The 71,709-nt window shown below is 34.3% G+C and overlaps 2 protein-coding genes across 2 annotated transcripts; both read right to left on the bottom strand.

The window, feature by feature from the left end:
- Positions 1 to 20,386: 20,386 nt before the first annotated feature.
- On the bottom strand, positions 20,387 to 46,661 carry LOC123538092 (fibrillin-1-like). The gene is made up of 27 exons (XM_053529770.1): positions 46,499 to 46,661; positions 46,057 to 46,308; positions 45,534 to 45,723; positions 45,024 to 45,193; positions 43,669 to 43,800; positions 43,264 to 43,392; positions 41,936 to 42,196; positions 39,222 to 39,353; positions 38,596 to 38,673; positions 38,060 to 38,230; positions 34,962 to 35,081; positions 33,971 to 34,093; positions 33,707 to 33,832; positions 32,559 to 32,681; positions 32,043 to 32,303; positions 31,581 to 31,687; positions 30,223 to 30,373; positions 29,660 to 29,938; positions 27,901 to 28,007; positions 27,458 to 27,519; positions 26,827 to 26,996; positions 26,430 to 26,532; positions 26,053 to 26,069; positions 25,412 to 25,538; positions 24,981 to 25,069; positions 23,138 to 23,235; positions 20,387 to 22,436 (listed from the first exon to the last, which is right to left on the bottom strand). The coding sequence occupies exons 1-27, from the start codon at positions 46,659 to 46,661 to the stop codon at positions 22,371 to 22,373; spliced, it is 3,807 nt and encodes a 1,268-aa protein (XP_053385745.1). The 3' UTR covers positions 20,387 to 22,370.
- On the bottom strand, positions 46,556 to 68,272 carry LOC123539186 (deleted in malignant brain tumors 1 protein-like). The gene is made up of 22 exons (XM_045323700.2): positions 68,118 to 68,272; positions 67,251 to 67,407; positions 66,721 to 66,881; positions 64,673 to 64,840; positions 63,847 to 64,003; positions 62,744 to 62,907; positions 62,233 to 62,400; positions 60,193 to 60,360; positions 59,230 to 59,403; positions 57,433 to 57,600; positions 56,333 to 56,500; positions 55,872 to 56,042; positions 55,385 to 55,564; positions 54,641 to 54,763; positions 54,314 to 54,438; positions 53,134 to 53,472; positions 52,186 to 52,411; positions 51,582 to 51,844; positions 50,490 to 50,700; positions 47,449 to 47,691; positions 46,888 to 47,039; positions 46,556 to 46,693 (listed from the first exon to the last, which is right to left on the bottom strand). Exons 1-21 carry the CDS (start codon positions 68,215 to 68,217, stop codon positions 46,933 to 46,935), a joined length of 3,741 nt encoding a protein of 1,246 aa, XP_045179635.2. The 5' UTR covers positions 68,218 to 68,272; the 3' UTR covers positions 46,556 to 46,693; positions 46,888 to 46,932.
- Between the last annotated feature and the right edge of the window lie 3,437 nt (positions 68,273 to 71,709).

Raw genomic sequence — 71,709 nt, 5'->3', positions numbered from 1 at the left:
CATAAATAACACTTTCGTCGGGACTTACTGCGATATGGCGCGGATAAGTGCAATGTGTTCGTACTTCTGAATTCGGTTTGATAGTCCTTACTTTTGCGCCTGTTGACAAACTCCGAGCTACTTTCGCGAAAGGACACATACAGTTTTTCATTCACAAGTTCCAAGTTTACACAATCCCCTCCCTTTTTCAAAGTTCGAAGAACAGTTGGTTTTTCAAGTATTGACATAAACAAAATCACTTTCTGGTCTGTAGCAACAGCTATCTGATTGTTAGATATCAATGCAATTCCACGTGGATTGACATTTAATCTTGAAATTTTCTTAATGTTACTTTGTTCAATATCAATAAATTTCAAGGCTTTGTTATCAATATCGCACAAAACCAATTCAGTGTTCGAAATCAGCGCCATGTCTGTAATGTCATTTTCGTCTGTGTCTGCCTTGATATTGATATCGCGGACGTATGTGTACTCTTCCTTACACTTCATATCACCGGTGTCTCTTTTACTAATAGTCATTTTAGCAGTGGAGGCTGTAACAGAACATTCGGATTGTTTAACCAGTTTATGATGCATAGATAGCTTACTTCTCGAATGACTCCTGTGACAGCTATCACACAAATATTCTTTGCAATCCTGACAGTAACCTACAGCCTCTGCAGCGTCTCCCGCCATATGACAAGGTTCGCAGTGTCTTGGCATTACGTCTTTGTCAAGAAGGGTGTGATCTTTTGACAACTTGCTCCTAGAATGGCTGCGAAAGCATGCATCACAGAGATATTCCTTGCACTCATTACAAAATCCGTGAGCTTCAACATGATCTCCAACATTTCTGCAAGCGTCACAGCTATAGCTATCAACCTTATTTCCAGTAGAATTTTTAGAGGTTGAGTCATCTTTTGAATTAGCTTTTTTTTATCGTACTGCTTCATCCTCAGGACTTGCTGTTGCATCAGAACTTATGGCTCCCTTTTCAGGTGACGCTTCTTTTCTGGACCCAAAACTTGGTTGTTTCCTCCCGCCTACGGAGTTAGACATACTTTTGAAAATAACAGAACAGAACGTACCTCATTTACTGTAATATTTTCTCTTTATGAATTTAATATTCCTCAATCTGTGTGATTGCGTACACTCATAACCACTTAGAAACAATTGGTTTCGGTTGAACTACAATAAATTTCCGCACGTTTTACTTAATATTTCCACTAGAAGTGATTCACACCATATTTCCATGCAATACAAGTTATACTTCTAGATATGACTAGATCCTATTCTTTTAATCAAGTTTACAAAATCAGGAAATTTATGAACGAGCAGTGTCTTAATTAGAAATAATTAATAGGAAATGAAATAGTTCGTGTTAGAATAAAACATTTTATATTGTGTTCAAACCTGATTTTTGTGCAAGGGAAGTAAACAAGTAGATATCTATGTTTCTAAGTACTTGATAGATAACTCCACCTTAGCCTTAGCCTAGAATTGCCATCTTTAAAACAAAACTTAAACACAATTCACATTTGTATTTTTTTTTGGGGGGGGGGGGGGGGGGGGGGGGGGAAGGTGGCGTGGGGGCGCGGAGAGGAGTTATTTGACGAACTTCAAATTAATGTCTGGTCTATCCTTGAGAATTTAATGTTCTATCTTTATGTCGGGGTAGTGGATAAGGAGTAATAATTCTCCTAATTTCAACAGAAACAATATCCCTCACCTTTTATTAAATGTATAATTAAGATTAAACAAAGAAGGCTGAAAAGTGGTTGTTATTATACAATAATTCATTTTTCTGGCGTCTCAATTATTATGTCATATTGTCCAACGGCATAGTGGCGCGCTAGAAAATATATCAACAGAAAAGAGGTAGCCTAAGGGTAAAAAATGGGGTAACTGGGACACTTAAACAAGTACTGTTGTATAATATTGTAGAAACACTGAATAAAAACTTGATTTGATGATATGTCGCTATACACAACATATACAATATATGACGTATATAAAAATTTGCAACAACTTGATAACCTGTGCTGCACTACAAATCAAATGAAAACTGGTCAAGTGTCCCAAATTATCCCTAGTTGGGGTAACTTGGGACATTTTCGTTGAATTATACGTGCGTATATTTAAGTCACATTTAAGACAAATGACACCATTCCAGTCCACAGATTAAAAAAGAAGCTTGAATTGAAAATATGACTCGATATTAATTACAATTTCTGATTATACCCCCATCAAACATGTTTGGGGGGTGGGTTTGGGGAGGGGCTATAGGAGTCAGTTTTGTCGCGTCCCGACCTGTCCCGTCGCGTCGCGTCGCTTAATCTATTATCTCCGTTATTACTAAATGGATTTGATTCAAACTTAAATAGATGTTCCACCTTATCACCCACATCATGTGACACAAGGTGCATAACTGACACCAATTTTCATGAATTATGCCCCCTTTTACTTAGAATTTAAGGTTAATTTTGATGCATTTTCACTATATCTCAATTATTACTAAATGGATTTGATTCAAACTTAAAATAAATGTTCGAACCTTATCACCCGCATCATGTGACACAAGGTACATAACTCTGACTCCAAATATTCATGAATTATGCTCCCTTTTACTTAAAATTTAAGGTAAATTTTGATGCATTTTCACTATATAGCCAAAGGGAAGTAACATTTTTTAACATTTGTACTGAGTTACTTCCCCTTAAACTCCAAGAATTAGTCTATTTTTAGAAATTCTCTTTTTAGATTTGCAATTTTTAGGTATTTTTCTAACTTTTTTATTATAAGTTCTATGTAAAAAGTAAATACATTTTTCTGTGGTAACATGTGTCGGTAAGACACTTGTTTTTTGTATTCAGTTCTAATGTATCTCCTATATTAAAGTTTTTATATTTACCTCATCCCTCATCCTGGGCACATATTCTAGTATTACTTACATGTGCCGCGGAAGCCTAGGATGAAGTACTCCAAAGACGAGTAAAAAAGATTTTTTAAGTATTCAGTTTTTTTTTACGTTTTATGTTATCCTAAGTATTTTTAAAATTTCTTATGATTGCCATTCTTCTGTGACAAGACCGTATTGTTGGGGTATAAGTCAGTCCTGTGACAGTTCTAGTTTTTATTTGTATACACGGTTGCACATGGAAGTCACCTGGTCCATTTTAACTCATATAACATGAATATTTGTTTGAATGCATATTTATCATTTAAATCATATAAAATCAAAAATGTAGATCTAATAAGTTTAAATAACTATGTGAAATTCAAACATAAACTTGACATTATTATGTACTTATACATGTGATTTTTACACTTGAAACTGTCCACAATTTAAAACAGCCTTGAGCAAACTTTTTTTATCAGATATTAACAGAACACTTTTAGAAATAAGGACCTATGATATTTTCAATTTTTGGCGGCCATCTTGGACTTAATCTTGGATTTCTCAGAACGCCAGCATTTATGCCGATTTATGCCGGTAGTTTCATAAACTTCAGACTTCTACGAACATTTTGGTATATAACTTATATTGTTGTACAGGTGGGAGGGGGGGGGGGGGGGGGGGGGGGGGGGGGGGGTCCAGGTTCTTTTTTTTAAAGCCAGAAAGTCACCCTACTATAACTAAACTAGCTTCATGCATTATAAAATAAAAAGTAGGGGATTGGAATTGGATGAAACAGGATTTAGAAGGGTGGAGATCGAAAAAGATCCACGGACATGCACTGCCGGAAAACGTGTGACAGCTATTCATAAAATTAGGTAATCTGACCAATACTTGACGTTTGGTTAAGCCTGAATATATATGACGCCATCCTTTAAAGAAATAAATAACAAAAAGAAACATCTAGATAGTTATATTAGACTGCCGGTTGGTCCTTCCGCTTCATCCATTATGAATAACATTAATATAAGTTTTGCCGACAAATTTCTTCTAAAAACAATAAAATAGTAATATTAGGCTATCAAAAAACTCTAAATTCGCTGGATTTTAAGGTGAACGAGGGGGTGAAGGTCATGGGATCGTCTCCTATTAAATACGACCACAAGGCTGAACAGTGATTTGGATCATGTTAACTTTGTATCGAGTAGAAAATATTCAGTAGTGGTATCCAAGTAAAGCTACGATAGATTTTGACCACGCATTTGACCTAGTGGTTTACATGTGAAATATTAGAGTTTCATCATTATCAGATATCCTTTTTTTCTTCATTTCATTCCAGTCTTTTAAAATGGAAGTAAATTGAAATGTTGACCATTTATAGTGGTCAGGACCAGTGTACAACTTTTTACGTACTGTATACGGGAGCATAACCCTCCATCTTCCAGCATTGGCCACATCCAAATATGAAATCATGGAAAACTAAAGGTTAGGGTAAGTATAACCATGTCAACCTTACTTAAATGATGTACCTACTTAAACGGTGTACATACAGACATTACCGTTTTCAGCAGGAACCCAATGACTATATCAAACAATCCGGTGAAGCAAACTCAATTACGATTTAGACTCACTGGAAATGATATTTTTAGGAAAAAATGGTTATACACAATGACTCCAAAATGATCATTTCTTAAGCGACATCAGGATGACATTTGCGGACGATATTTTAGTTATTCGGGTAAATAGGTCTAAGGTCAATGTCACAATGAAATTGAGACTGAAAATGGTGTCTGGACTCTTAGTCAAAAAGTGTAGAAGCAACGGCTTTCAAACTTAAGAAACTCAGTCAGAAATTATTAAAGCAAGATTAAACTTTACAGACGGACAAAGCACCACTTGGGGTTTGGGGGGCAAAGATCGAGGTCTGTAGCACAAAGGTCAAGATGGCTTTATTTCTAGAAATATTTTCGTTTCCTGAGAATACGTCAAAAGTGAATTAGCTACGTACCACTTTAGGAAAATCCCACTTGATTTGATGGCCAGTGACTCAAGTTCAACGTCACATGGATATCCTTATTTTTCAAACTCTTTGTTGAGAGTTAGCCAAACTCACCGCCCTGCAATTTTTACATGTTTTCGTTACGTTTATTGTTTGTAAGTACACCATTCCCTCGCCGCGCCCCGAAAATGCAAGGAATATATGCAGTCAGTATGCAAAACGTGACTGATTACATAAACACAGTACTAGAGATCAATCTGGGTACCCCAATTTTTATCTTTCCTTGCATTTACCTATACATCTGTATGACATAAGTTAAAAGGAAGAATGGAGTTACTGTATTGTTAAAACTTTTTATTAAGTTAACTCAATGTAATGTCATTTTTCATGGGAACTACAGAATAGTTTTTTCTTGTTTTTATTATATATGACAGGTGATACGGTACAACTTACATAATTTCTGAATTTCAGCTTAAATATTTGGATCTGAGTTTATGTTATTACACTTGAAACATTTTCTGATGTCATACACTTAGTATGTATCTTACAACATTTTTGCATTGGGATATCTTCTTCACGCAGTAGTACAGTCATAAATGGGGATAAAATATTCATCAATGGCTTAAATCGTAGGATTATCTGCAAGAACAGCTACATGGAAATTAAATACGAAGTTTCAGAATATCTTTAAGCAGCATGCTTAAAATAATCAAATAAAGACTTGAGTATTATACTAGGTCTTAAATATTATATATAAGCAACAAACATGAATTTATAAATTGTTTTTATAATTTACAGTTTTAGGTACTCTATACAGTGCAAAGACGAAATTTATTATTAACCTTCACCTGCCTCAATTTCAAAAATGGACAGGTCAATCACTCTATTTGGGCAATACCATTCATTAATCAAAGGGGTGTGCACTGCAAATTTACTGACAGAAAAGCGAACGGTGCAGACCATGATATTTGTCTGCACTGGTCTCAAGGGCATAATCACTTGTTTCCAGCAGGCTAAAGGTTAAGGCGGCTTGCTTGCAGTGTTGTCATATTTTCTTGTCCTTTGGTATCATGGAGTCCATTCAATATATGTGTAATAGAGTTCCGTTAAGCCGGAGCTAGGCGGCGTGAGAGGTGTTGCAGATTTTATTAACTCTCATGAACAGACTCAATAAACTGAGCCTGCTATTATATTATTCTGCTTGTTTGCATTCTATGCTTCCAAAGGATCTTTTTACAGATTTTAATATTTTTGCTAAAAAGGCTTACTCACGACAAAAAACAAGAACACAAAAACAAAAATTAATCTTCATTCTTTTGTACATAAATGTGACGTTTTATATTTGTAATACCTACGTGTACACTCGTGTAAATGCAACACGCAATATCCACTTTTAACACCAGGTCTGTATGAGATTTCATGAATTTCATAAAATCGACCCGTTATCCATTAAAATTATATCAAATAAGAGCATCAAAAAGCATATCATAATAACAATCTAACAATCATGTAAGGCTAAATGAATCTAAAATAATTACGTCCTTTCATTTTCTGTTCATTTACTGTTGAAATAACCATGAAGATGCAATTAAAGTAATTAAAACAAGCAAATTCAATGAATGCTGGTCCCTCGCAAAACGGGATAAAGGTTCCACCCTTGAAGAATCATTTTCTGCCTAAAAAGCACTTAAATGCGATTGAATTTTTAGTCTTTTTGAAAGCTTCTTATTCTAAACTATTGACCGAAAACCATTTTTCTATATTTAGTAACAATGATCTTGATCTAAGCTGCCTAATATTAAACAATGTAAATGGTCTCTATGAAAACCACCTATTTTCCAGATTTGGTCTGCTTACCTTATTCCTAACTAAGTTGTTTGAGAAAGTCACTTGTCTATTTTTAGTAACAATGATCATGACTTTGATCTAAGCACCGCAAAATACATCCAAAACAATGCCCTCAATGCAAACTCCCTAAATTCTAAGTTTGGACGCAATACCCTATTCCTTACTGAAGTTATTGACGAGTAAAAGTCTTTCTATTTTTAGTAACAGTGACCCTGACCTTGACTCTACTGACCAGAAGACATACTGAACATTAGTTTCCAAAAAAGCTATTTTCTTACTAATCTTTGTCACAACATCCCAAAGCTAAAATGCTAAAGTGGACTTTAAAACACATTAAAGAAAATCACCCTATATAATAAACATTATATATATGTATCCTATTTGAGTTAGTACTGACAAGTAAGTAAATATAAATACACAAAATTTTCAACAATTTACTTAATTTCAGATTAGACAAAAATCATAACATTACTATCCCAGCTCCCTCTTTTCCCGTTTGTTTCGCAACTTCACCGACACACTTAGGTCTAATTAATTAGTCAGATTTGATATAATATCTGAAGTAACTGTCTTGTAGCAAAGTTGTATCATATTGAATAAACGTCTGAATACGCATTTTTCTTCTTAAGATATAACATAACGGCGCCAATTACAGACCCCTGGAAAATCTAACTAAGTAAGCTATACATACGTTGATATGCATGTTATTCTATCATAAAAATCAAGAACAAATTAAGCATGTCCGAGTCGGGAGTAGAACCCAGGTCACCGCGGCAGTAAAACTTTTCCTGCAACGGTTCTTGACCAATACACCACGGAGAAATAATACTTATCGGTCCTTAGATATAAAACTTTATACATTGTAATTAAGGGCGTTTACCGCCGGTACTCCTTACAAACGCTTTTCAATTTTGAATTGAAATATTAGTAAAACAACTAATTCTTATTATTTCCATGACATATAATCTGCGTCGTCTAAGTGAACAAGTGTGGGAAGTTTTAATCTATTTCCATCAATGGGTACTGAGATACCAGATTACATATAAACTTAACCAAACATTTCTAAGTTAAAAAGGGGCATAACTTTGTAAAGAAGCAAATAGCGTTATTATACCTATTTAATGTAAGTCAGTGTATCACAGTCAACAAGTGTGTGAAGTTTCAATCCATTCCCTCAGGTGGTTACTGAGATACCAGCTGACATACAAAAAGTTAACCAAATCGGGACGCCCTCCGTGCATTATTTCATCACGCGCGGGCACCTGGGTAGAACCACCGACCTACCGTAAGCCAGCTGGATGGCTTCCTAACATGAAGAAATCAACGCCCCGAGTGAGGCTGGAACCCATATCGACGAGGGGAAAGTTAATTTGACCTTAACTTGGAAGAAAGATCTATCGGTAAAATTGCTATACTTGATCTATACTTGACAGGGGTCATGCTAGAAACGCAACCGTTTCTTATTAACAGTAAATGAACATGGAAAGATAGCCAGTTTAAATTTCAATAAAAACACATTTATTGCGCACCATGAAATATCAACCATTAATCGACACTGCATGATGCTTATTTATATTTTGTTTAAGGTTAAACTTCTGTAAACGTCATTTAATCAACCGTACTTAGAAAAAAAGTGACCTGTTGTTCGTTAAAGGATCAACCATTCATGGACATTACATGGAAATTTATGTATTTGGCATATAACTTAATTATTATTTATAAAAGAGCAAGCATGCCCAGGCATGGCATTTAATCTAGTAATTGTGAACTAGCTATCAGCCATTTATGGATATTTTTCGGGTTGTAACTATGGTCCGTTAAAGATCAATCATTAATAGACACGGCATTTAATTTAATTATTATTAATTCAAAAATCACCCAGTTGCGGCCACTTAGTTTTACGAATAATGATTATTAATTGACATGCTATAGGAGTTAGTTTGTGTACAATAAAGGTCATTTATTCATGAATATTGTACGACTTTAAGGTTGTTGAATCACTTGCCCCTCACCGCTGTGGATTTGAAACCACGCCTTGGGTATAGAATTACTCCACAAGATCAAGACAACCATATAGCTTATGGACGGTCGGTGGTTCTAAGCATAAGTGCTCACTCGTGTCTGAAAACTTGCCAGAAGGGGCATCTTCGGACGTCTGCCACCATCAAATACATACAAACGTCGTACATGTATTACCTATAATTGTGTCGTAGTGTTGTCGAAAAAGCAAAATAAACATTTCAGGACTTTTAGTTCCGTATATAATTTATAAAAATGGCACTTTGACGTCCGTTTAAACTGTTAAGGGATATCGCATTGAATTAAGTTATTTTTCGTTTACGGACAACTTACATTTCAATGTATTATGGTATCGTTGAATTACCTTAAATAATTGTTCTGCATTGAATATCGATCAGTCATCAATGCGAAAGAAAGATTAACTTCTCTTTGTTGTTTTTCTTCCTTCAACTGATGCTGGTATGTTGTTTTTCCTTCAGCTGATGGTAGTGCTGTAGCTGTCATGATGCCAGGTTCTTTTTCCAAGCCCAATATTCTTTCCTTTCTATACATACTGCATTTTACTATTTTGTTCGGACAATCACAGTTCGTGTACGCGATGCAGAAGGCATCCCTGATGCAAAGTTCGTGGCATTTGTCCAGGCTTGCTCTTTTTTCTTGATCCTTTTCGAATCCGCGTGGGACTCCCACAATGGCTGTGTTGCTAAATTCCATTTGAGACTTCATTTTCTCTTGAAATATATTACTTTGCGACTTCGCGTCGGCTTCCGCTTCGGGTTTGTATGCGTATGACGAGTAGTATCCTCTTTCGTTGAACATATGGCAAATTGCAGGATCAGGACCAGCCCAACCCCCGCCAATCGTGCAAGTAGCGCTACAGGGAATAGTAGACACTGCAACACAATCTATTTCTTCTAAGCATTTGTCGATACATTCCGAACTCTGAGCAACCTGCTCTTGATTATAAGGGTTATATAACTTGGTTTTTGCTATCTCTACTCCTGCAACCAAACTATCACATGATTCAACTTCCCCTTGTCTCCGGAGATATAGACAATACTCATTCTTCTTAGTCTTTATAACATCACGAATACGTCCGTAATCCACATTCAATTTCCCCATGTATCGTTCAGTAAACAGAAGCTCGATGGATGCTAATTGATACGATGTTGGTACTGGGCTGGTTTTTACCTCTGACGCCTATGTCATAGCATCGCCGTTTGCTGGCGGTGCTGCGCCAACAGTGATTGTCTTTGTTTCAACTGACTGTGAAAATGTGGACGCCGCCTGTCTTTGCTCGGAATCTAAATTGAAACTGGCACCTATAGTAAACAGTCCCGAGTAGCTTGCTTGCATAGCAACATTAACACCACTTTTCGTTTCACTTTCATACTTGGAAGACGACATTTTATGCTCGTAGGTAAATCTTGCGCCAAACGTTACCTCGGTTAGAAAGTGTGTTCCGTATGTCTCGAAAAATTCGAAGTACAGTTCAGGATCCCAACCTGTTTCATTCAGTTTGTGAATCCATTTGACAAAGACATTGTCAAACTGTGGGGCCTCTTCTGTTATCAGCTTACTAAAGTAGTAGTTACAATGAGCAGATGATATAATGTAGACTGATTCTCCAGTGGACATTTCGGATGAAGACTTCTTGTACCCTGTACTTGCAGAAAAACTCGCCCCCCACCCACCTCCCTTAACACTAGCGGAAACTGACAACGCTTTTGAAAACTCGTATGTTGTTTGTATTGCTGTTGATGAAAATGAAGTTACACACGAGATATCCGGTATAATTACAGGCCACGAGGAACACTGTACCGGCAGTCGGCGGTCATGCCTCCAGAAGAGTAATCATGCCGAAATATTGGGAATGTGAAGCCAGGATCGTGACCGGTGGAGAGCGGGAAGCCTTTTAACACGTTATAACCTAGTAGAGCATAGTCTAAGTCGGGAAATGAGTGTTTATTTTCTGCCCCATGACAATTCTGAAGCTTGATGTCTTGACGCACACCTAAGACAGATAAAAGTATGATATTCATTAAAGATGAAGCTATGTACCTGGATATTTACTTTTAAAAAATGCACTGGTACATGATTTTAAACAATAAATATAGAACACATTATAACACATTATACTTTTGTACATGAAATGAAGTTATTTTCTCCCGATACTTAAGGGACATATGTTGTAAATGTGTGCTAGTATTGAAATTTATTCTAATACACAAACCACTGAGATTCTCCTTGTAATTAACGAGGTTTCCAACTTTCTTAGCGGCATACGGTAAACTGCCTCCGGAACTACTGACCACAGACTGCAGTGTACTGAAAATGTTAATAAGAATTAGAAGGAGATTGCTTTTAAACATAAGCTGGCATTCTAAATGCTAACCTGGAAGCTACACTGTTATGTAAATGCTACAATGGGATAGTTTCAGGACCTAGTTGTATAAGTTGAAACCGAATGTTATGACAAACGATTTATAAGTTTGAAATCTGAAATTGTGCGTCTGTAATTTTATTTCATCTCATTTTTTTTTTGCCAATGCTTGACCCTCATATTTTGACATATTTTTTTCTATAAAAGTTATCAGTTTTTCTTTTTGCGTATTTTGCCTATTCTATTAGTTTATTTAAGCAAACAGACATTACATATACATACGAATTCATGTGCACGCACGTACATAGCGTAAAAACTCATTATATCATCATAGATGCATATTAAGAAAAGCTACAATTCATGCACATTAAAACATATTCATATATTGATCATATTCAAAGTTATAACACGTTAGTTATTTTCCGATAAAATTTTCATTTCATCAATACCGATCATACAGGCTGTCACATTTTGACAAATAAACACTAAAAGTATATGGAAGAGCTTTTATATTTTCTATCTTTCAGCAGAGAGCAATTTACACTACGAACATACAAAGTAACAGCGTATCTACGACAACCTTTCATGTCTTCTTTCGGTCACCACATACACAATTATTACACAGACAACAATCATAGCTATCATCAACAGTTTCAACACAGTCTCCGTCACCTGAAATAAATATATATTTCATTCATTGAGATGACAAAAACGCAAGTTACCTTAAGACAACTGACCAATACTCAATCCTTGTTTTTAAGACGTCTGCGCAGAAAGTTGTATGGTAATCTAATGGGTTTCTATTATCATGCTAATGAAATAGTATGTGAAATTCATAAAATATTTTAATAAAGGAACGGTCTTATAATATTATTATTATTATACCATACTTATATAGCACTCTTTTCATACAAAATATGTACGTTCAAAAGTGTTTTACAAAACATAAAGAACACATACATATACATAATACATGAAAATTATTGGTAAAAGATTAAATGAATAGTAATTTAAATACAAGTTAACCATTAATATGTGCGTTTAATTGTTTTGGTTAACGCCCATTTTCACAGTATTCAATTTTGTTATATTTCATAACAATGTGTGAAAGAAAGGATAATACTCCAATTAACCTGAATACAATGGGATTGGTTGTTATGATTTTACTTACCTTATAAGTTGGCGGTATGTGTTTGCCTTTGCACGGATCGCAGATATCATGGTCTGTGGGTATCAGTCAGTAAATATTCCCCCTTGAATAATAAATGGTATGCGAAATTAATCAACGACTCAACCCCAGTTTTAGAATATTGCAGTTGAAGGATTAATAAAAACTATTACTGGGAAAGGTCTATGACTACAACTGCTAATTTGAGATACAATGGTAGCAGAAACTTTCATGTTGGGGAAAAATTGACCGCGTTAGATCTCCTATAGAATTCCTGGGTTCCGTACTAAGGAACGCTAATGAAACTATGAATGTCGTCAATAATGTCGGCGGATATTAGATTTCTATATATGTACTAATTGCTGACGGCTCGTCTACAAGTAAATGCAAAAATACTCTTAATTGAATGGACCCGAAATGACAATTGGCTCTTTCCGTATCATTAGCTATACTCCATAGGAAATTTCGGCGTTCTTCCGTCACAGAAAAGCCGGAAAATACCGATATCACATACAGAGAATACGTAACGGAACAGTAAATGAGCCGCGTCATGAGAAAACCAACATCCATGCTGGTCGCTTTCAAAGCCTATTGCAATTAGAGAAACCGTTAGCGAACAGCATGAGATCTTGAAAACAATGCGCAAGTGGTCTGGATCAATTGCGTTCGAAAAGCCGTATGTTGATTTCTATCAGTGGCGCGGCTTCATATGGTCGATTTTCATTAAAAACCTTTGAGAGTTTTAGAAAGTTTAGCAATTTCCGTTGATGAAAGTTAGGAAATCTATTTACCTCGAATGTATATTGCATTCTATAATATTATTTTAAAATTGAAACACACAAAAAATAGATCTATTAACTATTGTAACTTGATTTAGACTTGACAATCGTAAATGACTTCCAAACGTATATGGTTTTTGAAATATTTCGCAATCTTTTTTTCTGTTTTACTTGCTTTTAATAAAGTATTCAATCTATTTTTTTGCAACATGCAGATTTAAACTTTCCATTACGTCAACCCAGTATACATAGTGTTTGATCCATCTAATATGTAACATGGTTTTTAATACATTGTGGATTTATTTTGCAGGGGTTAGATATAAACTCAATATTATTCTAAAATTCTCTAAGGGTTGTAGCCATTTTTCAAAAATACCTTTCATGTTGTCAATTATGTGGCCAAAATATATTTTTGCACTGTAAAAAAGAAAGAAAATAAAAAGAAAAAAGAAAACAGGCAAAATAAGAAGTTCGAAAAAGGCTGGTTTTATTCAAATTTTAATTTTTTTTTTTTTTTTGAAAATGTGGCTTTTATGCTAGCTGTGATACCCTTAAAGTTTTGCAACATCACATTTAAATTGAAAGGTAATTTTGATGTCAAAATGACTGAAAGTAAAAAAAAACAACAACAACATCGAAATCATTCTTTGATGATCAATTCAAAAGGAAAAGGATTATAATTTGAACAGACAGGTCGCGAGCTAAGTGCCAAAATATGGTGATATAACTCCTGACGAATTAACAAAATACAGTGCCTTTTTTAAAAAATGAATTTCTTTTGTATTTCTTATGGAGCAGAAACGACGTATTGGTACATGTACATACTTTTCAGGAACACACAACAGATTAAGTGACCTAACCGTATGACTTTTGTAAGCAGGCTTTATGACGACAAAGAGAAAATTGTCCACTGCTGTCAAAACGATATACATGTCCAGTGTAATGCATCAACATACTGAAAATTGGCTTAATATTCTAATCGCAAATACTTGTATGACCTTTGGCACGAAGCATAACATTTCTGGATTTTAGCCCATATCAGTTAACACTCAACCTTAGATAGGTCTTTGATTGTTGAAACTGGTCGTTAATGTTTCTTTTGACAGATGTTAGTGTGTGTTGGTAACTTTAGACTTTACATAATGAAAAGATATGTTTTACTAAACTTTGATTATATGGCTGGTCATTTAATGACATCTGTTTAAACGAACGGAGTGCTTTTGGATACTATAGTGTCGTTTCCGTCTAAATTTTTATAAATATTGCTACTTGTACCCGCTGTAAGGATAACCGCTTGGTACCTCTGTTGTGCACAGGACAATGTCAAATACACCCCACACTTCTTATATTTACTTGCAACCACTTGAAATACGACCCTCATCAATTCACATTAACATTTCAGTAACATTTTGAACATTAAATACCTCGATGTTTATTCGACATTTTTCTGTCGCTACAATAACACACTTTTTATACTGCATTGCTTGCACCGTATAATGGAAGGGATATACAAATGTATGGAACACCCTAGCTGTCTTCTGATGATGATATAGCACTTTATGTTGTACATATACCGGTATATGAAATGCCTCTACCCATATATACAGTGTTTATACATGTATATAAAGAGCTTAACACTGTATAGGCGGTGCTTCCATCTGTATTTGCGGTGATTGTTACTGTGCATATGGTTGTATCAACTGTAAATGTGGTGCTTTAAATAGTATATGCGGTGATTCCATCTGCATTTGTGGTCTTTTGAACTTTATATGCAGTTCTTTCTACTGTATATATGGTGTATGCAATTGTATATGTGGTGCTTTCAACTGCATATGCTGTATTTATAGCTTTGTATCGGAATTACTTTATATGCGGTGTTTTCAACTTTCATCTGTATATAAGGTACCTGAAACTGTACGTGCATTTCTTCAAGTTAAATTTACATGCGGTGATTTTAACGTTATATGTGGCGCATTATATTGTATATGTATTGCTTTCAACTTATGTACGAAAGTTAACGAATATTGTCGAAAACATCCGACATAGGATATTATTTGAGGGCATACTGCCTCTTCTACGCCGGTTCAAGGTAGGCCTAAAGTGCGAAAATAAGATTTTTTTTTCCGAAAATAAGCCGTATTTTTTGTTTGTTTTATATCTAATTTAAATTTATTCTATATCATTATACAGATACGATCAGTAGACAATTATAATGCAAAAATAAATGATTTTAGTCCAACAATTAGGTAAAAAATAGCGATTTTAATTAACACGCGTCAAAATCGGTAACGAAAATAACTTTATATCTGCGAAAATAAGCTATATATTTTATTTTTTTTTACATTTTTGAAAACTATATTTTATGTTACTTTAAAGAACATGTTTGCACTTACTTCTATATGAAAAATAATTGATTTTGTACCAATAATAACGAAATGAACAGCAAATATTTATGTGTGCGTCAAAATCGCTAACGAAAATAACTTTTTATATTCGAAAATAAGCTATATATTTTATTTTTTACATCTTTTTTAAATCTGTATTTTCTGTTAATTTAAAGAACATGTCTGCACATACTTATATACGAAAAATAATTGATTTTGTACCAATAATAACGAAATGAACAGCAAATATTTATGATGTGTGCGTCAAAATCGCTAACGAAAATAACTTTTTGTGTGCAAAACTAAGCTATATATTTTATTTTTTACATTTTTTAAAACTGTTTTTTTTTAAACTTTAAAGAACATGTTTGTACAAACTTATATACGAACAATAATTGATTGTGTACCAATAATAACGAAATGAACAGCAAATATTATGATGCGTGCGTCAAAATCGCTAACGAAAATAACAGTAAGTGCGAAAATAAGCCATATGTTGTTTAATTTCCTATTGTTTTCTTTGCATTTCCTCCCAACTTAAAGACAATGTTGACACATGTTTATAAATAAAAAGTACCCTTGTATGAAATCCTATGTCAGATCTTTTCGGCGATGCTCGTTATTTTTCGTAATAAACTGGATCTCATGATGTTGTTTAACCATAATAAAATTTGCACCGCATATACACTTGAAATCACCGCAAATAAAATTGATAGTACCGTTTTGTCGGCGAGTGTAAAGGACGCCAACACGAAATTTATACCCGCCAATACGTCAACTCGACAAAAAATCTGTCGTGTCGGCGCCCTCTTGAGGTCGTGTTTTCGTGTTTTTGCCTCGTAAACACGCCAACACCACATGGCAGAAATTCTTCCGTACGAGTACAGTCAGTCATTGAAAATAAACTGGACAAGCTGCGATTTAGGGTTCAATGTTTTTACACGGCCACGTGAACGTTTTGAATTAAATAAACTTCACAAACGTTGCCGTACTGCAACGCAAACACCAACTTCACCTGTTATCTTTGGAAATACTAATCAATTTATTTGTCATTTAACGGTGAAACGATTTAAACCGACATTCGTGAGTTCGATTCCTGGGCTGGTGACGATTTGATAAAAGACATTGTGTCTGTCCACCGAAACATAACTGAGATGCTGTTGAAAAACGGCGTTAAACTCAAAACAAACAAAATCGATTATTCTATAAATATTTAAGCAATAACAAGGGTCAAAAGATACTACGTGTACAATACTTCCTTTTTTCATGGATTATAATCTAGAATACTAAATTGTTCTGCGGTACTGCTGAAGGAATTCTATTGTGTAAGTATGATATCGGGGAAAAGATCTGAAGTATGAAGCATGTGCCAAGCGTCGTACTTCAAGCCCGCATACGAAAGCATTCAAGTCAAATGTCAGGTATATTGAGATGGCGTATTGACGCGATTAAACGTAGTCAAACTTTAACTGTATCAAATTTCAATTAATTATAAGCTAGCAATCACTTACTGACCTTGTAATGAAATTGAGTTTTGCAGTAATGGAGTGCAGCGAAATGAAAGCTATGAATTAATTAATTTGAAGGTCAAAATGTTATCTATAGCCTATTTATAATGTTACAAGCGGAGCTGTAGGTTAGCATTCCCCATACTATTTGCCAACACAATGATCTACTTATTTATACGCACTGTGTAACCTGGCCAAATAAACCAGTACGTAAACCAAAGATTAGAATAGCCCTAATTGCTGATCGGATTACCGATAAGGCAAAAGAGTCGGAAAGATAAAGATCTGTTTTGCTTCGGTGTTTATAAATTCCACTGTAGTTAAGTATAGCTGGCCAAACAGTGCGTTGGCGAAGGACACTTGAAACATTTGGTCTTGTCATCCTTTTTTGCAGACGATTACTCGCGTTAGCTTTGCTAAATGAACTGAACATTTCATATTCCATTACTTTCTTTATTTGCATAAGGTTATATGATTAAACCTAAAATATAACATGTGGGCACAAATAATTTGCTTCAATTTAGATTTGCTTTTGGTCTAGATACAGTCCGAAATAACTACAGAGGTATGTACATTTAAAATGCACATCAGAACAATATTTCTTAAATCCTGTATAAAGATCAGCAGAAAACAAATATAAGAAGAACATGCTCTCTCTCTCTTTCTCTCTCTCATTCTCACACACTCATAAAAACAAAAAGCAAAAAAAAAAAAAAAAAAAAAACACACACACAAATCACAAAGATAAGTAACCATATACAGAACGGATGACAAAACGAGAGTATAAGTGAATAAGTTGGGTACCGCCAAGGAATAGTCAGTGGCTAAAACATAACGCTGATATTCCTATTTATCCTTGTTTTTAGTCAATTTATGGCTTTTGAACATATAGTTTGAGACAGGTTCTGACATTGAGGTTCTGCATTTAAACGTATGTAACTCATTTCTCTTATGCATTTACTATTCAAATGTTGCTATTCTATTTACTATCACCTTTTGTCTTAAATGCAATACTTGTAAAAGGGCACAAACTCTAACTTTACAAAACACGCAGTAGCATTGCTACCATAATAACATCCTTTCCATTTGACATGTGATTGTGAATGAAATAAAACAAAAATGCATTCTTTTTCTATTCTTGTTTTTTCTTTATAGGAACAAACACAATACGAATCTGAATACTAGTAACAATTTTTGAAAGAAAAAATTTAATATAATAATACTCTTTAAAGCTACATGCCTCCAGATTTATTTTTTTTTCTTCTAAATTTAGAAAATTGAGTCATTATTCAGTAATTGCTATAAAAAATATATAGTAAGTCCGTGCATTTTGCATCGAAACTTGATGCAATGTAGAAGGATTTCATATGATACACATTAAAAGATCTACTTAAACAATACTGGTTTATCTTTTTTCGATATATAATACCAGTTGCTATCTGTTTTTGTTTTAAACAATGAAAATTTAAACATTCCTCTGGAGGCCTGTCCCTTTTAAACAATTATACTTGTCAAAAATATTGACATAGTTTTCACTCTTTTAATGATATACAGAACATTTGGTCACAACAGCATATGAGCCACGCCATGAGAAAACCAGCATAGTGGCTTTGCGACCAGCACGGATCCTGATGGTTTCTCTAATTGCAATAGGCTTTGAAAGCGAACAGCATGGATCCTGTCCAGACTGCGCGGATGCGCAGGTTGGTCTGGATCCATGCTGGTCGCAAAGCCACTATGTTGGTTTTCTCATGGCGCGGTTCATATTTCATTAGATCAAAATACTAAGCATATTATGTTAACACAGCAAATTCTATCAGAAATAATCTAATTCTAACGGTAACACATTTTCTCTGTTGGGCTTGTACTCATCAAAGTTCTTAGTCTGAAATGGAGACTTAGGAATAATATCTTTTTTACTTGTTTAATTACCACAGACTGTACTTAAACTTAACATTAATCTACATTCTACAGCGAAAGACAGCTCTGAAAATGTTCATCAGTACACATTTTACTTAAAGACAGGTTAACGATTTTTTTTTCCAAAACATTTGTTGTACAAACATAATTAGTTTGTCGAAAACGTTATCGTAAATTGTCACATTAGCTTCCGGTTGGGCATGCGCACAAACAAATGTTAAGGCAACCTTAAAGTTTTGGTAAATTGAATATTTGCCGTTCCTAAATCTAAGTCAAAGTGTCAGATTTTAAACGTTAATGAATACGGGCCCAGATGTTAACAAATACTTTCATAACCAGAATGACCATTTAATGTGTCAAAGCTGTAGAGTGAAAAAAAACAAATTGCTATGTTTTCCTCTATGTGCCACTGGTAAGACAGGGCTGACCTTTGTAGTTGCAACAGAGAATAGTTAAATGCTTTCTTAAGGAATTTGCAGGCATGTTTGAAATAAATTGAACTGAACACCCTGAACATTGAACTGTTTTACTGACAGATACCTTACGTTTTTCAATATATTTCAATGTCACCACATAAATGCATATTCATCTTGTGGTGCCATCTGATTTGCTTGAAGTAGTTTTTAAGGACAGATTGTTGCACATTTCATAACCGAGTCTGCTACTATGTTGCTTGGTTGTGTTCTGTTCTATGCTTCCAAAGAATCTTTAATAGATGTTTTGTCTTGATGTGATATACAAGTACATTAGTGGCCAAAACATAAAGTCCATGGTTTTATCGTAGTAATAGAGCTGCTACTATGTTACTTGGTTGCGTTCTATGCTTCCAAAGAAACTTTCACATATTTTTTTTGTCTTTAAGGGATATACAAGTACATTAGTGGACAAAACATAAAAGTATGTTTCTTTTTCTCGCAGAATTGATCTTTGACATACTTTACTGACATGGTTAATTTCATGTCATTTTGAAGAAATAGGGGTGTAATTTCCATGATTTTTTATTACCTTACCTACGTATCGCTGCTATGAAATGCCATTGTTTGCCTTTCTTTTCAATGAGAAATATACAATGAAGATGCCAGGAATATTTGAATGTGATGATCACATTCTGGGGTGGGCGATTCGTTACATGTTTTCGCAAATTCACATACAGCCATATAACGGTCATGACTTCTATCGATAAAACAATAAAACTTCCTCGTTCCATTCCTTTATAAATCTGAGTAAAATAGGATAAATAAACCGTGGAATCTCTACAATGACAAAAAAACATGAATATTTAATTTATAGACAAAATATGATATAAAATTTGGCATACACTTTTTAACACTTAAAGAAGGTAAAGTTTGTTTCAAGTTTGCCACTACAGAGAAAATATTTTTTATGAGAAGAAAATTCTACTAACAGTTGCAGACAAATGACTATGATCTAACTTATTTTCCTCTTAGAGTACTTTGCTGTACTAAGGTACATTTTGTATTTCATACGTGTAGGAATGTTTTAGATTTATTCAAAACCTATATATAACACTTAAATCAGATAATACACTGAAAATATATACATTTGCTGGATTGTACAAATATATATATTGCAAAAATTATTAAGGTTCCTGAAAGCTGCTTTTCTTACCTTTCGTTATATTATATAATTGAATTCTTATTGGACACCCAGTTAAAGGGTCAGTGTAACTAACTCTCCCTTAATTCATTTTTTCTAGTTCCGGGCTTGAGTTTAAGAGTGGCAGTATGATTTGATATTTACGTACTCTAGCAAATCATTTAGCATTACCTGATAGATAATATATAGAGATAAACCATGCAAATGGTAAGAATAAATTAAGTGTCTTACAATGTGATCAAAATAATTAACGAACATATTTATTATAATTAGATACTGGTACTGATGATAAAACCGAACAGAAAATGAGGTTTTTTTATCTGTAACTTTTTTATTTCTGCAAATTGAAATCAATGGCCGGTATAAAAATAAAGCTTAACCTTTGCTGATAACTTTACATAATTCAAATTATATTTAGTAAGCAAACTCACACGAAGTGAGGGTCTGAAAGGGGTATATAAAAGGGACTTTATGAACGTTGACTGATGATAAATTCGAACCCTTTGTCATTTACAAAATTTTCTTGGTATTATTATATTGAAACTTTCCCCAAAAAGCTGCAACAGTCTTTCCTGATCACGTAATGAAAAGTTAAAAAATGTCAGACTTTTATGTTTCGACAGCGAGCATGCGCAAAAAAACACCCTCTTCCCCAGTAATTTTGGATAAATATTTTTTATACAAATTTATGTAAGTCATTTATTTATACAGAATATTTACCAATTTTGTTTTTGTTTACACCAGTTGGTGTTGTAAGTGGAAACTATTAGATGGTGTGTTCAGTTTTATAAATAACCGATTGCAATCGAATATTTCCAAGGTGTTCGACTTTATCATCTGTCCGGGTTTATCATCAGTACCAGTAATACTTTTATTCCCCTTTTCTCAAAAGGCATCGTTGTTTTTGATGATAAATCCGAATAATAATTCATGTGTAACTGGTTAATATACGAAACTTCTATGAAATGACCATCACCATCGTAAGCTGTTTCAATTGTTGAATCGGTCCATAATATGTCTATGACAAGTCTATGGACAGCTGCCCACTGTTTTAAATATACTTAAATAATGTTAAGTAATAAATCATTTATTGTATGGCTTGCCTTCGGAGCTCGACCAATAAGTTTTGAATTTGTCTTGCAAGAATTGCATTGAGTGTATACCGAACTTCCTTCGACTGCGTTTACTTACTGAATTTTTGTTTTACATTTATGTGTTATGAAACAGATTATTTCTGCTGGGGTAAAATAGCTGAAAATGACTATCTACATAAAGTTGGTTATGAAATATAATAACTGACTATTTACATAAAGTTTGTTATCATCTATATGCATGTATTTACAACAAGAAACAATACAAATTTTTTATAATGACCACTCTTAGCAAATATTATACTTCACCATATATTCATCTGAAGTAAACACGCTTTTTGTTTAAAAACTGCCTGACCATTCAACTGATTATTTAGATTGATCTAGATGCAATGAGAATATTTGAAAACGCATATACAGCAACAACGAATTCACCTCGAATTGTTAATAATACTTAACAGCACTTCACTTTAAGCATGTTGTTTAGAAACCATTCATATTTCAACTTTTGACCTTTCATGTTCACAAATCATTTTAAAATAGTTACATCCATTTCACAAGGAAACTGTAGCTATTACTTTTTATTGTTTCTATCGAAGTTCTTCGTCTTTGTTATGGAAATATTGAAGTAATAATCATATTAAAACGTTTTCTGAAAATGTTCACATAGTATACACGTTTAACGGCGAGAGAGCGAGAGAGAGGCTGACACAAGGGAATTCACTGTTTCGAAACTAATTTGACATTTTGCAACATTCGTTTATCAAGTCAAGCAACTCATTATGTCCTTGGATTGATGTAGTCCGGTTCCATTATGGCACAAGGAATCTGAAAGTGTTGGTTGTACTGAAATAAACAAACAGTATCAAGAGCATAACGTAGATGATACAGATTAACCAGACAATAGTTATCTACATATAAACTAATATATTTTCAATTAACAGATAAGAACCAAACACAGTTGTGTATGGGAAATCCGTTGTCGAGTGGTTAAGGTCGTGTTGACTCAAATAAGATGCCTTTCATGCTTGGGGTATAATTCTTTCAAGGGAGAAAACTATGAAGCTGACTTACGGAAGGTTGGTGATTGTATCAAGGTGCCAATACGTGCCCGAAACATGCTCGTACTGGTAATTTGGATTTTCTGCCATCATCGTTATTAAGCTTATATGACTTAAGATTGTGTCAGTAAGACCAAATAAACAAAAACAAACTGGTCAAATATTGTAGTTTGCAACTCCATAACTTTTCTTTTGTAACTTGAAATCATCATGTTACTATTCAAAGTCAGCCAATGCTGTAATATTCTGGTGAAATAAATGAAAAAAAGTCTCCACATATTTTGTAGTCCAATGTTATTTATTTATTCGACAGACCATTCAACAGGAGAAGATAATACAACTTAAAGAAAGTTAAATGTATCCAGCTCTATCACGCTATCGAACACCAACATTTCTTTCCGCATCACTTTAAGCAAGAAAGCCACCATATGATCAAGAAGATGACTATGTGAACTTGAAACCATAGAAAGAATCAAATATACTTACGACGGTATCTTTCTGAGACGGCATCGTGAATGTTGGGACCATTGATTTCCATGTCATATACTTGGATTCTTCACTGTCTTTATTACCAGCGTCTGAAACTGTCATGCACATTACATCAAATTACATACCCTGCTGAAACAAGTTTTTACAATTAATCGAGGGCGCTGAGGTCCGGGAAAATCATTAATGAGTCTGAACGATACTTATCATAAATAGTTTTCTAATTATGATTTGTACAGTTATGTTGTTCACCATTTTGTTTTACATAATTATCATTTTAGATCGATAACTCATTGTTTACTGCAAAGCCTGACCTAGTTTTGACAAATTATGTATATCAATGAATTATTTACATTCTATAGTGTTCTAGAATGTTTCATCACAAATACTGAAAAACGGGGTGTTACAATTAATTTTAATCTTCCTTTTTACTGTTGGTAATACATGAAAGTTCTGGAATCTTTCGTGATGCTTTAAATAGGAAGCTGTCTGAGGTCAGGGCAGAACCTAAAGTAAGTTCTTATTGAAGAACTTTCCTGTTCCTCTTGATAGCAAAATATCAACAGTTTAGACGTTCACCATTTGATGGATATATAAATTAACTATAATTGCTATTTAGAATTGAATATGACCAAGACAGGAATTGGACTCTTCTTGCATATTAGGATTGGATTTTACAGCTAGTTAATATGTTAATACATAATTTATATTAGGCGGATTGTGAAGGAAGTTCTGCAACATATATTAATCACTCTCGACACCTCATTCCTGATGGAATCCATCGCCATGAGGGTATGAGAGAAGAGACCAGTTTCCCTTGTAATGCTGAGCGCCAAGCAAGGGAACTACTGGTACCATTTTTCACGTTTTTGGTATGACGCGGCCGGAGATCGAACCATCGACCTCCCGCACTCGAAGTTGACACTCTACTACTAGGCTATCGAGGCAGTCTACTTTTAATATTTTAAGTAACAATCAATCGTTACCCTTAGACGTACCAATTATTTCACTTATTCATACCTTACCGGGGTTTTAACATAAACAGATGTTTTGGTCAATAAGTAGTTGTACCATATTCTCGGTCAAAACTACTTTCAGGCAGAGCATAAAAAAAAAAAAATACAACAAATTGTCCGCAACAGAATTCTCATATTGTTTAGAAGTCCACGAACAACCAATATTTTACAAATATCTTCCAGATTCTAATAGATATAAGACTTCCTTAAGTATCAAAGAAATGAAAATGCTTATTGCTATTTATCAATGTAGATGTCTCACATGCATTGTCTAGATCATCTTTATTAATGTTGTTTGTTTTGTTTTGGGTTTTACGCCATTTTCAGCAGTATTTCAGTTATGTAACGGCGGGCAGTTAACCAGACCAGTGTTCCTGGATTCTGTACCAGTACAAACCTGTTCTCCGCAAGTATAACTGTCAACTTCCCAACATGAATCGGAGGTGGAGGATGAATGATATCAGATACAATGTCATTTATCAAATCGTCACAGAGAACATACGCCCCGCCCGGGGACGAACTCACAGTCCCGAGATCCGTAGATCTGTGCTCTCCCTATTACATGTAAGCTAAGCAGTCAGGCACACGTTTATTAAAGTTAACAAATACCGATCAACCTCATAATGTAAATAGGCATCGATGTTTGAAGTTTCTGTGCCGAAAATACGTATTTATATATTTTAGTCATTTAACCTATAAGTAGATTTTTTTCACATGATATGTCAATGAGAACAACAATGAATTTCATTCATAATATACTTCAAAACATCGTTATGAAAGCGTTTCTTCTATCCAGAATACTGGCTTGAATAACTATTCGGACTTACAATTCTGCAAAATAAGCTGGTTGTAAACATTTGGTGGTCGAGGATTATCTGCATTCAACTTCTTTTCCAAATCTGAAGCACTTGAAATGCTGAAATTTGCACCACAGTGTTCAGATTGAAAATGTTCATTACTGTGGTATTCAAGCATGATAGTATATTTCATTAAGCATAATACAGCCAATGTGAGACGATAAGAAGTATAATTCGTATCATAGAAATTTCCGAGTACAAACGCAGGCAAGAATAATAAAATTATTTTATCTTAATCTGTCTTAAAAGCTGAACCATTCTGTTTTTGTCGTATTTAAGCATATCAAAATAAGATAAAAAGTGCAAAATACTTGAAGGGATTTTAACTTTGCCCATCCTTTTACCTGAATAAATCTTTTAAGAACAGGTTAAAGTGTTTCTGCACACAGTGTATTTCATACCGTATCATATCTCTGTTCCCTATCTTCCGGTTTTGTTTATGTTTTCCTATACACACGATAACTATTACAATTATCAGGACGAGAATGAATCCGCCAACAGACACTCCAATGATGAGAGGTAAGTTTGCTGCAAGTTGATATACCATGTAATATATTAGCTACTTTGCAACGTTAGAATCAATTGAAACTCGCTATCTCGCATTCCATTTAGTTCGAAATAACCGAAATTCGACTTAAAACGATATTTTGGGTCGGGACTTGAAAATTTCTTAGAGATAACCGGTAATTTGAGATAAGCGAGTTCAAGACACAAGATTCAACTGTAGTTTGCATTAAAGAATGAAATGTTTTGTAAAGCGCTGTTCTGAATTCAATTACAACAGAAAAATGTTTTCACGTGTCAAATGGTTACAAATATAATATTTATTTAACAGTTTACATTGTATGTATCTGTTATACTTCATAGCATATTATTTAATCAGACTTCAATTTGACTGACATCCTTGGTAAATATATTATTAAATGTATGCTCTTGTAATGATATCAATACATTTTACTAATTAAATCTATACGTCTTTTTTTACAAAAAGGTAACAGCTCAATAAATATATTAAGTAAACATCTATAAAGTATTCACTTACGATCGTTTACTGTTAGCCTGCAAGACAATGAGAACGAATTTCGTTATTGACATAACAGAACACATCACGTCTTTTTAATTATCTTTTTCTTTAAGCTCCTCGTGCATAATTGCCTTAGTCGAGGTAAAAGCTGCACTACGCTTTAAAGTACCAGGACCGAAGCGAACTAGATTCTCGTATATCATATTTAAAAAAGTGCACACCAGGTCTGCGTTCTAGTCCACTACACTTCAATACCGGTATTTAAATATGAGTTCATAAGTGTTTCAACTACCTTAAGTGTACTTATTGTGGTCCAGCATATTCTTAGGATTAATATTATTCCTAGATTTGAATACTCGAAAATCACTCAGCAAGTAAAGTGTAAAAAACAATACCGGCATATAGGGTAACTATTCTCCCGCACACACTGGTACCCTTCTCCGCAAGATCCCACGGTATCATGGTAAACCTCACATGGTTCCATATCTTTGAAAGAATCTGTAATTATACAAGTCAGAGTAAGTACAAAATCATTTATCTGCTTTGTTTGAAGAAAACAGATTACTGACATATAACTGGCAGTATATTTACGTATAGTAACTAATGCGATACATGTACTTTTTTAAAATATTATCTTATTTGCTCATTGCATTTCTACTTTGTGTGTGTATGTAAACAGTTTTAAGGTACTTTTAAATTTCAGAAAAACTTTAAACATTAAGTATATTTTTTATTCTAAATATTTTGATAGGCTTGTTGCATCGGCTTAATTTACATATCAACTTATTTTACCCGTTGCGACGGTGACATTGTTCCCTCCAAATAACAGAACTGTGCCTTGACATAAATCTATTGTTGCTGCTGTCAATGCAGATGCAACTCCAAAGTCGTATTCTTCATAAGTCACTGTATAGTCAATCATTAAACTCACGCGTGTGCTACGAGATTTCAAATGACGCCATCTGATGAATATATCAATGATAAAATTGACATCTCTTACATATTATGTATTTAGTCAAAGTGACGTTATTTGGTTCAGTAAACATTAAAATGACCAGCGCTGACATACATGGTTTATTTCAGGACACCGTCCTGATTTGGTTTGATGACATATGATAAATTTGATCTTTTTTAAATGTAATATAACATGTAATACAGTCAAAACAACCTACTAATGATTTTTATCATTTGCAGCACAATGTATAATGTGAAACAACTAATTCAATATGATAACATAAGGGTCTGTATTCTATGCCAATCCTAAACAGAGTCAAGGTATCAATATACATATCTCTAGAATCTGATTCTAATGTCACTTATCGTTATCTCTACACAAACTTTTCATTTTAAAATGTTGGCTATTGCTCTTGTTGTCTTCGTAATATATAAACAGTTATACAAATTGTCTTTGAGAAAAACTCACCTTATGTCAGTAATATGTATTTCTATATTTGCCTTTGTATAGAGACGGTAAAATTCGTCCAGCTGAAAGAGGAATTATACGTTTAACAGTATATTGTAAACGAACTACCCAAAGAAAAGACAAACATTTTCTAATAACATTCTATTTTGGTTGTAATTTGTTGACGAATAAGAAGTTCGGTCAGAAGTATACAATTTTAGTTTACGGAATATTTCAAACATCAATCATTTATAATATGCAACGAAACCGATAATATATCTCAGTCGTTGTTTCAATATGAGGCCATTGTTGAAGTTTTTGTGAAGATATCTACAAATCATTGTGCATTGTTTTTTTAACAAAAAAAAAACCCCACAAACTGAGTTAAAAATAACAAATAGATTTTAATTCCTATTCAAATATCTGTACTGGATAGTAATGCCCTAATTTTCAAAACCACTTACACTGTGGATGGCATTAGTTTCAAGTGTCATTTTCTGGACCGGATCATTTAGGTCTATTCTTTCAGGAAGATATACACGTATGCTTAGATCAATCATAATAGGTTCATCTGCAAAAATCAATCATAAAAGTTTCATTTTATACTAGAGGGTGGTTAAGGTCGCTGACTTCAAATCGCTAGCCCCTCATCGATGTGGGTTTCGAGTTTCACTCGGGGCGTTGAATTCTAAATGTGAGGAAGACATCCAGCTGGCTTACGGAAGGTCGGTGGTTCTACCCAGGTACCCACTACCTATAATTGTGTCGGTGCGACGTTAAACTAAACAAAATAAATAAAACATATTATACTGACACCGGCCTGACCAGTTCTAATACTACTTTTTAATGCGGAGCGTAAAGCGAGGAAGCTACTTTTACGTCTTTCTGAGTTTGAAATGGAAGTTAACTACATGCATATAAGCTGACATTAAAAAATTCTGTTTATGAAATGCATTAGGATCCCATGAACAAATTGATAAAGCTGATAATGTATAATGAAAAGTCCCTAATGCAGTTTAACGAGTACATACAGTACAGGAATTATCAGCTTGTATAACACATATGCATGAAGTACACTGTTGCCCGGAATTTTGTTTGGTACAAGTCTTTTTTATCTCTGTAACTATTCCTCATAAACAAAATTGTCATATTGTAAATCTATGTGAATATCTTTTGGTAACATGTAACGCAACCTAGCAAAGCAAAAGCAGATTGGTTTCATAGAGATTTTTAAAGTCTGTAAATAAGTGATAATGAAACGTACACCAACTCTCTCATCCCGAAAATCCCCATAATGTTATTACATAGACACCTTTAATACTCTCCCTGATCGATAAAGGTGAAAATATAATAACAAAATAATTTACCACATTTCGCCAAACGGCACTTAATCTAAGAAGGGCTAATGAAACGCTTACAACATTACAATCTTGTCAATTGAATGAATATCAAAGATGAAAAGGAGGCTTAATTTTGTAAAAAATGCAAAACAGTGTTATGGAACCTGTACTATGCATATCAGTTCATGACAGTGGATTCAATTCATTCCCATTAGTCGGAGCTCAGATACTAGCTTACTTACAAGACTTATCCCAACACTGCTAAGTAAAAAATGGGGCATAAATTTGTAAAAATGGAAAATAGAGTTATGAAACCTGTGCATAGCATGACGGATTATCACAGTGAACTAGTGTGTTTCAGTCCATTCCCATTAGTGGGTACTGAGATACCAGCTTACATACAAAAACTTAACCAATATATTTAAGTCAAAAGGGGGCATACTTCTGTAAATAAGCAAGCTAGAGTTGAATCATCACAGTGAACAAGTGTGTGAAGTTTCAATCCATTCCCATCAGTGAGTACTGAGATACCAGCTTACATACAAAAACTTAACCAAACATTTCTGAGTCGAAAAAGGGGCATACTTCTGTAAAAACAAAGCAAATTAGATATGAAACCTGTGCAGTGTGTCAGTTTATCACAGTGAATAAGTGTGTGAAGTTTCAATACATTCCCACAAGTGGTTACTGAAATACCAGCTTACATACAAACTCTTAACCAAATCGGGACGCCGGCGCACGAGTGATGCAAATAGCTCTACCTATTCTTTGAATAGTCGAGCTAAAAATGCAAGAACCGTGTGTTTTCCTTGATATACGTATAGACAGACAAACGTAAATGATTTTTTATCTACCATTTTTGAACACTGGAATTTATACGTACTTTTTACGCATTTGCCGTTAGGATATTCTTTGTACCCATTTATACATTCACAGGTGTACCAGCCAATTGTATTACGACATTCTTTGTTCTCTTCGTTTTTACACTTCAAACTGTCATCACATTCATTTATATCGTTATTGCAGTTGTCCCCTTGCCAATTTGGTAAGCATTTGCACTGTCCCGTGACAATGTCGCATGTCTGTGTTTTATTGGCGGAATGTTCTACGTTGCAGCTGCATTTCGTTGAACAATCTTTTCCAAAGGTATTGCTACTACAAGCTATTAAATGCATACAAATGACATAAATTGAAACTAGTTTGAAACCATAAAAATATGTAATGCCTAGTTACTCGAAACAAATGCTGTACAAATATAGTTCTTTGAAAAACATCATTTTGATTTTGCTAATGGCATAGATAAATGATGCATGAAGAAATGAACTCCTAACACATGATCGTAACGCCAGAATCGTATTGTTTCTCGTAAAGTTAGAATTTATATAAAACGTTCACATTGAGTAGCATGTGTTTGTTAGATATTAAACATAAAACTTGTGTCAGAACCTATACAATTGTCTCCTTGCTTATGAAATCCTTCGTCACAGACGCAATTATATGAGCCATGAGTGTCTAAGCATTTTGAGTTCGAGCTGCATGTATGATTGTTACTAGTACATTCGTCTTTGTTTTCCAGACAGACACTTCCTTGCCATCCCTGAAAAAACCAATTGTTATAAAATCAATAAGAATATCCTTCGGAACCAAAAAACACAACCAAGCAACTTTGTAGCACACTTTTTTGACTGAGTCTGTTCGTAAAAGGTAATGAATTATTCAACACCCCTCACCGCATTACAGGGGGAATTCTGTTATAGTAAATTTTAATGTACTGCGTAATTCCAAAGGAACAGAAAAACGGCATAAAGATACTGCTGTGGAAATAACTCAATATGTTTGACAATTTTGAATAATTCTAGATTCCCGTATTGATTTGCGCCCATATGAATTACTAACATATGCCAAAAGAACAAAAAAATGTTGCTTATTTAATGAATGCGTTCGTCACTTGAACATGCAAGTTCTATGCATGTTCGAACGCATTTGACAAAAAGCCTAACGATACAAATCTAATGTCAGGGTATATAACATTACAAAAAGTTGCTTAACGTTTAGCTAAACAAATAGAAAAAGTGGAAACTCCACAGGTGGCTCAACATGACAAAAATGAAAATGTTGCAGGCTCGGTTTGAGTGATTGAGCCTGTTCATGGACTGTGCTGGATATGATACACTAGTGTATTATTCTATAAAAAGCGGCTGATGGTCCCCAGTTAATATATCGGACTTGCGCTAAACAAGAAAACAATGGGCAGAACTAAACAAACTGAAATTTTGAAAGGGGATCTGAGGTTACGGAGCCTGTATATCACAAAAACTGTCAAATGACAAAATTAAAAAGCAGGCACCGTATCCAAGGGGTGATTATAAAATACCCAAAGCCATAAAAGCGAGAGTATTGGAGCCACACAAGCCGAAATGTTCAACCTGAAAAACTAAACAGTGCCAATAGCACTACATAAAAGTCGTGCTGAATGATCTGAAAAGATCGTAAAGTCTGTTATTGTTTTCCTGTACGCGTTGTTTACTTCCCAAAGATTTTATTCTGCGGTCAGGTTACATGTTACTTAGACCATGTCCATCATTTTAGATCTTGACGATGTGAGAGTTGTCGAGCTGGTTGTTGCTAGGCGCTGAAGCAGTGTCGTTGTAAGGTCAAATCCCAGCTACATGTACGCCTTTGATAATGTAAGCATTAAAATGATGTCTCCAAAACAGATTTCTTTACTTGGCTAAATACAACAACATACTTTTAGACATTTATCGCAAGGAGGCGAACCAATCACTGTTATGTTTAATACTTACCATTTTGCACATACAGGTTCCGTCAACATTGTTACACTTTAATGCGTTTTCAAAGGAGCATTTACACTCTTCATTGCAATTTTTACCATAATTCATAGAGTCGCATTCTACAAATAAAATAAAGTAAAGCTAAACTTTGAAATTAAGGATCATGTAAAAATAAACATTAAATTGATTCAAGATTTTTATGCTTTAAAGCTTGGAAAAGGAAGTGCATCTTCTTCTTAAAAGGTTTTTTAAATATGTTGGATAATTTGGCTTTACCAAAACTATACATGTTACAATTACAAAGCATTAGACAAAGAGAGTACAGCCATGTTTTGAAAAGTCCCCCATCCTTCCTAGTATCAATCAATAATCATAGATTATTTTGTATAGACCACCATTACAAATACAACATTCAGCTTAGATTATGTTCCATACTATGCATCAAATGTTACGTAATCAATATCTGGATACAACCTGCACAGTTTCCGCTTCCTGTCTTATAGTAGCCGATTTCGCATTTGCACCCGTAGCTTCCATGTTTGTTTTCGCAGTCTGAGTTTATCGGGCAATAAGAAATGTTCATTTTGCATTCATCGACATCCTCATTACAGCTGTATCCTTGCCATTCTTTCTTGCAGTTGCACTTGCCATTAACTTTATCACAGCTTTCAGTGTTTGGTGAGACACATGAACAAGTCAGTTCACACTGGTGTCCATACCAACCTTCGTAGCATTCTGTCAACAATTTGGAGTAAAAACAATGTATGTACATCCCTTCTTACTCTGTTACATATTCCTCTGTCAACTTTACAAAGCTGTATATGTATTTTATTACTTATTTACACGTAAACATATTATCGACATTTACTTCTTATTTTAAACAACATGAGATGAAATTTTATAGTTCGTAAAAACAGATTGATCAGACAAACCATCGTTTTCATATTGCATGATCAGTCTTTTTTTTTAAAAAAAGAGACAGAACAGTACCTTGGCACGTGATACCATCATTCATTAGGTAAAAACCTTCGCTGCAGTGACATGTATAACTTCCAAGAGTGTTATTACAATATTGGCTACACAGTCTATTAGCAGCGGTACACTCGTCAATATCTGCAGGAAGAAACTGAATTAGCTTTTATCAAGCAACAGTAACTATGATATATTTATTCAATTAGTACATTGTACATCATACAAATTTCTAATCTGTTATATTTCAATAAATTTGTACGTAAGGCAAAATTTAATTAAATATTTCATTATTACGTTTTGTTACAATATCGGTTACAATACAGCATAAATGGGCACGCTTTCAGCTGCACATGACGTCTCTAAAGTACATGTATTAGAAACTCTTCAGTAAGATAAAAACTGAATGCACATGATAAACTATTTCATTTAATGCTTTGCAGTGAAAAACTGAAATTTATCAGTGGAAACATCAATTTTATATTTCACTGGTTCGGAACTACACTTGAATGCCAAAAATATAAATTATAAATAATTCGACATTTCTTGCAAAATATACTCCATGAAGATAAATATGTATATAAACACTTAGAGGATCATAAAGTTACATTTGTATTACGTTCAATCAAAACAAAATATAATTAAATCTGAAAACGTTGAAAAAATATTCGACAGATTTTCCAAGCAAATATCATGACGACATGACATTATGGCATAAAATGTGATGCACGGAAGTGAATGTGTGAGTGAGTGTGTTTGCTTTTACAGCAAATCGCCAAGAAAAAAATATTATATTGAAACGTACTTTGAAAACCATTTCTATAAACATTGATGTAAAAACATATATATATATTTTGTAGTGTTAAAATTCCTGTCGTAAAAAATAACAATATCGAAATAGATGTGAATTAAAACGTCATGTTCAGGTTTTATTATAGATGACTATATGTTTTAAAAAAGGTTAAAATATTGTTGACAGGAACTGTTTCAACCAACACTGTCAAAGTTTGAACATCAAGCGAAGTCCACGGAGTCGATTAAAATGTGTTTAATAGTCAGTTTGTATCAATTGTTTGATTGATTCAATTATACACTTAATTGTAAATCAATAACATAACTATACAACTGCTATCTTTTTTCAAAAGAACATACTACATGTGTTACAATACCTATACAGATATCGCCACTGCTCGAAAACCCTTTGTTACAAATGCAGTTTGGTTTTCCATCTACCACAAAACATGTTGCATTCCCACCACATTTGTCCTTGTCTTGTTTCGCACAGCCAGAATTTGCTGGAATAATACAATATGTGAAAGCATCAGTGACATTGTATGAATAAAGAATAAAGAAAGTGAAGCAGGAGTTGCCAGATGCGAAAAATGACAAAATAATCAAATAGAAGGAATTGTAAAAAGTATTAAATATAATACCTAGACAGGACTTTCTGTCAGTCAAGTTTAGGCTGAACCCTGGCTCACAGAGACATCTGTAACTTCCGACTGTATTTTCACAGATTTGGTCACATTGATGACTGTGCAAACATTCGTTGATATCTGTATATGTCACAGAAAATGTTATAAAGAATCTTGCAAATAAAAGAATCTTCAGAAACGCACTCGGCATGTACGTTATAAAGCTGCATTTTCTAATACAATAAATTCAGATATTACTGCAAATATGCTAAATAAATGATGTCATTTCAAGTAAATGGCATGCAGAAGGTGTTATATTTGTTCATAATTCATATAACGTTGATCGACTGGTAATCCATTACAAAAGCTGTCTTTAAACGACACGAATTTGTGGTTATAGAATTTAGATCAGCTGGAAGCAAAGAACTAAACAATTAGAAGACATGTCTATGGGGGTTATTAAAATGCAAAACCCTTATGTCCCCAAGCATTAGCTGGCTTAGACACTGATATATATATATATATTAAATATCGCAATTTTACTCAGTATTTATTATTTCTGGTTTTGTTCGAGTTAAAAAGCTTGCTCCTAACCTGATTCCTGAGTTGTCTTGTGCCATATATTTCAGCTCATTTACAATAACAAACAATCAAATGAAAATTTCTGTATTTTAGACAATGCTGAAACTCTAAAAGATACTCACCAATTTTCTTCTATATTATTCTATAGCGACTGATCCGTTCTATTACTCAACATGTACATATTCGGTGGTTTCTTTAGTTTAAGATATTTCTGTTTATTACCTATCTACAATTAATATGCCACTATTTTCTATGCGGTCCTTAAAGGTTGTAAGCGTTTATTGCCGAGGTGGACTGGACTATGAAGTATGATTAAATAATTAGGAAATACAATGCATATTAAGGTGTCGATGTACCGTAATGCTGTTCTAGATATTGTGACAAAATAATTTTGATGAGTTACGCTCCTCTTTTACATATATAATACCTGTGCATGTTTCCTCTTGATAAACAAATCCGTTTTGGCAGTCGCACCTGTAACTACCTACAGTGTTAATACATTGCTGGTCGCAATTATGTTCGGACATGGTTTTGCACTCGTCTATATCTGCAAAAATGTGTCATACGAATAAACTGAATAAACTGAATCGCTAATTCACTGCGATCAAAAATGAATAAATAAGAATAAAAATAACCAAGAATACATATCCAGCAGGGAATGCCAATGCCACGTTCCAAAAATGCAGCCTCCCCAGACCGTAACTCACAGCACGCGGACGTGCAAACGACCAACACACAAACTCATACAAAGCAAACACAAGAGGACAAAAACGAACAAATAATGGAACACATTGGGACACAGCCTTGGAACGGTCAGTGACAAAAACACCACAGGGGAGCTTAAACCGGTTTATTGTGCACCCTTATGGCAACAGAAGGCATGGAATGTAAAACACAAAAATGCTCTTGTAAAATTACATAAAGTTAAACCTTAAGATCCAAAAACGCATGCACTCAATGCCTTTGCGAAAGACAGAACATCAAGAGTAACACTCTGATGGCCCGACGAAACAGGTCAGAACAGTTCAACCCCGGAGGGATTTAAAAGAACTGCCTATCATAGAGTCCTTTCCCTATTCTATGAGAGAAACGTAGCTTTTAACTGTAAATGGGCTAAACACTAAACATGCAGTGTGTCTCAAAACAGTAGGGTCATAATCTCTTTTTATACAAGAGGGTCATGATGATCCTGGATTGCTCACCTGAGTAATATGAGCTACATGTTTCAAATGTCAAACTGATGATTTTTAGAAATTTTTTGGAAGATTTTCCGATGTATAATCAAGTAACCCCTGGGGCGGGGCCAATTTTACCCCGGGGGTCATGATTTGAACAAAGTTTGTAGAAGTCTACTAGGCAATGTTACATATCAAATATCTAAGATTTAGGCCTTCTGGTTTATTTTTAGCAAATTTATAAAGATTTCCCTATGTACAATCAAGTAACCCCTGGGGCTGGGTCAATTTGACCCTTGTTGGGGGGGGGGGGGGTCAAGATTTGAAGAAATTTTGTAGAGGTTCACTAGGCAATGCTACATGTGAAATATCTAAGCTCTAGGTTTCGGGTTTATTTTGACCCCAGGGGCCATGATTTGAACAAATTTTGTAGAAGTCTACTAGGCAATGCTACATGTCAAATATCTAAGATCTAGGCTTTCTGGTTTATTTTTAGAACATTTTTGAAGATTTTCCTATGTAAAATCAAGTGATCCCTGGGGCGGGGTCAATTTTGACCCCGGGGTCATGATTTAACAAATTTTGTAGAGGTCCACTAGGCAATGCTACATATTAAATACCTAAGCTCTAGGCCTTCTGGTTTATTTTTAGCAAATTTATGAAGATTTCCCTATGTACAATCAAGTAACCCCTAGTGCTGGGTCAATTTGACCCTTGGGGGTCAAGATTTGAACAAATTTAGTAGAAGTTCACTAGGCAATGCTACATGTCAATTATCTAAGCTCTAGGCCTTCTGGTTTATTTTTAGAAAATTTTGAAGATTTTTCTATGAACAATCAAGTAACCCCATGGGGCCATGATTTGAACAAATTTTGTAGAAGTCTACTAGGCAATGCTACATGTCAAATATCTAAGATCTAGGCTTTCTGGTTTATTTTTAGAACATTTTTGAAGATTTTCCTATGTAAAAATCAAGTGACTCCTGGGGCGGGGTCAATTTTGACTCCGGGGTCATGATTTAACATTAATATTAAATACCTAAGCTCTAGGCCTTCTGGTTTATTTAAAGAAAATTTTGGAAGATTTTCTTATGTAAAATCAAGTGACCCCTGGGGCGGGGTCAATTTTGACCCCGGGGGTAATGTTTGAACAAATTTTGTAGAGGTCCACTAGACAATGCTACATATTAAATACCTAAGCTCTAGGCCTTCTGATTTATTTTAAGAAAATTTTGAAAGATTTTCTTATGTAAAATCAAGTGACCCCTGGGGCGGGGTCAATTTTGACCCCGGGGGTAATGTTTGACCAAAGTTTGTAGAAGTCCACTAGGCAATGCTACATATTAAATATCTTAGCTCTAGGCCTTCTGGTTTATTTTTTAAATCTTTTGGAAGATTTTCCTATAGAAATCTATGTAAAATCAAGTGAACCCTGGGGCGGGGTCAATTTTGATCCCGGGGTCATGATTTGAAAAACTTTAGTAGAGGTCCACTAGGCAATGCTACACGTCAAATATCTAAGCTCTAGGGCTTCTGGTTTTTGGGAAGAAGATGTTTTAAGATTTTCCTATGTAAAATCAAGTGACCCCTGGGGCGGGGTCAATTTTGACCCTGGGATCATAATTTGAACAAAATTGGTAGAGGTCTACTAGGCAATGCTTCACACCAAATATCTAAGCTCTATGGCTTCTGGTTTTTGAGAAGAAGATTTTTAAAGTTTTTTCTTTCGGTTGCCATGGCAACCAGAGTTATGCATGGAATTCAATTCTTTGAATAATTTTTGTAGAGCTTTACCAAAGGAACATTTCTGTGAAGTTTGGATGTAATTGACCTAGCGGTTTATGAGGAGATGTCGTTTAAAGTAAAAGTTTACGGACGACAGACGGTGAGTGATCACAATAGCTCACCCTGAGCCTTTGGCTCAGGTGAGCTAAAAACGCTTTATAATTTTACCAAATAGAAATACAGTTGGAAAGTTACCATGACACAAAATCTAAGGGAGTTTGTAAACCTCATCCCCTTAAAGATTATGTTTTGAAATACCTTCTCGCAAAAGTGTCTTTAAATTAATACAGAATTTTTAAACTAAATCCTAATAACGGTAGTAAAATCTAGCAAACTGTTTACACAGTTAATAATTACGGTTGCCTTTTTGAAGAATTTTATTTGTAATTTATTGATGTCGTTGACTGCAAAACTGCAAAAAGATATTGAAAAACATACGATAGTATATACAACGAAACACACGTATGAACATGATGAAACAGTAATCAACTTAATGAACAGTTTATAAATTTGCTGTAACAGAACTACTGCATGAAACTGCAACAACAGTTCTAAATTAAATATACCTCTGCAGATTCCAGACACATTGATGAACCCTGTCATGCAGCTGCACATTGCACTGCCAGGTGTATTCACACACTCTGTATTTTCACCTTCACATACAAATGCTTCACTTTCGCATTCGTTTCTGTCAATATCGCAGTTTCTTCCTCCCCAACCATGTTTACAAACACAACCTGGCATCGGACATTAAATTATACACATGCGTTTTTCTTATGCGTTTTTATTTTTTTTCTTTATTGCCAAGATTTATATTGTTGTTCAACTGTGAACCGAGATGCAGCATTCTAGCACTCTGACCTTTGCTGTTAGATGCTTGGCGGTGAGAAAAGAAATAAAGTAATCCTATATCCTGACAAATGAACTCTTTAAGCAGCTTAGCTAGTTATGTATACCAAATTAACAGTTTATAAGTTCATTGCGAAGGTTAAATTAAATAAAAAATTAACGTATGCATCGAGATCATATAAGCATACAACCTAACTTTGAATTAATTTCAAATAAAGATAAATGAATGTTTGATTAGAATTTCGAAACTTACCTAATGTTTTATCGCAATGTCCATGTAAGCAGCTGCAACTCTGCGAACATTCTTTGCCATAATGGAACTCATCACAAACTAAAGTAATGAGAGCAATAAACATAAGCGGCGCAAATAATCTGCCCTCCCTTAGTGTGGCTATGTAAGAAAGTAGAGTTTATCGTATGAGAAAATCACACGTGTTTTCGTTTTGCGTTTTTCGTAACAGTGTTGTTCGTTCTGAATGTATAGATATGATATAGGGATCCTAAAGCATTGTCAAAAGCTAATGTCTTATGCCAACGACGGGGCATTATTTCTGCGATTTAGGAAGAGGCATCTCCAATCTAGTATTAAAAGATGTATTTGCAAGATGTTGAACTTGTGGCACGTGCGAGAACCATCCAGTTGGATATATGTATGTTACTACTTTCTAGCATGAGACGGAGTGAGCCAGAAATAATGAGCAGCCTAAACTCTTTAAGACGAACTGATACAATCTGAACTTGGTGTGACTTTCAAGCAAACACTATATGAACCTAACTATTCGTTGTATTATCTTAAAAATGTGCGTGCAGAAATTCCTTAATGTGAAAATATTAATGTAAATGTATAAATTTAAAGAATACAAACTGTCTATAACAAACCTGAACATGTCCGACCATCGTTTTCTAGCTGTGTACCAACAGGACACTTGCATTTAAAAGATCCTTCAATGTTGATGCATTCAGCATCATCAGCACATAGGTTCAAACTTTTGTTTTTGCATTCGTTTATATCTGTATTTCAAACAATATGTACGGCATCAATCTTTTGTCAGTTATAATGTATATGTGGTATATGTTATTTTTTCAGTTTGCATTTTCTATGTGCTAAGACGACGACATTAGTATGATGATTCAGACCAATAACATTTGAAATGCCATGAATGTGATATTTCATATTTATTTGGACAGTGTGCATTTGCACTTCAAACATCATGCCTTTTTACGTTTGCTATTTTGTAATTGAAAATTCAATGATACAACAAAATAACTAAAAATAAATGCCATCAATGCAAACGATAGGCAAAACTTGCCCAGGGTCTGAGCACCCCTGTTTGACAAACATTTGTGACACAGACAAACAGACAGACAGACTGGCTGACAGACAAGACAAAATCAATATATCTCCATACATAAGACATAAACATATATTGCTAGCAAGGACAAAAGTTTAAATTGGGCATTCGTTCACAACCATGTTTCTAGCACCACTTGATCCAGAAAATGAATACCCGTTTTTTATTTTACCCACCAGGACAATGTGCATTCAGCCATGATAATCCTAACAAAGTCCACATATTCCAAAAATAGCCCGAAGTATATTTTTGAACAAAGTAAAATTACACTCTTGTTAATTCTAAAATTTTGTGATGATCACAAGTAGTGAAGAAACACAGAGATCATTTACGTTCAAGTGCACTTTAGGTAATTTGGTTATTAAAGAAACTTGAAAAAAGAAATTTTTGGATGACGTTGGATAAAGAACAGATCCATATATTGGTTGTATCGCAATGTAATCTGATATTAGTCGAGTAAACGTAATTCCTAAGAGGAAGCCAAATAATACCAACGTAATCATCTTTGCCAGTTTTTATAGTATTCCGGCTGATATTGTATCTTCATTTAATAATACATGAAAAGGAAGCCAAATAATACTGACGTAATCATCTTTGCCAGTTTTTATGGTATTGCGGCTGATATTGTATCTTCATTTAATAATACATGAAAGGGCTTCCGTGGCCGAGTGGTTAAAGTCGCTGACTTCAAATCACTTGCCCCTCATCGATGTGGGTTCGAGCCTCACTCGGGGCGTTGAATTCTTCATTTGAGGAAGCCATCCAGCTGGCTTACGGAAGGTCGGTGGTTCTACCCATGTGCCCGCTTGTGATGAAATAATGCACGGAGGGGCACCCGGGGTCTTCCTCCACCATTAAAGCTGGAAAGTCGCCATATGACCTATCATGTGTCGGTGCGACGTTAAATCAAACAAAAAAAAACATGATAATATGCTGTTCATCCAAAAGCGTTACAATATTCAGAAGATGTGTAGCTAGAGTCAACAACAATATTTACCCTTAGAGCAAGTCTTGCGATCATCGTTTAATGTATATCCAAAATGACAGTAGCAGCTGTATAGACCTGGGCTATTCTTACATACTTGTTCGCATCCTGCTGTTCCAAGTTCACACTCATTTATGTCTACAAATGTAAAAGTAATAACAGCTGAAAGGATCGTTTCAATTGGCTTTTCAGATTGAAGATTTTAGCAAAGCTAAAATCAAATTACTTAATGGACCTGATTAGCCATGTCATCATATTAAACGCTCTTAATTGTTAATTTCGTAAGGCTATGGGCGAGCAAGTTGTGAGACATTTATTTCGTATTAACGAAGTCTTAACATGAACTTGACGGACATTTTGGTAACTGCATTTTGTTTAGAAATCAATGCTCATTTCTATGATATGTCCTTATCGCTATAATATAAAATTAATTGATCTATGACAAAGACAGAATGTATGTCATAAAATGACGTAATCATTATCTGTTCGCACAATTATTGACATGGAATATTACTTTACAAAAACATACACAATACCTTTACAATGTGTCCTGTTCAATCTAGTAAAGCCGTCATAACAGCCGCAAGTATAGCCGCCAACAGCGTTTGTACATGATTGCATACACTCATTTGTTATAGGATTTGAACATTCATTAAAATCTGCAAAAGGTAAATTCTACTACAGAAAACGACTGCATAATACCCTTTCCCTAAAGGGTTTGAACATTCATTGAAATCTGTAAAGTAAAATTGTTCTAAGTAAAATATCGGAAAAGCAGGATTTTGATTTTTTGTTTGGTTTGGTTTAACGTCACACCGACACAGTCATAGGTGACATGGCGGCCTTCCAGTTTTTCATGGTGGAGGAAAACCCAAGGTGCCCCTCAGGGAAGAACTTCATCATGGGCGGGCACCTGGGTAGAACCACCGACCTTCCGTAAGCCAGCTTGATGGCTTCTTCACATGTAGAGTTCTTAGCCCTAGTGAGGCCCCCACATCGGTGATTGGCAACTGATTCAAAGTAAGCGACCTTAACCACTCGGCCACAAAGGGCATCCCCGACCCCACCCCCTCGACAAAAAAAGAAACAAATAATTAGAAATGTCCAAAAAAAGTTTACAATATCTTTTGTTTTCAATCTATTATCAAATGTTACATCAGTTGTGATTGTAAATTGTAGTACACAAATTCCATTTTATCTACCAGTCACGGCAATGAATGCAATCAAATACACTTATATATGACTCTATAACTTACCCTCACACAATCCACTACTTGATTCAATGTATCCTTGTCTACAGTTGCACATGTATGATCCTAAGTTGTTGTTACATTCTTTCCTTGGGTCTTTGCAGACGTTAACAGGAAGTTGACATTCATCGATATCGATGTTACACTTCTCACCAGTCCAGCCAGCTGCACATATGCAGCCTTTACCAGGATCGCATCTGTCTGTCCCTTGACCCATGCATTCACACATATTGATACAGTTCACACCCCAAAACGGGACCTCGCATTCTTAAACGGAAGATAGCTTTAATAAACTATAGTATATACATATAAAATAGTAAAAGTGAAAAATCCACAGGTCGCCCAACACAACAGAAATTTAAATGTTGCAGGCTCGTTTTATGTTAGCCTGTTTATGGCGGTAGTGGAGTGCATGCTCCCGTCCAAACTCCCTAGCACCAGAACACAACCCAACATTCACACATTTTACATGTATCAACATACTATTTAGATAACTCCGCAGATGTATTCATACGGCGGTGTACATGGAAACTTCAATGATACACAGAGTGCAATTACATGACAAGTGGCGTATGTCCCCTGTTAGAATAATTGACTTGCCCTAAACTAGAAAACAATGGGCAAAATAAACAAACTTAATTATAAGGTTATGGTTTATCAGCAAGAACAATATTTAGAGGTTGATTAAACAATATCCAAAGCTATGACAGCGGGAGTTCTGGTACCATCAAAGCCGAAATTTTCAAGTTAAAAAACAGTACCGCTATCAAAACTAAAATGACGTGCTGAACAACCTGACGTTTCATACTGAAATGTTGTTGTTCTGATGCTGTCATTCCTGTTAGGTAAATACATGTCTAGATGTTAGATACCTGTTCTTCAGAGCTCATGGTTTACACCTCATTCTAGCTTGCAAGCAGTCAAAATGTCATGTCACTTATATATTGAATACTTACTTTTACATGTCGTTGGCCCTTGCAACTGGTATCCGACAAAACATGTGCACACAAAACTGCCATTTGTATTCATACAGTCTTGAGGACAAACACTTCTCTTGCATTCATCAATATCTAAGAAAGTAGTCTGAGTATGAATTCAAAACAAACATAGCAGCAATGATTGATATTTTTGTAACTTTAGAAAATATCACAGTCTCTAATGAAAATACACTGAAATATCAAATTTTCTATTTCTTGACGTCAGATGACTATGATTGCTTTACTTTCTCGAAACTGGGTTCATTATTGTTTCTTCTCTTGAAAATATAATGCTTGCCAATCAGTATAAGTGTAATATGACTACATTGACTTGAATTTTAGATATGAATAAGCTACCTTTGCACGCTTTTTCTGTATCATCTAGCTCGTATCCAGATTCACAGAAGCACCTGAAACTATCCTTATCTTTAATACATCCATCTGTGTTGCCACAGCTTGCGATTTCTTCATTCGTACACTTGCCATCTATGTGTAAATCATTTAAAGAAAATTACAATGTCTTTAATACGTAAACTATGTTCCCCCATAAAATGTGAAGGAAATAACTTGTTAGAGGGCTACAAATCTAAAATACAAGTAGATATATAAATACAACAATAATGCTTTGACCCAATTTCGATTCAGTGTAGTACACATATGTATTTGATGAAATCCATTTTTCAATTCAAAGCAGAAATTTCTTATTATATATTGAGCAAATTTTAACCCGAATAATATAGTAGCATCAATATATATGTTTACCAGAACTAGCATCACAATTCCATGTAGTGTCGTTAAAGATGTATCCAGGGAAGCACAGACATGAAAATCCGCCCATCGTGTTGTTACATGTATGAGAGCAGTTATGTATTGCTTCGTCACATTCATTGATATCTGAGATGCAAATAAAAACATTACATTCAAGCACAATCAAGTGTCACATTTTAACAATCGTTTTCAGTATGTTCTTGTGTATGAGGAACATTTTGAATAGGTTAAGACAAGGTTAATAAGATAGAATAGTTTGCTTTCTTATTGTTATGTATGTTATGTAATTACTTGATTAATGCCGTAATTGCATATTACACAATCAGCAGTTAAAAAAATCTCATTGGGAATTATTTACCCATAAGTAACTGATAAATATTATGACAGCAATTGTTAAATAATTACATACTGAAAGTGCCAATTTACTATATTGGTCACGTTTATCCTATTAACAGAAATTTTAAAGTATGAAAATAAATCAACTGTCCTCTGTATTACAAATTTTAGAATTCATTTTATCAAGGAGCTTGCAAATCACAGGTTACTGTATGTAATGGAATTTTAATTATCTACATTCAAAGTCAATATTAGATCGAATATGTTTGTAATTTGTGTATACCGCTGCATTTGCTTGCATTTCTTCCATCAACTCTGTACCCATTATCACAGCTGCATTCATAGCTACCTTCCGCGTTGGTACAGGTATGTTCACATACGTTTATGTCACATTCATTAATATCTTCAAAGGAAACATAAAGCAAGTTTTATTCAGTTTAAATTGATTTAGTTTGCACACCAAGAAGACGAGAAGTTATCATGATATCACGATTAAAAACCTTAAATATTGTTTTACTGTGTGTAAATATAATTCAAGCTAAAATATAGTATTGTATCTTAAATAACTGGGATCTATCCGTCAAGCTGGATTTCATACCAAAACATTCGTCATTATAATCGTTATTTGGAAAAAATCCAGACGGACATGGACCGCACAAATACGTTCTATCTTCCCTTTTCTGCTCTGATGCTGCAAGGCTTGTACAGTTCCTTCCTAATGAACAAGGGGTTGCAGAACAGCCGTCGAAATCTTTTTCACAGTCAAGACCTATTGTAAGACAGAAATTTATACAGTGGCTAAATGTAGTGAATACTACAGAACAATTCTAATTCTGAAAAACTACGATATTAAAAATGAGTATTAAAATTTATGTCTTAACTTTTAGGAGCGGTGCAGTGGCATACTGAATAGCAACTTACTGAAAGTTGAATAGCCTTATCAAGTACCAGTTTCTAAAATAATAATGAAAGAGTGACATAAAAAGAAGGGGACATATATCCGTTAGATTAACCTTCATATTCGGGCTGACAGACGCATGTTGCGTATTTGAAATATTCCGTCTCTCTTGGGTCCTCTCTTGGTTCGTCAGTACAATAGCCACGCCCATTGCAACCCGTACACAACAGAACACTCATAATGAATGATGGAGAAAACCTGTCTTTTGAATTTTTTGCTGAAAATCTATAATAAAAAATTGTTCAGGTTATTTTCATTCCACATGTTATAGGAATGGTTTCACAGTAAGAATTACGATAATAACATTTAAATTTCACTAATTTTAGCTGCATTCTGATTAAAAGCTTGAAGCTTATTTGAATTTCTCTCGAGGCCGATTCACATAAAACAATATTGATGCAATATGTGACGTGTGGCTATGACCATAGTGGGCTTGAACCTATGACCATTTGGTTGACCGACTGACACCTTAATCACTAGTCGGCTACTTTCATTGAAAGAGCATTTGCCCTACTTACATTTTTCTGTTACTGATACATATAAAACGAAAAAATTTAAAAAATACCGAATCACCGCTGGACTCTCATCTAGTTGAATATATGAAACGGTTGATGTAGTATGGTTAAATACAGCACTGGCATTATTTTCGATGAAATGTATACTAGAGCCTTCGTCTAAAGTAACTCTACACGTCACATTTTCTCCTTTAACAGCATTCACTGTTTCACATCCTTTCAGAGACGGCACAGTTTTACCTGTAAATAGATAACACTTACGTACATACTAAATACATGATTCATAAACATAGAATCTTTACAAAAATATTAATATAACTGGGCAATCTGTTGTATAAGTCCATTGTACACGTGTATTTAACATAATCTCCGTATATCACGTTGAAACAAACAAAGCGAAATGGATAATGACTATTATAATATTGATTAAATTTCAATAATTTTTTTTTGTAAAACATTCAAAATGATATGATTTTCTTGTAATATAAATTTTGCAAACATCTACATGTATAAAATATTTAAACTTCTGTGTGCAATTAGGACACTCAGTGCAAACATTTTAACATCTATTACCCATTTCACTCCGTGTCCAATCAGCTTGACTCGTAATGCGATTTGTATCTTTAGCAATCTCTGTCTTCTCCGTGAACACAAGATCATATACACACTCAATATTTTGTGAACCGTTACAAGCCTTTTCTGCTTCTGTCCTTTTATTGGGATCAACTTCATCTAAAAAGCCTGGTACGTAGCTGTCATTGTGATAATCGTAGTGTGTTTTTCCTTCACTGTACATGAAGGCAGATCTATTAGGATTTATCGCCCCTGCAATTAACAAAAAATTAATTTCACAAAAGACGTGTTGCTTGCTTGCATTTTAGGGTAACTAAAACAATTACAAGAGCCGCAGCTTCATCCGCCATTAAATTTATTTACATACAAAATGTAGGAAGTAAAATTAAATAATGTCACTATTATAGTTCTTATTTTAGGAATAATGGAAGGAATTACATACATGTCTTGCAATATGCAAACACTTCTCTTTCAGATATATTTGTAAAAAGAACAGTTCCGTTCGGCATCATGAATTCATTGCTGACATCCCCATCATAATTGCCAAGAAGACCAGCTGTAACGTTGCGCAGTGCCTGTGGGACAATAGTGTTCAGGGAGAGCATTTCTACACTAGCTGATATGTTCAGTGACAAACCTGTGAATACAAATCAATACGGTAACAACAGACAACTCTCAATAATGTTTTGCCAAAATAAAATTGCTCAAGCTTGCATAAATGCGACATCATTGCGTACGCACTTAGTGCATTTTTACTATTTGCTTGTTTTCTGGTAAAGAGCAAAAGTATTTGTAACAAAAAATACAAAAACGCATGGCATAATACATTACCACTTAATGGGAAAAGTACACTCAGTGTTTCATCTCTTTTAGATATTACAAGGTTATCTTCATCTGTTGTATACGAGAAAGGGTTTTCAAGATCTGTATGTGTTTTATATATATCTGCGTCAGGTCAGCATTATTTCCATATAGATTTATACCTGGCAAGAAAAAATATAGTATTATATTCATATTTTATACATTAGGTTAGGTGAGTCTGTCGTACTTTTTTGCTTCAAATAAATTTTTTCTTCTTTTTATTCGAATTTCTGATTGGAATAGCTTAACTTAAAACACAAATTGGTTCTATTTTGCATTTCGTCCTGGTGCTTTCATTAAGAATGTCAACTCTTAGGGTTTTGAACGTGGCTAAAAACAAATAAACAAAAACTAGTCATCATCATAGCTGCATTTATAAGCGCTACCCATATTGAAAAATAATGCTGCGAAAAAACAATATATCCTTCATTTATATACGAACTATTACCATAATATGGATCACATTTGCTTAGCTTAACTTATTCATTTGAAATGCATAGGATATGGAGACAAGGAGATGTAGCTAGGTACCAGTTTTTGCTTGGTTCAATTCAACATGTATAGAAGCTCCCGATGATTCCATTGCCGCAAATGCACTAAATACTGTAGCATCGGATAAAGTTCCATCTTTCTTTCGTGCTCTCTCTGTTCTTGCTTGCAGATCAAAGGTAAAGTTTTCTGTCCTTACTTGCAGTAGTGTATATTCTCCAAGACCATTGAAGGTAAATGGTAAGCCGTCCAGAGTTCGGAAATGCGGGTCGCCCCAGAATATTCCTTCAAAACATCACATAGCAGTACTTTAAATGCGTCAAATACATTTCCAATAGTCTTTTCTATTGTTATGTACGTGTCATTCCCCTTTATTTTTCACATAATTTTTTATTGATACTTTTATATTGATGTCTCATTGTTTACTGTAAAGCCTGTCCTAGTTTTGAGAAATCATGTATGTCAACAAATTATTTATCAACTAGATCCGATTTAAAGGCTGATAAACAGGGTGTTTACATTATTTTGAAGTTTGGGTTTCTTGGTTTTCTAGAATCTTCTTTTTATTCTTAGTGATACATGAAAGTGCTGGAATCTTCCATGAGGCATTAAATAGCAAGTTGTTTATGAACAGGTAGAACCTAAGTAAAATAGAAAAAGTGGAAAACCACAGGTCGCCGAACACGACATAAACGATAATGTTGCAGGCTCAGTTTGATTGAGCCTGTTCATAGACGGTAGTGGAAGTGCAAGCTACTGTTCGCGCCCTCTAGTCCCGTGTTGAGCAGAACTCAACATTTACACATGTTTTAAGTACCAGAATATAATTTTGAGACATCCGCAGATGTATTCATACGGCGGTGCAATGGAACCTTCAAATGATGCACAGAGTACGATTCCATGAAAAGCGACGTATGGTCGCCGGTTAAAATAACGGCTTTGCCCTACACGAGAAATAAACTAGCAGAACAAAACAAACTGGAATTTAGAGAGGGAATCAACGGGTACAGAGACTGCATATAACAGAAACTGAAAAAGACACAAGTAAAAAGGTACTATATCAAGGGTTGATACCAAAAGATACCGAAAGCTATTAAAGCGGGGGTACTCGAACAACAAAGCTGAAATGTTCAAGCTGAAAAATTAAACAGTACACGTCTAACACAACATAAATGTCCTGCTGAACGATCTGAAGAGGTCGAAATATAACAGCTCTGACTGAAGGTACGGGGAGACTTTTTACGGCCGCCAAACGACACAAAAAGAAGACCTTACTGAAAAACTTCCCTGTACTTCTTAATAACAAAATATTACCAGTTTGGACATTTAACATTTTGCGAATTTCCATTAACATCGTGATATTAAAACTTATCTTTGAAGAGAAGGATTTATATTTTTTGATATACTAAATTCAATTTGGATTCTGTGTGAGATTTGGAATTAATATTGATTGAATTTAGATTTGACCAGAAGATTTTAAATGGCCCGAAGGATAATTGGAATCTTCTATTTCAAAGTGTTGTGACTGGCAAAGTCCTTGACATTTATTATAGATGTTTGTAGATCAAATCTCAAATTATGAAAGGTTATAAGCTTGTACCTGAGGCATACAGACAAATATTCCGAAATTGTAGAAAAGATTCAGACCAGACCATGTTGAATTTGCCCGAATTAAAGAGCAATTATTTGAAAGGGGATGTATATCAAAGCAGATAGGAACTAGTTATGATAATCTGAGACAGCTTATGTAACAAATTTAAAAGGTGTATTGGCACCGTGGTTAAAACTTCCTTGTTTGAAAAAAAGGTTGAAAATATAGAAGAGGCTGCTATACTTATGATTTATGTCACAAAGTTTCCTTCTACAGACCAACATGTTTTCAGTAAGTAACCCTTTTTTGTCACAAAATACTAGGTTCTCAAATGGTAATAACTAGAGCTATCAATGAAGGTGATGAATGTACCCCCCGCACGCACTGACACAGTAGACGCACATAAGATTGCATAATTATGTGGACTGTATGTATATAGCATAGTAACAAAAAAACAAAGTCCCGTAACTCAATTGTTTTTCTGAAAGAACCTAACATGCACCATGCACAACTTCTGTTGTTACTGATCACTTTTGTGAAGTTTCATTAAATTGTGTCATGGGGATAAGGAGAGTTGGCGCGCACAAGATTGTGTCTACGAATGAACAGACAGACAGACGGACGGGCAGACAGACGGACAGACAAACAACCTGAAACCAGTATACCCCCTTACAACTTCATTGTCGTGGGGTACAATTATAATACAGGAAATACTGAAAAATAAAAAAAAATAACAGGTACTAAACCTACTGTAAAAACCATTGTCTGTACCTAGTTGCAGCTATTGCAAGAAAACAGGACTCTTTATTTCTGAAGGGTTCACTCTTAGGAGGAAGAAGGGAAAAGATGAGACAAAGCATACATGCCTTACATGTAAACCTTAGTCTTGTTCTGATACGTTTACTGTTATAGAGGTCAAAGACACCAATCCTGATTCTATCATTGAGGTAGATTTGCATTAAACTCGTGGATTTAAAACTTTATCTTTAAAGGGACGATATGTATTATTCTTTAGATAATACTAAATGCAGTCTGGATTCTGTGTGAGATTTGGAATTAATATTGATTGAATTTGAATTAGACCAGGAAAGAATTTTGACTATTCTTGAATATTAAATTTGGATTTTACGGCTAGTTAACATTTCTAAGGTACTTCAATAATTACTTTTCAAATTAAACTTTGTTATAGTTGATGGTTAGTTTTTCTGTTTCCTGTATTATTTTAAGTAACAAGCATTTTTCCCTTTAGACGTATTATTATATACGCTTTACTAATAGATAAATACAAAATCTCATGTTTTCAAACATTCTACTCTAAAACCTCCTTACCAATATAAAGTCAATTAATATAAATAAGCAATAAAATGTATCCGATTATTCGTGAAATGCAATTGATATAAGCTAATATAAAATTCGTTTTCATGCAAATCATTGATGATTCCTTTTTATTTACGTAAAAAATAAACATAGTACAAACGAAACTAATGCCTACCGAAGTCATATGGTGAATTTCTGTAACATGCACCAGTTGGACGTAAGTCATAGAAAAGTTTACAGTTTCTAGAAAGCTCACAGCAAACTTGCTTCGGGTAAACATCATGTTGATAATGGTCAGCTTTATGCTTAGGATGATAACGGTAAAAGCTGCCAGCAACTGGACGCCGATTGGTCCACAACCATGTTGATAAGTCGTAGCAACATGACTGAAAATAAATGCTGAATACTTATTATTTGTCGTTATTTCGACTGTAGTTCAACTTGATACATCACTTAGTAATAGTTATTGACAACTGTATTAAATATATTTTAATTTAATGTTTATCCCAAATGAAAATAAAGGGTAAGGACCCACATTCTGAACCTCTCAAATTAAACATCAAAATGTGGTTTAAATCAATTATGCTTCAGCAAATTGTTTTTAAATCCGATAATGTTTTGAATACCGAAACATAATTCAAACTATATTTCTTTTTTCTGATGGCAAAAATATTCACAAAACAAAACGTTTCTTGTACTTTGCTTCCTCAGTTAAAATTGATTCCCATCTTTCTTATTGCAAATTACATCTCATTTGATATATTAGGAGTATCAAGTGTTCCGTACTGTATAGTTTGATCAGGGCACACAATGTCGAATATATGTCTCTAAACAGAGTCTAAAATATGTACAGTCACCACGGGTTATTACTGGAGAGTCTAACAGTCAGTCAGAGCACACGACTGTCATAATGGCGGAGTTCACTTCTCGTGTAAGCTAGGTGTCATTAATATCGGCTATTTTAAATCATATGTTATATTTTATTAGATAACTCATAGTTTATAAACAAGGAACATATGTATCATAGCATATATCAAATTATTCAACATCTGCAAAACAGAAGCACTCGTCGTGAAATGATTCCATGATATCTTACGTTTTAACTCTTGTATTAAATTAAAAAAGGCTTTTTTGCTATTAAGTCGCACGATTATATCAGTTGTCGTTACGCATGGCATACGAACTATACACATTCCATACACGAGTGATCTTTTTGTCAATAAATGATAGAAAATAACGTTTCTGTAGCGAAATATGGGTAATATACCTTTCCATATGGTTGGTAAATTTGTCCAGGAAACATATCGACACACGTATATGGCACCTGCAGCCATCTTCGTATATTCCAAAACCAGGGGTCAAATCTAGATAACCAGATATCACATGGACAATCAGGTAATCGACTTGCTATTACGTCAGTCGTCTGTTTCTCTTCTAGATTATCATTGTACCATCTTATGCAATCCACAGCATGGTTTGGTTGGGATTCCATTTCATCTGTTAAAGGTTTAAATACTAACCCAGCTACGCCTAAACAAATAAGAAACAGACAGTATGCTAGAATTTGTGTAAATTATTATCCACTATAGATTAATACAATTAAATTGCTTAACACTGGTCCTTTGTGAAATATTTTAAATATAAGCTACACTTCACAATGCATGTGTTTTGTTTCGTTTGTTCTGAAAGTGTGTGTGTGTGTTTGTGTGTGTGTGTGTTGATCAAAAGAATTAACCCACTTGTAATTATTTTTCCAAATGAAAGATACTATTGATGATGAAATTTCATTCAATAGTTGTTAGGTTTTGTAAGATATATTTTATAAGTGTCAGTAAATGTATACTTAAAGTCTCGAAGTTATAAAGCCATACCAATATATGAATTTGGAAGACTCTGCTCCACCATGTCTAGTCCCAACACATGGGGAAAAAAAGAAAACGAATGGGTGTAAAGGTAGGAAGCATTCACTGTGTATCCAACCCAGATTTGGGGAAAAGTAGTGCCTTTATGTCTCCACTGCATAAGGCCATGCCCGTAAATAAACAATGTGAAGGTTGATGTACCGTCTGATATAAGCACTACTTGAAATGTCGATGTCTGAAATATGAGAAGTGTTTAGGCAAACATTTTGCAAATGCATTATATGTACATAGCATTTCTAACTGGCCTCTTTTAAGCATTATATCTACACTTCGGGTAATTCATTAAAAGTAGAGCTACGGTTCCTGTACATTGCACTTCTTATCATTGTTTTTATTGTTAAAAATGTCAACTTAATAACTGAGTAGTTTTTTTTTCAATTACTACGTTCAAGCAGGATAGCATGCACTAAAGTGCGACAAGGTAGAGTTATATATTTTAAGCAATGCAATTCCTCTCAACCTCCTCTATCCTAACTTTTATGTCCATGGAACAATTCTTGAATTACATTAATTTCAAGAACATCAAAAAGATGAAGGTGAATAATTGAAAAAAAAGCACTTTATATTATGATATCCTCTATTTGGAATGCAGTTAGTATAAGTCACTTCAACATATTTAGTGTTATTCCCGAAAAATTAAATCATTTAGTAAGATTAGTCAAATAGTAAGCAGGTTAATGTATCTAATCTCTTTCATCGTTGTGTGCAAATCATTCTCGACACACAAGTTTAACGGACGTGCATATTCTCAAATAGGAACGTAGACCAGTATCATAATTCCTTTTTCGATGAGGAAATAATTGTGATTAATTTTTCAAACCAATGTTTGAAAAATGGATTGCGCATAACACTTTTAAATATTTGTATAATATAATGAAGATAACAACTAGAACGTACCTTTGTCTTGTCATAATCAATGCTTGCCGGTTTGACAGCATCCCAGGTTGCAAGTAAAACAAAACTTGTTTCAAATTTGTCTAATCCTCCGAATACTTTCACCATTTTCTCTAAGTATATTATCAGGCTTTTTGGTGAGGCTTTATCGGCTTCAATTTTTTGGTATGATTTAAGAATGTCGTATGTTCGGTAGAAAACAGATCCTGTAGTTTTATCAATAGGTGAATAAAAAGGCGCTATTATTGCTTTGCTCCCTAAATCAGATACAGTGTCTCGGTCTTTGGGCGGAGTTGGATTGGTGTATCTACTGTCAAAGCTGATGAGTCCATTCGAACATACCTTGAATAATACAATAATATAATGTTGATACAAAATTGAATATCTCCAAATTTATATGACATATGGACATTTTATGGACATTAATTCAATATCAATTGCATCAATAATGGGGCATTTACTTTGTTTGTTACTCATGTAATATGAGCAGTGTTCAAAATTTACAAAATATTGTATGGCATTGTAGTAATATATTTCATATTGTTTTCATTTTGTATACATTCCAGGTAGATAAAATATAATGAAAAGATAAGATAAAAAGATCCCCCGGACGCACAGAACGCATCCAAGCAGTCTGTTCATGGAAGGTAACGCAATGTGCAACACCCCTTACGTCACCAAGTACTGGCTTAAGAGTTGTTTTTGTTGGATTTAACGTCGCACCGACACAACTATAGGTCATATGGCAACTTTCCAGCTTTGATGGTGGGGGAAGACCCCAGGTGCCTCATCGTGCATCAATACATCACGGTTGGGCACCTTAGTGGAACCACTGACCTTCCATAAGCCAGCTTGATGGCTACCTCACATGAAGAAATCAACGCACCGACGTGAGGCTCTAACCTAAATTGGTTAGGGCAAGTGATTTGAAGACAGTGACCTTAACCACTTGGCCACCCTCTTCGTTGTAGTAAGATTCAATGTAAGATTAAATGGACTACATGATGCCGAATTACCAGATAATATAACAAAACGGTGTCCAAGTACGGGGATTTATTTTACAGCCGCCATACGGGACTTCAAGACTTTTATTGTGATAGTAAATAACATTGAGAGGAATATCATTCGGAAACATAGAACACAACCAAGCAAAAAATAGCGGACTTCACGACACGATACTTACATATAAATCTTTATGGAGCTTATCGAACAGTGGAATGCCAGGGGCAAATGAAACTTTTGACCCACATACTTCGCCCGGTTGTATTGCTAAATCATTTTGTTCTCCTCCGTATGGTAAAATCGGCACTTGAAATTGACAACCGAAAATTAATCAAGTATATTATTCAAAATGTCATATTTTTGTAAACATTTCATTAATTGATTTTCCAGTTATGAAATTCTATTCATATTTAATCAGGCATGTAATACTGGGTTTGATAGAGTGCTAGCCTAGTGAATGATTTGTCTTCTGTAAAAAAGGTAAAAGAATATATCCTTAAGAATTTACTTGTATCACATTTGTTTGTTCTTTCGTCATAAACGTTAGACTTGCATGTGCATACTGCATTAACACATACAGCATCTCTTGTATGGCAGTATTCATCTCCTGAACATTGACCGCCAATATCGACTGCAAAGTGAAAAGACAGAGCACAGAGTCAAGTTATATGTAGTAAAATATAATCATGTGATAATTTTAGAAGCAGATTCTCTCAAAACATATTTGGAACTAAACAATTCACGGCAATGTAGAAATTGGTAAAAATGTTACAAACAGATATTAGGGCCAAACTGTACCAACTTTACTTTGTTGTTATTTTTTCGAACTTCTGGATTTAGTTCAAACTTCATCCTTTAAACCACAAACTAGAAAATGTCTGCTTTAAGTAGCTAAGCTAAATGTATCTGGTTAAATAAACTTCATTAGTTGAAGTATACGCATACAAAAAAATCCTTGTAAGAACGTAACAGGTTCACAAAGTAAATAAAATTCATGCAGAAGACGATCTAGAGGCATAAATCACAACCAAGTAAAATAATAGCAGACTCGGTTTGAATGAGTAAGGGGAAATGGGATGTGCAACAACCTTTACGTTTCCTAAACTGCTATTCTATTTCGAATACAAGTCGAATGGCTTGCGATGTGGCATAAATTTTAACGATTTAGATACGATCATATGACTATTGCAGATGGAAATATTATACAATGCCAAATAAACCAAAATTTAGGTTTTCAAGCTAAATCCTCTACCTTTTTCCACACAAACTGGAGGGTGTGAACTCCATACACCCGTACTTCGGCAAACAATTGATTCTTCACCAACAAGAAGGAAACCGTCTTTGCAAACAAATTTAATCGTAGTGTTATAAGCCGTACCCTCTGAATCATCCCAGAAAGCGTTTTCCGGTAGAGGAGTTGGTTGTCCGCAATCTTAAAATAAAAATCAAAGGTAACCATTAATCAATACACTTAATTCAATATTATCTATGCTTGTCATTTGATATTTGCATGATTCTAGTAATATTTAGTAATTCGTATCTCCTGTGTAACAGGCTAAATTAGGACCCAACGTAAACATTTTACTGTATAATATTTAGGCATTATCATGCTGCAATAGCTACATCCTAATAAGTAGACCTTAATAGTAATTTAGACTGTGCAAAGCATACAATAAGAATATTCTTCAGTATAAATTTAGTTATTAGTAATATTATTTGTCTCACTTTGCATTTAATACCTCTTATTTTACATTTAGGATTATCACTCCATATCCCGCCGTCCTGACAGGTGATTATGTTGTCTCCAAGCAGTTCATATCCAGTATTACATTCTATTTTAGCCACACTGCCGAAATCGGTTCCATCTATTTCTACTAACTGTCCGTTTTCTGGTGTTGGGTCGGCACAGTCTTTTGTTATAATATAACATCTTTATTTAAAATCATACAATATTTACTATAACAGGCTATTGTCATGAAATTTGTTAGAAAAGTACAAAGTAGCTACCACATGTCAGGCTAGAACTGCCTTATGTTGGGTAGGCAAAATACTATTTGTAGTATCGTACTGCCATCTGATTTTAAGTTTCATGTATGATATTATTTATGACGTGACCACTATCAATATTATGTTTTTAAGAAGAACTTATTTTTAACTAAAGAAGACAATTTTAATCTCAGGGGAACGTCAAACAAAATACCTAGTTTGATACACGAAACACTGTCATTCCATCCAGTTGATGTACATGCAACTACAGGCGACCCTTTTAACTCATACCCTTGGTTACAGTTAACATATGCCAATGAGTCAATGGTACTTCCATTAGACATTTTCACTTTGGCATTAGATACAGATAGAATCCCACAATCTGCAAAAAAATGATACTTTCATCAAATAAATACATAAGTTTTGCATACATATTATGTTCGGAACGTACATTTATCTAATGTAATATAATATGGAGATGTTAGAAAGTGAGACAATGTACATAAAATTATATTTGTTAAAACTACTCAGATGTTTGTACCCGTCAATGTGCTGACATACATTATTTATCAGCAAAAATTTGTTTAAGGAGGAAGTATACCTTAACATTTGTGCCAAACCGGAAGCTAACGTGACGATTTACGACAACGTTTACGACAAACTAAATGTATTTTTATATTTATTCTTCTAAAAATAATTATTAACCTTTCTCCTATGTGATACTTAATGGTTTAATAATGCTGAAATAATGAATAAATTACCGCAGAAACGCTACTCAACACGGTTGCTTTAAAATGACGCAATAAAATGTTTAAAAATGCATCGTACACGAAAAGAGGTTATACATACGTGGAATAATTTCACGATGGCGTAGCTGGAGTGAATTATTCTGGAGACGTTCAACCGATTTTGAGTGTATTAATTTAAGTAAAATATTATTTTGCTCTTATACATTATTTCGATTCTAATATGCCCTTGATCTAAAACAGTAGATAAAGTATAGTAGCGCTCTTTCCTGGTCGCAACAAAAAACATTGACGTCATCGCCCGTTAACGTTACGTCATTTTAGCGTAAGCGTGTTTTAACAGAAACAAGCATATTAGAATACAAAATATTTTACTATTCATATTAAGATAGCAGACTTGTAACGACAATCGGCTATTTTCATACATATTGTCGTATCCTATTTCGGCATCATTCTGTCGTTAGTTGCTTTGCTTTTCATAACAACCGGGGAATTCCAAGATAGCAAACGGACAATATCTAATCCAACGAAAATTGCCGACGGTCATTATGGCTAGTTATGTGAAAACCTGATGCGTCACAAACAGGGGTATCGCTCCATGTTCCATCTGCTTGACAGATGATGGTTGAATTTCCAGAGATATTCAGCTCATCTGCACACGTAATGGAGATAACCGTGCCGTATGTTGTGTTTGTGTCATTGCTGTGCCCCTTACTTGGTGTAGGGTCTCTACAATCTGTTCAATTCATATAGTTAATGTATGAATGAGTCAGAAACACACACTGTTTTAACCAATCTTTCGGCATTCCTGTATATTTCATTGTTTTAATGTAGTTTCAAGAATCTATTTTCTTTAATTTAACATGTTCAAAACAATTGAAAATTTTCTCTTTTAGGTCACTGTTCATTTTTACATAAATATATAAAATGTGAAAAATATTAGCAAAATCAACTGCTTACAGAATTGAATATGTATTAGTGTATGCTCAATTTTCCAGATACCTGTCATTTAGTTGTTTAAATACGCATATTATATATAAGCAGATTGAAACGTCGATAAATTACATTAAGTACACTGACGCCGTTGCTTTTCAAAGGCAAATATAGACACGACATAAAGTTTCTGCTTTAGCTACTTTGTGAGTTATATTTTTTGTTATTCTGCTTTTATCTCTGCTAAATTTTGACATATTTGAATGAAATAGGCATAAACATTTGATAATTGTTATATTATGATAAAACATAACAACGATAATAATCAGAAGTAAACTCATTTAGCCTTGACGGTTACAATAAGGTAACCCTTAACTCAAATGTAACATAACTCATAATTAGTAAATTCCAAACGACAGTAGTACACTCTGAGCTCACCAAATGAGGAAATTCGAATTACCATATATTGATTTTTCAGCTCCGTTTAGTCGAAATGGAACATCCGTCAATATTTTTAATTTAAATGTGCAAATTTCATAACTGGTTTAAAGACGTCACTAATGACACCACATTAATAGATGACGTGGCGTCAAATGTATATTTACGTTGATAATTTTCAAATTTACTCATCCGACGAGTAAAACTATTTCATTCTATAAGCAAAGTGAATATGTAACAAAATGATGATGAGCTGTACATCGAGAAACATGCTCTCGTAGCGATTATTGTGCGCCGCTAATGTCACGCAAAATCCGCACTTCGGAACTCGTGTATATTTCTGGATACAAATTTGATAATCTGGTAAGGCACACTTATATAAAAGTAACTGATATCAAGATAAGAGCATAATCTATCCCTCGGGGAGTGTAATGTTGACAACATAATTGTTTGATCCCGCAGATGGCACGATTTGCCGCATAGCGACCAGCACAAAATTACACTCACCTTGTGAATTTCTATTTTGGGGTTACCCTATTGCAACTGTCACGGCTCAATGAATCAATGTACAATTTTTGTAGTTGTTATGTTTTATTCAGCTGAACAAATCAGCAAACTATGTATCTAATTCTCAAATCTGTTAAAATTTTGCAGAGATGAAAATAAAAACAAACAAACAAACAACAACAGAAACAAACAAACAGAACAAAAAAAAAGATAAAGAAAAAATTGTCGATTTAGAAAAGCATTTGGGTATATATATTCTTTTATTCTATAACTCTTTAGAGTTTTAAGGTCATACTTGAAAACATAAAGCACAAACAGAGGTTTGAAAATTTCATAATATTTGAATTAACATGAAACGTTAATCTTTTACGTTTGTTAGCTGCTTGGTGGTTTTCGAGCTTTTAGATATAGATATTGCATGATTATAGCGTGGTAAAAACAAACTGAACAACATTAGCACCGTATAAATACTATACTACAAAAATACCTATGATTGTACAAGTTGGCCATGACTCCCATGTGCCATTTGCTAGGCACGACACCGGTGAACTTCCATCCGGCCGATATCCTACCAGGCAGCTGATAACGGCTATCTCTGAGTAAGTTGTTTTGTTTCCAGGTAATGTGACGTCAGCATTTAGTGGCAACGGCAGTCCGCAATCTTGAGATTTTTTATAAACGCAGATGATTATTACACTATATTAGGTAAACATATAATCAATTTGTAAAGGCATACTAGACCCATATGTAATATTACCAAGTTATTTTAACAATTGACTGTTACTGCATGATTTTTAGTTATAAATGCAGTACATACATTTGAACATATATATATATATATATGGAGTAAAATACTTAAAGAAAATTATTCTCGTGAAAATTAGGCACTGAATATCTTCAATAATAATTAATATAATAAAATAAGATAATTGCTAGAAAAATAACACCAGACTCGGTTTGATCGTAACTGTTCATGAAATATGAAACACCCTTCATACAATGTACCAGCCCAGTTAAGTTCTAAAGTGACATTGATTAGATCCCACCATGATGCCACAGAAAATAGGAGAAATTCTAACACTGAGTCAAAGTACGGAGTTATATTTTACTAAGCAACATTACAGGTAAGGTTGGGCCGTATTTATAGCGGGGTGTCTTCCTTATTGAGTTGTCTGTGCTCAGTACTACTAGGGATTTTATTCTGACTTATTTTCTTTTTTTAAAGAAATTGATCATGATCATAGTAAAAAGGGAAATTGGTGTATGTTTACTGTAAGTATATCAGAAATCTTTTTCGTTGGCCTACTTTGCATGCATTGCTGGTTTTGTTTGTTGTGCTCCATGCTACCTGGAAATCTACCCTTACCTTTTGATTTTTTATATTTGATGTCAATAAAATCTAAAACTATTAAGATAGCTAATTTTTATGGCTCTAAAATAATGTACTAACCAACTATCTCACAGGTTGGATACTCTGTCCACATTTCATTTGATTGGCATGTAATAACTGCATTTCCGGACAGGTTATATCCGGTGTCACATGCGATTATTACAACAGATCCATTTGTTGTCACTGTTGCATTACTTGATCCATGCTTAGGGGTAGGATCACCACAATCTATAAAAACGAGTGTATTCATTTTTCCAATAATAATGTATATGTTATTATACTTTTCAGAAATCTTTGTTGCTACTTTGTAAATCAGAGTGATGCTCGTATATGCCTTTAAAGAATAATACTTTTAAAAGTATGGTAACAAAGGGAATAAGGGTTATATCGGCCATTCCACTATCTATCTATCTTCGAATACTGCTCAACTCCCCTTTCGGGTATTATTAGCAGATGCGCAATCAGTGCAAGAGAAAGATTTGCTACACCTAATTGCATGTATGTTGGCATACTGCAGGAGAACAATTTCAGATGGGAGGTTGTTCCATAAGACCAGAGTACTTGGAAAAAAGAAAATTTGTAGTAATTGGAAACTGTATGGATTTGTCTATAGGCCAGGGCGAGTGTGTGACGAGTCGGTCTCCTTGGTCTCTCAAAATATGCTGGGACAGGAATAGCTACTAGTGAATGGACAATTTTGTGAAACATTATTAATTTTGCATCAGTTCGTCTGTTCTCCAAAGATCCAAAACCGAGAGAATTTTGCATACCTGAGACACTGTCATATGTTGAATAGTTGTTGTATATCCATCTGATTGCTCTTCTTTGTACCATTTCTATCTTTTTGATATTAAGTAAATATTAAGGATGACCAGACTGTGGATGAGTATTCTATCTGAGGCCTGGCAAGAGTTTTATATGCAATTTCTTTAACCTTCTTTTTTTTAGTTTGGATGTTATGTTTTACGAAACCAAGTGTTCTGTTTGCTGTAGTGCAGATTTTGTTAATGTGAGTATTAAAGTAGAGGTCGTTTGTTAAGTCTACACCAAGGTATTTAGCAATTGTTACGGAATCAAGGATCTGGCCATGCAAAACATAATCATGTTGTATTGTATGTTTGTTTCTTGAGACGTTAACCTGGCATTTACTTGGGTTAAAGTGCATTTCTCATTTACTTTCCCATTTCTGTAGGGTGTCAAGATCATGTTGTAACTTATTTGCAATCTGTTGTATTATTGATAGTGTAATAGACAGCTGTGTCATAAGCAAAATGTCGGACCAGGGATTTTACAGGATCATGTAAGTCGTTAATATATAAAAGAAAGAGGAGAGGTCCCAGGACAGACCCTTGGGGCACACCAGATTTCTCGCCCTCGAGAACAACCACCTATTATGCTGCCTATTAAAAAAGAGCTAATCCATTCAAGAGTGCAGCCTCTGATACCATGCTCATGAAGTTTGTAAAGCAGTTCAGTGTGATTAACTTTATCAAAAGCATTGCTAACATAGAATATGGTCTGACTGCTGGCCTGCAACAAGGGTTCTGGCTAGGTCATCAACCAATTGTATAAGTTGCGTTTCACATAAGCGGCGCTCTCTGAATCCATATTGCAGTTCATATAGAACCACTGGGTTGACAAGCGCTCAATCCAATTACTAACACGACGGTATCTGCTACTAAACAAAATGATTGGTTTTAAAACTACCCGCCTACAATTCAGGTGAAATTTAGCAACATGTTCATTTTCATCAAGTTTTGCATAAAATGTATATATAGCACAGAAACATTTAAGTAAGTGACAGTAAGTGTTAGACATTGGCTAAAAGGTAGGAAGAATGTTGAAATTAATGTTGACTTCCTCCATTAAATCAACAGGACCGCAACCGTCTACTCCCTTCTGCACACTATGCTTGGTCGTTTATTATGGTACCTTGCAAAATGCAAAAAAAAATGTAACATATCAAGAAGATTTTACCACTGCCTCTTTCACAGCACCCACATTTTAATGATTTATGAGAGAAAGCATTTTCCGCTTAAAATGTGTAAACGAGTCGCTTTCAATTATAATTATAAATCTAATGAACACTTGATAACATACCAATAAGATTACACGTGGATAAGTCGCTCCAATGATTGTTTAATTCACATTTTATCACCGAGTTACCAACGAGCCTATATCCCTCATTACATGTAACTTTAACAACAGTCCCGTAGTAGGTATATGTTGAGTTGATGAATCCATTCTGTGGTGTTGGATCACCGCAGTCTACAAGAGTTAAAATGTAAAAGAGAAAGTAGTCATGGACCTCAGTGAAATTCTAACTGCTATACGTAATAAGAATATAATATTTCGTGCGATTATAAGCAGAATGAGGTCATTATCAACATTTTAACGTCGTGACATTTTTACTGTTTAGCATAAACTGGTGATATAAGTGAATTGACCTCTTAATGTAACATGAGCATGTGTAAAATTGACAACTGTTTATTGAAAGATTACCGTCGTAGTACACTAGTACTCAGGGAGTGTCACTAGTACTCAGGGAGTGTAAATTTAAAATAAATTCATTATCTTTGATTTGTAAATCCTCTGACAGTTAACTACCTACCAGTACATATAACGGAAACATCATCCGGGTGTTTGCAGTTATCATATGTAATATATGTGCAGTTGTTGATGTGTGAAGCGCTTGGGGAACAGATTAAATCGTCAACAAATATCGGACCTTTTCCCTCTCCATAATAGGCACCAGAGTAAACTTCAAATGCTGGTCTAATGAAATAATTGATAAATATAATTGGATTTCAACATTTAGAATGCTTAACATTAAACCTAAAAAAAAAGACACGTTCCAATACGAAAAATCCAAACAATCTGAAATACTGATTTCATAGGACAGTGTATCATTGTGTGTACAACAGACATTAACTGCACAACAATACTTAACGCAGATAAGTAAAATATTTCAACAAAATGAAAACGATACACAATGGAGAACCGAACCGCATTGCAATGGTCATTGGCAAAACACCGCCGGGGAGTTTAAACCTTTGAAAGTCAAATTTTAAATTCAATATCTAACCATTACTTTTTGAGTTCGTCATTTCCACTTCACGAATTTACGATTCCTCGATGTCAACTTTTCGACTTCGCACTTTCAAGATTTCGCGATTTCTATATTTCAGCTTCAAGATTTCACGATTTCAACTTCAAAATTTCTCAAAGATTTCATGATTTCAATTTCACGACTGAATTCATGAAGTTGAAATGATGAAATCGTGATATCGTGAAATCATGGACTGAAATCTTGAAATCGTGATATTGGAATAGTGAATTCTTGCGACCGATACACGTGAAATCGTGAAGTTGAAATATAATCGTGAAATAGTGAATTCGTGAAGTTGAAATCATGAAGTTGAAATCGTGAAATGTCGAATTTGAAATGTCACCGTCAGTCTTTCTTTTGAACTGATTAATTTTTCAAAGATTCTTGTCACTAAAACATTTTAGGCTACTTTAACAGAAACTAACGTAACCTAATCTGAATTTTGTAATCAGGTTACAAGTGAATGAAAACTAAGACATAAGACAGAAACTAACGTAACTTAATCTGAATTTTGTAATCAGGTTACAAGTGAATGAAAACTAAGACAAACCATACATTTAATCCTAAATTGAGACCGTACAGTTACTTATTTCTGATTTACTTACGCATATCCTATCATATTGCATACTGTATTCGCTTCTTCTATCCCGAAACCATGGTCGCAAATTGTCCCCCATGTACCCATGACCTTAAGCTCAACTCGTCCACGACTAGTTCTATTTCCACCGACAAGGCGCGTGTCCGTTATAGCCAAAGGGTAACCTTAAATTTGTCAAGATATAAATAATTTTACAAATGGTTTGAAAATTGGTTGAATTTGTAAAAGAAAAGCGGAACCAGGCTTTGCTTAAATCCACTGGATATGTGTCCTTAATTTTTTCTTTGTAAAAAATAAGAAATACAAATAATATCCCCAGATATCCTTAATTAGTTATCTTTAATTCAATAACCAATTTAAATGAATATCGTATTAAATTTAAAACAAAGGAATAAATGACAACACATGTGTTTTGCAGCTGATGCAAGTGTCAGAATGCAAAGCCCTACAACTGTTAAAGCAAACATATCGTGGTTTGGACCAAACGTTTATTGTACGAGGAAAATAAAGCATTTTTTTCGGATTTTACACAGGCACGAAAACCACAAATATCATTCCTCAGCATAAATGTAGTATTTCACATGCTGAATATCATACTGATTTCATAATACACGTTTGCACATTTGAAGCAAAAAGTAAAAAACAGGTATCAGTGATTTTCCATATACTTTTGGTTTGAAAAAAAAAACAGGTTTAAAAAAGCTTTGTTTAAAGTGACTATTATGACCTCTTATAATGTTTAACGAAATAAACTACTTTGTTTTAGATGATATTATGATCCTACAAATAAACTGACATTTGTTTGAAACGGAAATCTTAAATATGATATGTACTGTATTCCTGGCATTGTCCCTTGGTTATCCATTGCTTTGTCACGTTATCACAGGTCATTTGTAGAGTTCCAATGTATGTCTTGTAGTAGGAACAGTCAGCATACAATGTTGTTCCATTGTAACTGAAGTAACCTACATCCCAGTAGTAGATATCTGGCTGACCACATTCTGTTAAATGAACATGTATTTGTATAACTCTATTTGTTTTTTTGTCTCGATTATTTGACATTTATAGCACTCTTATTAGACATTGTTTAACCGTTTAATAATAATATGTAATCAAGACAAATACATTGCTACACATTCTTTTCAGTAAGATAACATCAGACATAATTATGCTAACAAACTTAAGAGCGTTACTATGTAACTATGTTGCTAATCATTTTCTTGCAGTAACTAACCTAGAAGTTACCGAATACACAATGCACTACATAATATTATGTATCATGCATGATTATGTACTAAAGAATCTGAAAGAGAAAAATTAACACGAATTTATATCTTCTTACATAATGTGAAATATAAACTAAATAAATGAAGTATTCTGTCGGGATGTATTGTGGAGCGACTACAGTACATAACACTTGAAATGCTGTTTTTTTAATATGCCAAAGAAAGAAATACGATAAAGCAATCATTCGGTTAATATACTGCATGTAACTGGATATATTAACTGTAAATATAATTCGTTTGAGCACACACTGTTTTTGTTAAAGATATAAACTAGACATTATAAGCACTCAAAACAATAATTTATGTTCTACTTCATGTTAGGTTTTTGAGCAAATAAAACTAAAGTTCTTTTTGCAAATAAATCTGCCATTTGTTATGTCTAAGTTTTTATTTCCAGTTTAATATGAGTACTACAAATATAATAATGCCCTTCGTTATGAGAAAGGGTTGAAAAGTTCATATATTACATTATTTGACTCGCTTATCTGCGCTATATCCCTAGTGATATATCCTCTTAACGTACAAAAACACATATGTGAGACGAACAAACAATCTTATCAGTAAATTGATTACACTTATGTACGCAACTGATAATATAACTTGCATTACAGTTTTAACAACCAGATTAATGTTCCTGTACTCGTACAGTACCACAGAGTTTAACAAACAAAAGCTGTAAATCAGCACGTATTCTACCAAATACAATGTATGTAGATTTGCACTTACTGCAAAGGTCGTTGTCACATAATACATGAACATTATCCACCTCGTCTTATAGTAATTACATATGATAACACTAACTTCGTATAAGTTCGCCCTTCTTGATTATATTTGTAAGGCATAGAATAATATATAACATTACGTAAACGTGCTCAGGTATTTTTCCAAATATTACACTGATTTAGGATTATTCCAGACACATTAGACTTGCATTTGCAATAGAGTACGTACATCTTCTAAACATGCTGACTCCTTGAATAGAAAGATGTGAAAGTAGTCACTTATTTGTACTGTGAAAGTAGTCACTTATTTGTACTGTGAAAGTAGTCACTTATTTGTACTGTTTTCATATTATATGTTTTTAATAATAATTACTTAAAGAAAAGGAATAATTTGAACATTTATACAAAGCGTTCACACAGTGAGAGTGAGGTTAGGTGCACCAAATCCGGTGGTTTAAGCTCATCCAGTGGTGATTTTGCCACAGACCGTTCCAAGGCGATACTTATGCTCGGCTGTTACTTGTTAGTTTTGTCCTCTTGAGTTTGCGTCGTCTGTATGTGTGTGTGTTGGGTGTTTGGTGGTTGTGTTTGCCTTGCTGTGCTTGGTAGGCTGCGATTTTGGAACGTGGCTTTCTCTATCTATCCTTGTTTTCAGATTGAAATCTTTCTTCCTCACTCTGATGTATGTGGGAAATTTGGCAGTTACTTACGGAGAACATTTTTGTATTGGTAAAGAATCTTGGAACATTGGTTAGGTTGACTGCCAGCCGTTACATAACTAAAATACTGTTGAAAAACTGCGTTAAACGCGAAACAAACAAACAAACAAACAGAAAGATAAAGTATCAAATATTGTTGCCATGTGTAACATACCGTTGCAAACTACAGACACGTCTCTGTCGTGTCTGCATGAGTTCTGGAATAAGTATTTACATTCACTCAAATCCGTATTGTAGGAGTGGCAGAAATATTCATCAACATATACTGGACCACTTCCTTCTCCGTGTCTGGCTCCAGTGAAAAACTGTGCTCCCCTTAATTTGAGATATAGACTAATAAAAACCATATGCCTATATGCCAACATCTATGATATAAATATAGATAAATAATTGCGATAATACCTAAGTGGTTTTACTAACATTAATATGATCCATCTAGTGAACATCTTTTAAGTTTTTGTTGGTGCAAGTGTTTATTACACGTTTATATACGCTGCGTTATTATTATATATTTTGTAGCCCCTATATTGCGTTACTAATGTTTTAATACGTATTTTACATAAACTGTGTACGGTAGACATGCTCCAACTGGTGTCGCAACTATTTTGCATCCTACATGTTTGTAAGGCTGAAAGTAAGTTGTCTGAGACCTTGCACAACGCAAATGAAAACGGAAAAAATTACTTTAGTCCAAGCATATTGCAAAATACATCAGCGTCGTTGATATTGAAGTTTTTGTCACATATAGTTCCCCATGTACCATTGACCTTTATTTCAGCTCGACCATCATAAGGGCCAGTACCATCGGCAAGTCGAACATCTGTTATATTAAGAATTGGCCCTGGATAAAATCAAAGAAGAACGACTAAAATATTACTATTCAATCATTGTTTAACACATCTTTATCGATCTTTTACTTTAAGCAAAATCACGCATGCATGTAATAGATTGCCACACACAAAACGTTCAGTAATATGTATAAAAGGTCTGATTTTACTAAATATATATACTACATGTTTACACCTATATTGTCTAAGGTGAACCTATGATTTTCTTATTTCATTTCAACTCGTAGTAAAACAAATCTGGATAAGGAAGCATTGGACTCTACTATGGGATCATCTGTTCGTCAAATGACGAATCATCCTCGTTCGAACCCTGAATACGTAGTGCAAAAATATCAATTTGCTCGTAAAGGACATATACCTGCGATTAGGTTTGTACATGGAAGAATATATACAACGAAAAGACAGAATAGTTCATAAATGTTTGTATGAAACACAAAGTTATGAAATACTTTGTAGTTGTTTCTGTTGTTGAAAATGTGAGAAGAATTGTTATAAAGGGTTTCAGATGGATATTTCCTTGAAGTGTGATAAACATTATCTCTTGACAATTATAGATTGAAGTAACAAGGTCACGAGTTTGACTCCTGAGTAAGGTGAAATGTCTTTGTAACTGTTTTACAGAAAACAATACTTCATGACGAATTGACAGCATCGAATTCATGTATAAACGTTATCAAACCAAATCTGTAGAAATTGTTCACACCATAGCAAGTTACAGAGACATCATCTCTATGCCGGCAGCTGTGCTTTGTCAGATATCTGCAGTCGTTTATATGCTGATCATACTGATTGCAATCAAGCATACTAATGTATACCGACCCATTACCTTCTCCGTAGAACGCGTTGTGGTCGTACCTCCTATATCTGAAAAGTTATAAGTTATGTCAAATATGTTTCTAGTTACAAAAAAACAAAACAACAACTGTTAAGCTGATTAAGATGTGAATCTAGTGTAAAATCAGAAAATATACTGTCTGAATTATTATAACTATACCTTGATCTGCACGGTTGTATTCGGCTCGTGTCTGGACCACACAAGTTGATATTCGGTTGGCTAAATACACGGGAGCCGAATGCATCATTGGAGATCAAGGAACTGTTTTAATAACTCTTTTTATTATATACTTATACCTATTTCTAGTGTTACATCAGCCAACATTGACTATAACTTTAGATAAGTTAAGACTAAATAGTGAAATCTGTAAAATGATCCTTTGGAAACATAAAATGCAATCCAAGGAGAATAATAGCAGACTCCGTTTCATTGAGTCTGTTCACTGTGCAGCTCGTTTGAAACAGTGAACTTTTAGAATCACGAAGCATCGAAACGCCATCAGTTCGGCAATGCTGATTGGATATATTCTTTTTTGAGACAGAAAATTCGTAGATATATAATAAAAACTTAAAAAGCCTTATGTGTTTCACAAGGTCTTAATATATCGCGATTATTCTACGTTGCAAACCAACTTTAATCTTAAGTACAGCAAACTTGTAGTTTCTAGAAAATGTCCGATTTTAAGTTAATCACCTTATAGCGAACACCATGGTATATGATTATTAATGTCAATGTTCTTAAGTGTGTTTATCGCGCGAAAATTGAGAACGACAGTTGTTATAATTTGTCATGTATAATGTGTTTCGCAAGGAAACCCATTTCGTCAAGGCTGAAGCTAACAGTTACTACGACATTGAATATTTGTCTACTGTCCTCGAATGGCATACTTACTCTAAGCCAAGCATCTGACAAATAACCGTTGCCTCTCGCGTATAAAAGCTATAGTCACATATTGTAAGGTCACAGTTAAGGACAATTGTGTTAGGGTTACAAGCTAAATAACATAATTGTAGAATATAGATACCACGCTGTCCAAAAGACCACTTTAGGGACATTTATAACTTACAAGTGACATCTCTTGTTTATAATAGGTAGAATTTAATTGCAAAAATACTGTACAGGAATAAGATATAGGTAATTTATTTCATATCGTTTTATAACATAGCTAGTTTAGACACTATATTGGAGAGTTGATTGCTATACTTTTATAATACAGATTATTGAACAATTTCAGTCCAATGAAATATGGTTTCTGCTCACCCTTGTGTCAACCTGCAGACACGAGCATTACCTGTCGTCCTACTCTAGAATGTTCCCGTCTTGATGAAATAAAGTGCGACTATTCTTTATTGGGAGAGGTCTATCAAGACCTCTCCATAGTGTTGGCTTTCAAACTAGGAGAATTTAGACTAATCTACTAAATTAAATTTTACGGCGTTAGATTTCACTTTCTAGCTCAAATTACGGTGAGCCAGTCTAAAATGACCCAATGCGCTTGCGCACAAGTAAGTTTTGAAATCCTCTAAGACGAAAATAATTGTTCAATTAAAATAAAGAAATATAGTGTAATACTATTGTTACAAATGTTGAAATCGGTTCAGTTATTAACAGAAAAAATATATAGATATATATTTACTATTCTTTGTTCGCAGTGTTCAAAGATATGCATATGAATTGAATCACGTTAAAATGTATTTCGCTCAATTAAATGAATTTATTGTTCAACTGGTGGGGTCGTTTGTCCCGTTTCGAAGATCTGCCGGAATAAGAAGAGTTCTTCCGAGCTTCTATGTCTTCCACCCAATAGTCAGAGATGTTAATCACGTGATCTAAACAGGGTGGCAATTCGACATATAAACCTTACAAACTAAGTAATAAATTAGAACAAACAAAATGTTTAGAAATAAATGTTTTCAAATAGCATATTAACAATAAAAATTCTCTGAAAAAAATACATTTAAAAAAAGAATGATATATTTTTTCACTTCCGAAAGACGTCCGTTCGATTGGGATTTTCTTCTTCTAAGCTTTTCTAAAGCTTCTCGGAAGCTATTCTTTTGGGCCCAAACGAACGGGGCAGTTGACAAACAAACCTGTCAGGTGAGGTTCTCGCAAAAATGGTAAGATGCTAATTTGGCAGCTTTCACCAGGGCCAAGTTCAGTGTACAATTATTGCAGTGGTAGCTTTTGAACATTTTTAAATGAAACTCATTAACTAGGAAATGCTTGGGCCTACAGTCTTTGGACTGGCGGAGATTGATCATAACCAGAAGATGACTTATTGATTTTGAGGACATTAGGTCATGGTCACAGTGACCTGCAAGAGGGAAACTGTTTTTCGTCTATAGCACAACCTACATATAACCAGAGACATAATTAATTGTTATCTATGTCTCTGATAAAACTTTAAAAGGAGCAACACTGGACCTCTCCTAGGTTTCTTTTTTAAAAAGAAGCCTACTTGTATCAGAACTGTATGTTACATTAATGATTATAACAAGGCCCTCTCAAACTATACTTCTTGTCTCTTTCTTTACAAGTTTGTATTATGAAAATCTCATTGTGCTGATGTATTTCTTTTTTTTTTTTACTGTAGAAGTAAACAAAATATCTTTAATCCACTTTTACTTTCATAAATAAAATGTTTCAGGTAAAAGGTAACAGGTGATAGATTGAAAATAGGGTAACGAAATAAAATTACTAAATAACAGAATACAAACTATTGAGAGTAAATGCTCTTTCCTTGTCATTGACTATTATTTAACGTCTGTTAGTGCCAATTAAAAAAACATGGTATAAAACGCTGAGTTTGATTTCAGATAAACTTTGAACAAAATAAATTATTACTAATGATGTTTTTATAGACCAAGTAAATCCAAACATAAGCCTCCTAGAACATTTAAAACGTTTATCGTGCATCAGTCATCCTGCATCAACCATTGCTAACATACCTAGTATGAAATAGCAAAACACTATATTTTACAGTTTCATGTGATACAATTACTGATCAGCTTCTCACACATTCATGTATGTGTATTGGTTGGCGTGGTACTTATAAAAATTGATCTTTGCCGCTGAATTCATGAGTCACGCAACATCAAGTTGTAATAATGAAATGAAAGAACTGGCACGCAGAAAAGTGCCGTTCTAATATTCCAACTTAAATGCAAACACAATTCACTGTGCCCAACCGTTCAAAAGGAGTTTGGATATTTTTTAATTATTGAAAGTAAAAAATATAATAATCACTATCATGCATCATGTATTAACGCAACCCGAAAACATGCATACCAGTGGTCTGAAGGATTCCCCGGACATATTACCAGATAAATTCCCTTGCGAAGAATTAATGGCAAGTTAAGGCCTTTATGCGCGCGCAACGCTCCTTGCCTATCGGGCCCACCAACCGAAGAAAACCATCCAGCCAAAACTGTTTACAGGTCCTCATCGAAGTTAACAT

Source organism: Mercenaria mercenaria, chromosome 18, assembly GCF_021730395.1.
Source record: "Mercenaria mercenaria strain notata chromosome 18, MADL_Memer_1, whole genome shotgun sequence".
Classification (NCBI taxonomy): domain Eukaryota; kingdom Metazoa; phylum Mollusca; class Bivalvia; order Venerida; family Veneridae; genus Mercenaria; species Mercenaria mercenaria.
The sequence above is the reverse complement of the archived record's forward strand: the minus strand, read 5'-3'. Positions and strand labels throughout refer to the sequence as shown.

Excerpts from the sequence above, each read along its gene's own strand:
- LOC123539186 (XM_045323700.2), bottom strand. The coding sequence starts at position 68,217 with ATGCTTGATTGCAATCAGTATGATCAGCATATAAACGACTGCAGATAT. Across the intron at positions 59,404-60,192 it reads TCCAACCTGTGAGATAGTTG|ATTGCGGACTGCCGTTGCCA; the intron begins GTTAGTACATTA and ends AAAAATCTCAAG. Across the intron at positions 57,601-59,229 it reads GCCAACTTGTACAATCATAG|ATTGTAGAGACCCTACACCA; the intron begins GTATTTTTGTAG and ends TGAATTGAACAG.
- LOC123538092 (XM_053529770.1), bottom strand. The coding sequence starts at position 46,661 with ATGCTCTCCCTGAACACTATTGTCCCACAGGCACTGCGCAACGTTACA. Across the intron at positions 45,724-46,056 it reads TTGGACACGGAGTGAAATGG|GTAAAACTGTGCCGTCTCTG; the intron begins GTAATAGATGTT and ends ATCTATTTACAG. Across the intron at positions 35,082-38,059 it reads TGTGTCTGGAATCTGCAGAG|ATATAGACGAGTGCAAAACC; the intron begins GTATATTTAATT and ends ACATTTTTGCAG.